This window comes from Helianthus annuus, chromosome 2 (genome assembly GCF_002127325.2).
Source record: "Helianthus annuus cultivar XRQ/B chromosome 2, HanXRQr2.0-SUNRISE, whole genome shotgun sequence".
Taxonomy (NCBI): domain Eukaryota; kingdom Viridiplantae; phylum Streptophyta; class Magnoliopsida; order Asterales; family Asteraceae; genus Helianthus; species Helianthus annuus.
Genome location: NC_035434.2, coordinates 62,922,597 through 62,994,685, shown reverse-complemented (window position 1 = coordinate 62,994,685; position 72,089 = coordinate 62,922,597). Strand labels below are relative to the sequence as shown.

At 37.6% G+C, this 72,089-nt stretch overlaps 2 protein-coding genes, 3 long non-coding RNA genes and 1 pseudogene across 5 annotated transcripts; 5 read left to right on the top strand and 1 right to left on the bottom strand.

Moving 5' to 3' along the window:
- Positions 1–17,969: 17,969 nt before the first annotated feature.
- On the bottom strand, positions 17,970–19,241 carry LOC110890759 (transcription factor DICHOTOMA). The gene has a single exon (XM_022138388.2). The coding sequence runs from the start codon at positions 19,146–19,148 to the stop codon at positions 17,970–17,972; it is 1,179 nt and encodes a 392-aa protein (XP_021994080.1). The 5' UTR covers positions 19,149–19,241.
- A 4,365-nt stretch (positions 19,242–23,606) lies between these two features.
- On the top strand, positions 23,607–33,306 carry LOC110890775 (alcohol dehydrogenase 1-like). Its single transcript, XM_035981156.1, has 7 exons — positions 23,607–23,700; positions 30,820–30,875; positions 31,792–31,863; positions 31,966–32,060; positions 32,154–32,449; positions 32,529–32,629; positions 32,723–33,306. The coding sequence occupies exons 1-7, from the start codon at positions 23,607–23,609 to the stop codon at positions 32,879–32,881; spliced, it is 873 nt and encodes a 290-aa protein (XP_035837049.1). The 3' UTR covers positions 32,882–33,306.
- A 14,257-nt stretch (positions 33,307–47,563) lies between these two features.
- On the top strand, positions 47,564–48,365 carry LOC110903855. Its single transcript, XR_002572196.2, has 2 exons — positions 47,564–47,809; positions 48,182–48,365. It is a non-coding gene; the product is annotated as an uncharacterized LOC110903855 (long non-coding RNA).
- A 42-nt stretch (positions 48,366–48,407) lies between these two features.
- On the top strand, positions 48,408–49,027 carry LOC110903861. Its single transcript, XR_002572199.2, has 4 exons — positions 48,408–48,542; positions 48,610–48,667; positions 48,743–48,856; positions 48,923–49,027. It is a non-coding gene; the product is annotated as an uncharacterized LOC110903861 (long non-coding RNA).
- Positions 49,028–49,186: 159 nt separating this feature from the next.
- LOC110890778 lies at positions 49,187–50,968 on the top strand (annotated as a pseudogene).
- Positions 50,969–51,002: 34 nt separating this feature from the next.
- LOC110916026 lies at positions 51,003–51,670 on the top strand. The gene is made up of 2 exons (XR_002579426.2): positions 51,003–51,145; positions 51,222–51,670. It is a non-coding gene; the product is annotated as an uncharacterized LOC110916026 (long non-coding RNA).
- The last annotated feature ends 20,419 nt before the right edge of the window (positions 51,671–72,089 follow it).

Genomic DNA, 72,089 nt, shown 5'->3' with positions numbered 1-72,089 from the left:
CTAAACTAACCTAACTAATGTCTAATGATTAGTTGAAAACCAACCAAGACCCCCCCCCCTAACCAAACCGTCCCCAAGAGGGGACACACATTGTCCTTCACTTGATTATTTTAATCTCCATGTTCCATATCAAGCTAGCACTTAAATCCTTGGATAATAATCATTCTAATTGTCTATAAGAACAAGGTTTTGCACATCATAATCTTTCACCACTCAACTCACAACAACACTCCTTCTCTCTCTCTCAAAGGCTCTCGGCCGAACACCCACACTACCATCCATCCATCATCCGACTTTGATCATCACATTCCAAGATCACACAAGTGTTAAGGATCACGTAAGAGGAGGCTTGGTGCATTTGGAACTCGAAGGACCTCATCTCTTTGCTTTTATCCACTCATTTTGCGTCTAGATTCTTCCCTAGCCTCGAGCTAGTAGTAAGTTGCTTGAATCACCTTCTCGAACTATTTTAAGGTGGTTAAAATGATATGTAACGGTTAAAAGTCATGAACATACAAGATGATACATGAAAGTCTACTAAAAATGCAAGTAATGATGGTTAAAAGCTTGAATGTTGTGTAAATCTTGTAGTATTTGATTTGTGTAGTTATTTAGGCCCGATCTATGTTGTGGTAGCTCAGATCATCATTTAACCCGGATTGGTCATGATCATGGATTATGACATAAAGCTTGTTTAAGGGTAACAAGGGTTAAATGGTGAAACTCTACCACACGCGAAACTTGAACTTGTGTAAAATGATTTTACTTTGGAAATAGTGTTTAAAACTAGTAGATCTACGGATCTACAAGCGGTATTTTCAAAGGACCAAGTGTCAAAGAAACCATATTTACTAAAGACGGATCTTACACTAACAAGGATGATTTTTAGAACACACGAGTGTGTAAACACATGTGTAACACAAAGTTTCGACTGTAAAGATGGAATTTCTTTAAAAGCGAGGTTTTTACGAAACCGGATTGATTTATATAAAGATCCACTAAAAGTAATGGGATTTACTTCATATTTTTGGTTAAACTACAAGTTCATGTAATTCTTGCGATTTACATGTTTATTGACTAGTTTGTTGTTTTGGACATTGTTTTGATTAAATGAAAAGATTGTTGGTTTGATTTATAAAAGAAAATGATACGCTTGAAAGCGTGGTCACCTCCAGTTACAGAGGAAACTCTGGCGAAATTTTTCCAAAAACCTAACACTTAGAAATATTTTCACCACGAGTGTTAGAAATACTTTTCGACTTGTTTTCAAATTATAGATTTCGCCACGACTTTATTTACAAAATATCGGAGGTGGGATTTCACAAAATAAAACTTGGTAAATATATATTTAGTATATATTTTTCATAAAGTCACTTGATATGTGTCTATGATTATTTTGTGAACTATACAAATATTATTTTTAGGGTAAAAATGATATTACCGTGTTAAGGAATCCAAAACAATACGAACGCCTCTACGATAAATATATAAGTTACACAGGTAATTATTATTACCACTCGATCATTAGAACGTAACTTACGCATTTTAAGAAAATATGACTGAACGCGTATTTTGTCAAGGTATTATTTTGGGAAAATTTTATGTAATAGAAAATATAATATTTTTGAGAAGAATATTTATATTTTGGAGTTAGAAATAAAATATATTTTAAGTGAGACTTAATAATATATTTCGAACACACATGTATTAAATCCCCCATCCTTGGGAAGGAAAATGATTACCAAGTATTTACTAAATGTAAACACGAAATAGTTGTCTAACTATTTCCCAAAACTTAAACCATAAAGCTAAGGCACGGCCGTCCGTCTAATAGAGCTAGTACGTGTAGGTCGTCGCACAGCTGCTTGATCAGGAGACATACTTGGTAGAGACGCACCACTATGAGTTCATGTCCCCCTTTTCTCTTAATTGTTTTCAGTTTTTAAACTGCGGGGGTGAAATACATGTTACTATGATTACAAGTACTTTATACATGGTATGGTTAGCGTAAGGAGGTTTACTACTTAGATCATGTGAATGGGTAGGAGCAACATGAGGTCATTAATCCTCATGGTAGGACCGAGGGACAGGAGCGGTAGATCTATCTGGGTGTAGCGAGCCCAGCCCCAGGCCAAACTAGAAACGGACCTCGGGGTGACTTTGTGCCCAACGCATAAATCCGCTAGGTTTGAGTCTCCCTACTTACACTTCACACATATCAATGGCCTTGCAAACCATTGGTGATGTCTTTTTCCTTATTTGCTACATACCAGGATTTTTATACTTACAAAGGTTATACTTACTCACTTACACATGAACTCGCTCAACATTATTGTTGATTTTTCAACTTACATGTATTTCAGGGAATTAAAGGATCTGGCGTGGTATGACACGTTTTCCCACTGCACTAGTTACGAGGTCATCCGGGTTTAGGGGATGTGGCTCTTTCCTGGACAAGTCACAGTCCTTAAACTATGTTTATGTCATGTTGATGTTTGTGTTTGTTGAACAATGTTTATGTCGTTAGGATGTGTTTCCGTTGAGACAATGTTGTTGTACTTGGTTTTTAAAACTTAATTTTAATGGATGATCTTGCATGGTTTTATTTCTTATAGCTTTGTTATGGTTAAGCTATGGTATTAAGAAGTCACACCAAAATAACCACGCTTCCGCAAAGCCAGGGTGTGACAGCTTGGTATCAGAGCTCTGATCATAGCGAACTAGGATTCCTTCTCGAGTCTAGACTATGATCACTAGGGCTCTCACGAAAACATTTTTACTGCATACCACTTAAGTCCAGATCCAAAACGTTTTTACAAACAAATGTTGAGCACATTTTATTTGTTATTTATAGGATCAGTCTGGGAGGCTGAAGCTCAGTCTGGGAGGCTGAGGCTCGGTCTTGGAGGCCGAGGCTCGGTTTAAGAGATCGAGGTAGATGGCTAGTGAGACTAGGAAGAGCAGTCTAAGAGGCTGGGAGAATTTGGCTAGTGAGACTAGGAAGAGCAGTCTGAGAGGCTGGGAGAATTTGGCTAGCGAGACTAGGAGTATCAGTCTAGGAGACTGGGAGGCTAGTGGGACTAGGAGAATTATTTGATTGTTTAATTGGTGACTAATGTGTTTACCTGATTGTATGACTGATTATTTATGCATATTTGTGTTTATGTTACAGACACATGGACTCGACCGGCACTGGTGATTCAGACACCACAGGCCCTAGACCTATAGTATTAGACGACCTAGAGTCTTCGGAGCACGAGGTTCACACACCCGACGTTACTAGCACAGACGAGGATGACTTTCAGCCCTTTGCGTTACCTGATGGTGCTGATGAGCTCGCTGATGGCCCTTTGGCCGGGGACCTACCGCTTGTAGAGATCCCTGCTCCCATACCACTTGCTTCATATCCTGCTTACGACTTGCTTCTCGACGCCGACGTTGATGTTGACGTCTATCTGTTTGATGACGAGCCCTTAGAGGAGGATGTTCAGGGCGAGGCCCTTCTTGCTGCTGGTGATCTCTTGATGATCGCAGATGCTCCCGCTGAGGAGTCACCTGCTCACTCTCCGGTCCCGGACTCTTTCGAGTCTGTGGCTTCCGCACCTTCACACACTCAGAGTACGCAACACTTTTCTCACGGTTCAGATCCAGATAGAGCATCCTCTATTGCCCCTGTTCCTAGCTTTGCTTTCGACCACGATGTTGAGGAGGATTCCGATCCTGTCTTTCCCCCAGGATTCGACCCAGATCAGGATATAGAGTTTATACCTATGGATCAGCCTATGGAGGATCCGGTCGACCCAGTTGACCCAGTTGATCCCATCGACCCTGAGTTTGATTTTGAGATGGCCTTTGATGATCCCGAGCCTGTCATGGCCCCCGAGCAGGTAGCCGCTCTAGACCCTACGTTTGAGCATGACCCAGTTCATGCTGGCGCACCCATTATTGAGCTTGCTGACCCACCTATTGATGATCACCCTATGGATGCTCCGTTGTTGGAGGGCGATCATGTTGTTGCTGTTGATCGTGTTGATCCCCCACTTATTGCTGATGCACCTGTTGACCCTCTTGTTGCACCCCACCATGATCCTATGCCTGTTCAGTTTGATCGTGCACTTTTTGAGGCACAGATGGACCCACGAGATGAGCACGCCCAGCACGGGTGGATTCCTGCTGATGATGAGGTTCCACCTATTCCCCCTCAGATCACTGATACTCGTCACGTTGATACCTCCTTTACATTCCCTCAGTTTACACCTCCAGCTCGACCCGGAGAGGGTTCTTCGGCCCATCCCTTTGGACATGTGCCGACGTCTGTTCCCGTTACGCCACAGTTTTCACCTGTTTTACCCCCTGTTTCTCCATTTCATGTGGCACCTTTTGATCCAGCCAGGGAGCCATTTCTCTGGTCATCACCACCTGTTATGCCACCGACCGACCCCTACCATCCTTCCCACATGGGGTACTCCATTGAGGACGTTTTGATGTCATTTGTCGCCCAGCACGAGGCTAACACACGGCGCATTCAGGAGCTTGAGAGAGCTCAGCCGCCGCCGTGCCAGTGTCAGGGTCAGACCCACTCTACTTCGCAACATCCTCGACCTTTACCCCCGGACTATGCTGCACGCCTTTCGACACTAGAGCAGCAGGTTGCTTCTTTCTTGCGTACCCAGAGAGCCATGGAGGAGGACTGGCTCCAGTTGCGTCGTTTGTTCTACACCCACTTTCCCCCTCCTCCACCGCCATCAGTGTAGAGCTCTTCAGTACCGTATGGGTAGCCGTTGGTGAGAAGACGGCGATTGTTTCTGACTGCATAGCATTTTTGGAGACCACCTTTTGATTCTGACTTTTGTTGATCATGTATATGGGATGTATTGACACTGATTTGATATAGTTTTTGGACTGGGGTGATGTAGCCCTTAGTCGACTGATGTTGTATGACACTATGATGTACTTGTACACTTACTATGTGGTCTCGATATATGGCAATCGCAGTATTCTCATCATATTTGATGCTTGATTTGATTATTTATATTTTATGACATGGGATGTTGTGTGATTGATATAATTAAAACATGAGATGCTATGTGATTGGTCTATTTATAACATGAGATGTTATGTGCTATTACTATTATTATATACGTACGTTTTACTATGGCCTGACCTACGTAAACACATCTTTAGAAGATGCCAAGACGTCAAACGCCGATGCCTACCAATGAGGCAGAACTCCAGCAAATCATCGTTGCTGCCATCGCGCAATACGCCGCCTCTCAAGGAGGGACTAGTGGAAGCAACTCGGGCAATACTGGCAACAACAACCCACCTCATGGTAATACTAAGTCATTAAGACATACCATGACCTAATTGGATATCTATAGCAAAGATGATAATGTCGTTCATATGTTGTAACGTATGTGCAGGGTGCACCTACAAGCAGTTTCTAGACTACAAGCCGGTCAACTTTGATGGCACAGGAGGTGCTGTCGCCTTTGTTCGTTGGGCTGAGAAAACTGAATCTGTTCTTCGCATGAGCAAATGCGCACCAGACCAGCAAGTCACCTACATTTCGGGGCTATTCTTGGATGGAGCCCTATCTTGGTGGAATTTGCAAGTACAGACACTTGGTGAAGCTGCTGTCTACGCACTAACATGGACCGAACTGAAGGAACTTATGCGCAAAAAGTACTGCTCTCGCGCGGAGATCCAAAAATTGGAGACTGAATTCTGGCATTTGAAAATGGAAGGTCCAAAGATCGCAGAATACGTTTAGAGGTTCCATGACTTATCACATGTGGTACCTTATATGGTCACTCCAGAGTTCAAGCGGATTGAACGTTTCATTTGGGGATTAGCTCCTCAAATCATAAGCATGGTGACCTCCTCCAAGCCTGCGACAATTACTGAGGCGATTGATCTGAGCGTGGCTCTCACTGAGGAGGCTATTCGCCTGAACAAGTTCGATGATGCTGAGCCTAAGAAGAAAGAGACTCACGTCGAGTCATCAGGAGGTAACAAGCGGAAGTTCTCGAACTTCAAGCAAGGCACCAGTGGTGTTGTCACGAAAGGAGAAACAAGCATGCCAGCTCAGGTTACAGCTGGTAGTGGAAAGAAAGGAAAAGGGTATATGGGCACCCAGCCCAAGGGTAATACCTGCCAACGACACCATTCTGGCCATTGTACTGTGCAATTATGCGAAGCATGTGGAAAACCTGGCCACTTGAAGGATTCTTGTTGGGCCACTGTTGGCCAGGGAGGATTCGGAAACAGAAACAATAACGGGGGTGGGAATGGAAATCGCCCACAAGGAAACATTGGAGGTAATGGGAATCGAGGCAACAATGCTAATCAAGTAGGCGCTGTGAATCGTAACCAGAGGAATAATCAAGCTGGTGGAAACGGGCAAAGACCCGGATGCTTCAACTGTGGTGATCTTGGGCACTACAAGAGGAACTGCCCAGAGTTAAACCAAGCCCGTGGAAGAGTGTTTAATATCGAAGCGAGGGAAGCGCGCCAGGATCCCAATGTTGTTACTGGTACGTTCCCTGTAAACCAACGCTATGCATCCGTTTTATTTGATACTGGCGCCGATTATAGCTTCGTGTCGTTAGAGTTTAAGAATATGCTTGGTTTAGCCGGTAGTAAATTAGATATTCCGTACTCAATCGAATTGGCTAATGGAAAGTTAGTAGAAGCCAATGAAGTTGTCAGAGGCTGTGTGATCGAATTGGGAGAGCGTGAGTTTGCTCTGGATCTACTACCAGTCCAGTTGGGAAGCTTCGACGTGGAGGTAGGAATGGATTGGTTATCAGGCCACAAGGCTGAGATAGTTTGTCACGAAAAGGTTGTTCGTATCCCAACCGAAGATGGTGAAACAATTGTGGTTCACGGAGAGAAGCGTGATACGCCGTTAAGAATTATCAGTTGCCTGAAAGCGCGAAAGTATTTGCAGAAGGGATGTGCTGCCTTCCTGGCACACATTGTAGACAAGAAAGCTGCAGAAGGGATGTGCTAGGACTCTTGCCTTTTTTAACAGTAAAGACCACACGCATCACACCTAAAATACACCATGCATGTCACTATTATGACTTTTATAACATCGCATTGGTATCGCGAGGCTAAAGGACTCGTATCGCGAGGCTAAAGGACTCGTAGTTACTACACTTCAACATTATCCACAAGCATCCCAATATTGCATCTTGTCACAAGCTTCAGTGTTGTAAATTAGTTAGTGAATGTGTAATGGGGTGCAAACCAGGGAGTTTTGTGAGGCATGGCGCCCCATAGCGCCCGCCACACCGAAACAGGCGGCGCTATGGGGGAACAAAATGTTCGGGGCAGTATGTTGACTACGCGCTCTAGTAATATGACGCCCCATAAAGGCCCTGTATGACGTGGCACGCCACTTGTCGCATAACGCCCCCAAAGATCATCTATGACTACACATGGCCTTATCTGGAAACCCTAAAAAGTAAATAAAGTGGAATTCTTTAATAATAACTATAGCTACCTACATATTCTGAGCTAGCTTTCACTCATATTGATCAAATTTTCTTTCCTAGCTAATATCATTATAGTAAATCACCAACGCTGCATCTAATGGCATGTATATTAGAGTCTTGATTACAGTAAAAATTCATTTACGGCGGTTTTACATGAACATCGCCATTTAGTTCCAACCTATCGCACAAAAGAAATAGTTGTGGCACCTCACAGTCTCTCAAGTACAAGGTGTAATTTTATGATTTTGCTAAACAACAACAAAAGGTTTCAATTTTGAGTGCAAGTTTATTAGTTTTATCTTGGTGTCTTTACAGATTCGACTAATACATGTATTTATATAAGTATGAAACCAGTTGGAATTAACTAACCAACTGTCATTGTAGTTAGTTAATAAAACCGTTAACCACCTTACAAATATACTCTGGATATTTAATTAATGTTAATGACACATAACTATGTCTAATGATCTCGACCTTTTTTCTGAACTGTCAAACTATATAAAAAACATCACCATCAACTAGAAAAGGCTAGCCGGGGGTACAAAAAAGAATTACATGACAAGAAGCGGGTTCTTCAACTTCTTAGTCCACATAATAATGACGACGATCTGAATCATGTCTCGGGGACCAAATCCTAAACTAGTGAAGACTTGGTTCGTCTATAGTCAACTCATTGGCAAATATTATCCATAAGCCATGTTTTAATCAGGTCTGGTGCTTGATGCCATTATATGTGTGACCATTTGTGTTTTACCGCAATATAGGAATGAGACGGCCTTCAACAAATATTTTCCATCATCCGTTGGATTAATCAGCAAAGTACAAGCTCTCACACACTCAAGAATCCACAGGAGTAAAACAGTACATACTATTTCGTGTCAATGGTTATGTAATCCGGTAAGTGCAAGCATTAGTGTGTTGTGAATGTTTAGTGGGTTTCTTACTGAATGATATCGTACTCCTAGCTCCTGGCTAGTCTTTTTCTAGGGCCGTCTATAAGGGGGTGCAGGAGGTGCCTGCGATCAGGGCCAAAATCAATATAAGGCCCAAAAAAGACTTTTTCAAATCAATAATATTGCATCAACTCCATCCAAATTAAAAAAAAAAAAGATAATGTTTTTGACCTAAAAAGTGTCATATTTTGAATTTTCAAAGTCTTTATTTATAAACTTTGACTTTAATTATATTTTTTTGTGTTATATAAAACTTGATGAAAATTAACCTGATAAAAACACTTGTAAAACACACTCAAATCATATAACTTTCATCAAGTATTATCTAACACAAACAAAATTATTTAAGGTCAAAGTTTATAAATAAAGACTTTGAAAATTCAAAATAGGACACTTTTAATGGGACGGAGGTAGTATTATTAATTTATAGAATAAAACTAGCATTACCAGTCAAGGATTAATAGATCCCTTGATCATTTATTTATCAAACAAAAAGGAAGAAATATAAGAGAAGCTGGACTAATACAGGTAGCACAATATTCATAATTACTTGTCAATGAAGCAGTTCACACTTATTCATTATTATAGTACAACCAAAGTCAATCTAGGAACATCTACATGAGTACATGACTACATATTACATCAAAAAACACTGGGGGAAGAGATGGAAACCATAGTAATATAAAGAGAAACACGAACCTAAGTGTTGTTACCTTCCGATGCTTTTTTCTTTTTCTGTAAATCATCAAACTGATGCTGCGAAAGAAATCACAAGAAGCTGCTAGAGTAAAAACCTGGATATTCTAGCTAGTCAGTTATTAAGTTACATGTTAATTAAGAATATGGTACTACCTCATCCATTACTCCAGTACTATGCTGGGAATCGAAAAAGTAGGATGGCGTACAATTTCTAGTCATCAACACACTACTAGAAAATTGTCAAGTTTGTGACAACCAAATTTGTAGCAAATTTGTCTGAAATTGGTCTTACCCACAAATTTCCTACAAAAAAATTCATAGGAAATAAACTTGTGGGTAACCGGATTAGCTACAAAAATACGACAAAATCTGCTACAAAATTCCTACAAAATCTCTCGTCGCAAAATTTGCTACAAAATACTGACAAATCGCTCTTCTTACAAAATTCCGACAATTTTTCCACGTTTTTGCCTTTTTGTATATTATTTTATGATATTTTATTTTTATATTTAATAGCATTATTAAAAAAAATATTCATAATTTTTTATTTTCCCGACAAAATTCCTACAAATTATAAAACGTTCTTGCGACAAAATTCCTACAAATTATAAAACTTTTCTACGACAAAATTCCTACAAATTATAAAACTTTCTTGCGACAAAATTTCCTACAAATCATAAAACTTTCCACAAGTTTCCTACAAATTTATAAAGTTTCTCTAAACAATTTGCTACGAATTATCTACAAAACTAGCGGTTTCCAACAAATTTCCTACAAAGTTATCAAAACAGTTTACGACAAATTTCCTACAAATAAAAAATATTTTTTTAATGTAGCTACAAATTTCCTACAACTTAGAAATTAAGATTTGCGACAAAATTCCTACAATTTTTTGCGACAGATTTGTGACAAAATAACAATATCAGATAATTTTGAAAAACCATTTTTTGTATAAAAAATGCAGCAAAACATTAAATATTCCAAAAAAAATTGCAGCAAGCAAAATTATAAAACATTCTAAATTGCAACAAGCAAGATTCTAAAACATTCCAAAATACACAAAAAATCCTAATTAAGAGCAAGTTTTTTGATTCAAAACTAATCCAATATTCCAATACTTAACACGACGAGAGCTTTGTTTACTTCTTTTCGATGTTTTTCACCATTTCTTCCATATTTTTTCGCCATGCGTCTTGGTCGGCCCGCTATTTTTCACGCTCTTGTTGAAATAGTTCAAAACGGGCTTCTATGCTTTATCGGGCCTCACGCTCTCTTTCTAGTTCCGCCTAAACTTTTTGAAGCTGAAAATAATAAAATAGTAATCATCATATAATAAAATACTATACAAAAATAAAAAAATCTACCGACTGATGCTTACATTTACAAGCCAAAGAACTATCGACTTTTAACCAATATCGCTTTATGGGTCACAATCCATGTACAAATATATTTATCTCTCAGTGATGTTTGCAATTCATTGTTTTTATATGTACTGAATGTAACTTTAAGCTATACTAAGTTACAAATAGAGTGCTTTGGCTAACATTTTTTTGCAAAGCAAATTTCATTTTATTCTACACCCAAAATACAAAAACTTTTCAGCAAGCTACCGGAGTAGAACATACATACAAAAACACACCCAAAAAACAATTACTCCCACCATCACAAGTTACATCATATGGTCTAAAAATTATAAGTGCACCACTGTTCCCATTCCACACTCAGTTGTTAACATACATAGACTACAAGATAAGCATTTAATTGATGCATATCATAAACCAAAGATCAATATAGACTATAAGGACCAATAGGGTGGTGATCCATTGGCAAAGGCAAAACATGTAAACACCTTGGGAGAGGAAGGTCTTGGGTTCAAGTCCCACAGATGAGAATTAAAAAGAAATTTTCCGTTCAAGAAAATATAGACCATAAGAAGTAAGCATGTACTTGCGCATATATCATAAACCAAAGATCAATAAATGACTACAGCTATGGAAACAAAAAGATTTGCAGTTGCAATCATAGATATAATGAAAGCTAAATAACAATAATAAATCAAATGTTTATTGGAGAATCATCCTACATAAATATAAGAATTCAACAATGAACTATTCAAGTTTTTAACAATTCAAGTTTCAACAAATCATTCAGCTTTGCATTTCCGCATCTAATTCAAGTTTCAACAATCCAAATTTACATTTTCACATAATCATTCAACTATTCAAGTTTCAAGACAGTTATAGCAAGTGTCGGTACTATAAAGAATCAAACCGATATCAATCGAATACCCGTCGCGAAGTGCGAAGGAATTCCACTAGTTAAAATAAATGATAGAAGAGAGCTTACATATGAACGCTTTGCACGGCCGGTAACAAACTCCAACGACTCAAAATCATTTTCACTTATCTCCCCATCTTGTAACATTTTTTGCACCTCTTAGTGGTGTGGGTCTGTAACAATACTTTCTTGTATCAAACTGTTTTACCCTCTTCTTTGTCCTATACAAAAAGGAGTATTGTAAATTATAAGTGTTAAATATAGAGATTGTTAATAATATTTAGCTTACCAAGTTGATACGATATTGATCAAATCGTATTGACCCGCCTGTACGACGGCACAAGTCATTTTTGCGGTTTGCTCTCCCGGCTATAACAATTAATCAAAAACATAGACATATAATTAACTGATAAATACCCGAAAGCGATCAAACAAACGCATCCTAACGTTTTGTGGGATCTTTCTTAAATGTGACCCAATCTCCATCATAACATTGGTCAAATATATCCTTCACACATTTTTTTACCGTTTTGTCTGTAAACCTACAATATTGAAAAAACCATATAAGTATATTACTCTATAATAACAAAGAACATCGATTCTTATCTACAGTAACCACATATGAAATCTGGCAACCTGGGCGGCGACGATTCATAAGGTTTTTATGTCATGTTTGTGGGATTATTTGGGTTCGTTTACGGGTCATCCGGTTCAGCATATGGGTCAGCGGGTCAGAAGCCGGTCAAACGGGTCATATGGGTTGTTGAAGAGCTGGAGTAGATGATCGATTAAACTAGAAATGAACGAGGGTTTGCTGATAATAAGAACATGAGAATTAAATATTTTTTTTTAAATGTTGGTTACAGGACTTGATAAACAAGTAAGAAAAACTAATCAATTCCCATGTTCTCCTTATTATCAGCAAACCAATATCTATTTCCAGTTTAATCGGTCATCTACTACCAGGTCTTTAACAACCCATATGACCCGTTTGACCGGCTTCTGACCCGCTGACCCATATGCTGAACCGTTTCTAATTCCCAATAAAAATACACAAGTGTGTTTGATATTTACAAAAAAAAACCCGGGACAACGCAGGGTAAACACTAGTTTATAACACTAATAATAAACAATGTATATTAAAATGTTAAATTAGAAATATACCTGGTTTCGTTGCATTGTATAAATTGCCTCCCATCGCCAACACCATCGTCACCTACGCCAACACCATCGTCATCACCTTCGTCGCCGCCACCATTATCAAACATGTATGGCTTAAAGTGACTTGTTGGTCTATAAATTAAGTTTGTTAGGCTTAGCATGATCCATCAAGCTAACTTAAAGACATACATGAGCTAGTAATCTAGTATGACAATTATATAATAAATACTTCTACATCACATAAGTTGCGGTATCAAAAGAACTAACCTTATAAGTCTCGACTAGATGATGCAAATTCGCTTATTTGTAAAGCTTCCCGATCTTCCAATCACTAAATCACCAAGAGTAAACAACCAATAATTATTGGAACCATAAATAACAGAAATAAACAAATAGAAATAATAGAAATAAATAGAGATCTTGGACATAAGTTCTGGTTGAAACGGGTCCGGATCAGAACGAATTTCGGGTCGGTCCAAGAACACAAAAAAAAAAAAATGGTCCACGCCGTCCTCCTTATCAAGATCAAACTCCAACGTTCAATTCCGTTTGGGATTCGGTCAAACCATAGTTATCAAATGCGCCAGGCGCAAAAAAGCGAGGGCCTGAGAAAAGAAAAGCACACTTGAATGAAAAAAAAAATATATTATATTGGATAATTATATTAGTCTTATAAATATATTTAGAGAGTAATATTTAATATATTTAATTTGATACTAAAATCATCTAACTAGTATCAAGAAATATAAAACCTTTTAAGACCTTCACTTAATCTAAAATTCTAACAACAGATATATTATATGTACTAGCTATTAAGGGTGAGCAAAGGTTCCGAACCATCAAGAACCGACCCCAAACCAACCGACCCAAAACTGAATATCTAACAAATATAAGAACCGGAACCATTTAAGGAGGAAAACGTTCGGGTCTAAGAAGGGTCTCATGGGTCCTAGACCCTTTTAGAACCTTAAGAGCCATTTACATACAACTTATTTTTGGGGCTGCAACAAATATGAGTTTAGTGAACTTCTTTGAAGCTGGTTCCTGACTTCTATGATCCTGATGCATCCTTGTAATCTTTGGTACCCTCTTATCGGATATTCTACATTACATCACTGATGTAATGATCTTTGCATATGAAAAATGTACATTTAAATCAAATCCACATGTATTAAATCGGTTTCAATGGAACACTCACACTAGTTTAAAAATATATAATTATACACACATCATACATATATCATTAATATCACAAATAAACCAAATCAAGCATATACATTAGAAACGGTTCTCATGGTTCATAATGCTTTTGGACAGGTTGGAACCAGAACTGACCCGGAACCGCATATTCAGGAAATACAAGAACCATGAACCGACCCCTTTTGCTAAATCGGTACCAACACGCGGTTCTAAAGGGTCGGTTTTGTGGTTCTCGTGGGTCGGAACCGATTATTGCTCACCCCTACTAACTAGTAGTATGCCTGAAAAAAAGAATAGACATAATTACCCATTTAAAACTATACACAATTCATTTAAAAAGCATAAAACAAAAATAGCCAAACTTCAGCTCTGCACTTTGCTTGCAACCCATCACTGTTGCGAATCAGCCAATCTAGTCCTAATTTGTGACTAGTCACCGTTCACAGTAGCTAACTTCAGCAAAAACACTAATAAATTTCACATTTATACACTAATAGTAACAAAAAACACTTACAGTAGTAAAAAACACTAAATAAATTTCACAATTTCACTCAAATTTAGGTTTTACAAAACTACCATGAAAGTTAGGAACCCTAGGGTTTACGAAATTGGGATCAGGTCAACTTACCGGTTTCACAGTTTGAAGCGCCGCCCGAAACCACCGTCTGGAACACAGCTTCTGGCCTCTATCTTCGTCGTCGCCTACTCATTGGCTGGTCGATTTCTTTGGTGGGAAGATTAGGGCTGGAATGAGTAGCGGGAAAAGGAGACAGCGAGCCAAAAGATAGAAGCGGGAATGTTTATTTTTTTTCAATTAGGGCTTGAAAGGGTGGGCCACAGGGTTGACGATCCAAAGGTTGTGAGATCCAATGGTTGTGTTTTTTTATACATGCTTATTATATTATTTATATTTATATTTATATTATATTATATTTTGTATATATTAATAGGAATAGTAAATCTAAACATTTAATATTATATATTTTGATTTTCTCTAAATTTAGCTTTTATTAATAATGTATGTATATTGTCCTACTATCGTATCAAATCGAATCAAAACTAAAAACGAATTGTAATTTATTATTTCTGTAAATTGTACGAGTGCCGATAACAATATTAAAAAAACATATTTTTTTAATCGTAAATTATACGAGTATCGATACGTCACGAATCAAGCCGATTTCAACCAAACATCGGTACCAATATCGGTAGTATCAGAACCGGTATCATTCTTTTATAGTTTTCGATTGATATAATACACGTGTTGATATCCTTTTGGGCATATCACAACTTTATCTTTTTAGTTTTCTCTTGAAGCTGCTATAGCGAGTGTTCGTATAGGAAAGAAATTAATCTATACCAACTAAGCTCCCGCCGCATAGCGCGGAGAAAAACCACTAGTTATGATTAGAAAGTGTAGGTCCGGCTAGGGGAGGATCTAGTCGCCTAATCCTTGTGTACAAACCAACCCGGTTGTGCGGAATCCAACTGAGATAGCAAACCGATATAGAACACGTAAATAAACGAAACGAAATTCAACGATTAACACCAATATATTAATACTATGAAAGTCAGTTACAACAAAAGGTTTACAAATGTTTTCTGTAAACTCTCTCGTGTGTGTGTTCTCTCTGTGTTTTCTATCTATCTTCTGTCTATATATAGTCACAGACATCACAGCCACCACGAAACGGAAATGAACCCGGCGAAACACAATGACTTTGACGAAACAAGATGGCAAGCGACGAAAGGGAATCAATGTCGACGAAACAGGTTTGTTACGTCGACCTCTTCGAGTTTCGCTGACTTGGGCTTTGGCGAGAAATCGTTCGTATCGGTTCGATTTGTTACGCAAGGGATTCGGGGTGGTAACGTTCGGAATCATTATAGGACCTGCACTCGGTTTAAAATCATGATATATTTGTACGCCTTTTAGATTAAAAGCGAACACCGGTAGTTCATTTCGTATCGTAATAGTACTATACAATACAGTGTAGTATTGTATAGTATAGGATCGTATCGTATCGTATCATACAATATAGTATAGTGCAGTACATTACAATATACTGTAGTGTAGTTTTGCATAGTACAGGATCGTATCGTACAATATAGTATATTATAGTATAGTATAGTAGTATGTTACAATATAGTATACTGTAGCATAATATAGGATCATATCGTATCTTACAATAAAGTATAGTATAGTATAGTATAGTATAGTATAGTATAGTATAGTATAGTATAGTATAGTATAGTATAGTATAGTATAGTATAGTATAGTATAGTATAGTATAGTATAGTATAGTATAGTATAGTATAGTATAGTATAGTATAGTATAGTATAGTATAGTATAGTATAGTATAGTATAGTATAGTATAGTATAGTATAGTATAGTATAGTATAGTATAGTATAGTATAGTATAGTATAGTATAGTATAGTATAGTATAGTATAGTATAGTATAGTATAGTATAGTATAGTATAGTATCGTATATTGTATGGCGTAATATATTATAATGTAGTACTGTATAGTATATGATAGCATCGTACAGTATAGTATAGTGTAGTGTTGTATAGTATAGGACCGTATCGTATCACACAATGTAATATAGTATACTATACTATATCGTATAGTATAATGTCGTGTCATGTTGTGTCGTGTCGTGTAGTGTAGGATTGTAACGTATGGTATTGTATAAGGTACAACATAGTATAGTATGGTATAATATATGGTATAGTATGGTATGAGGTATGATATAGTATAGTACATAATCGTATATGTAAAGGGTCAATTGCCAAAAATTTCTGACAAATTGACATTTTATAATTTAAAATTATATGTTTTTTTTTCTAAATTGGTAAATTAAAATAACCTACTTGTAGGAAATCTGTAGCAACTGATGTTCATTTGCTACAAATTTTCGACAAACTTAACATTTTATAATTTCAAACTATGTTTTTTTTCTATAAATAATTGTTTTGTAGGAAATTTGTAGCAACTTGTGTCAATTTGCTACAAATTTCCGACAAACTTAGTATTTTATTTTTTAAATTATCTATTTTCTAAAATAACATAAATTATTTTGTAGGAAATTTGTAACAACTTATGTTAATTTGCTACAAATTTCGGACAAATTTAACATTTTATATTTCAAAATTAGGTTTTCTTCTTAATTTGATGAATAATAGACTTTTTGTAGGAATTTTGTAGCAACTGCTGTCAATTTGCTACAAATTACCGACAAATTTATTATTTTATTTTTTAAAATTATCTATTTTTTTCTAAATTGATAAATAACAAATAACATAACTTTTTTTTGTAGGAAATATGTAGCAATTAGTGTCATTTTCCTACAAATTTCTGACAAATTTAACATTTTCTATTTCAAAATTATGTTTTCTTCTTAATTTGATGAATAATAGCGTTTTTGTAGGAAATTTGTAGCAACTGCTGTCAATTTGCTACAAATTACCGGCAAATTTATTATTTTATTTTTAAAATTATCTATTTTTTCTAAATTGATAAATAACAAATAACATAACTTTTTTCGTAGGAAATATGTAGCAACTAGTGTCAATTTGCTACAAATTTTCGACAAATCTAATATTTTATTTTTTAAAATTATGTTTTCTTCTTAATTAATAGCCTTTTTGTAGGAAATTTGTAGCAACTGCTGTCAATTTGCTACAAATTACCGACAAATTTATTATTTTATTTTTTAAAATTATTTATTTTTTCTAAATTGATAAATAACATAACTTTTTTTTTGTAGGAAATATGTAGCAACTAGTGTCAGTTTGCTACAAAATTTCGACAAATCTAATATTTTATTTTTTAAAATTACGTTTTCTTCTTAATTTGTTGAATAATAGCCTTTTTGTAGGAAATTTGTAGCAACTGCTGTCAATTTGCTACAAATTTCCCACAGACTTATCATTTTATTTTTTTTAAATTATCTATTTTTCTAAAATTGATTAATAACAAATAAAACAACATTTTTTGTAGGAAATATGTAGCAACTGGTGTCAATTTGCTACAAATTTCCGACAAATTTAATATTTTATATTTTTTAAATTATTTATTTTGTTGTAGTTACGAATAATATGAAAATATATAATTTTTGTCGGAATTTTGTCGAAAAGGTTATAAATTTTGTTACTAAATTGCTACAAATGCTTATTGTGTAGCAATTTTGTAGGAAATTTGTGGAAAAGTTTTGTTGTTTTCTTTTTTGTCAAAAAATTGTAGGAAAATTGTAACAAAAAATAAGTTGTGGGAAATTTGTAGGAAACTTTTGTAGGAAAAAATGTAGTTTTCTAGTAGTGACAGCGAAGAATTGTCACCAACAAATCCGCGGTTATACTGGAAGTTCGAGCTCATTTGATTAACTTGATCGATGCTTTTATGCGGACTTTCTTGAAAGGTACTCCAAGATCCTAACTGGTTTACATCTTGATCCATTACCTGATCTAGAAATGGTCCAAATGTTGAGTCTTGACCAACACCATGGTTGTAGTAATTATTCTGCTTTTGGATTGTCCTCTCCCTTGCCCTTTGTCTTGCTCTTACCCTTGTTTCTTTAGCAAGAGGGTGTTGCAAATCTGCACACTTTCTAACCCTAGTAATCTTTTCTTTCTGTTTTTTGTTGTTTCCAGAAGAAGACTTTGCCTTAGTTTTTGTAGTTGCTTGATCATCTCCAGTCTTGACCATAAACTGATCACCAATCCCAGACACAACCTCACATTCTGAAGTAGAAGATGTACTGTTGGATACATCCATAAAGCTGCAGCTATGGTCAGGAAGGAGATCTAGAATGGCGGTTTTTGATTCGGTAAGGAGCCAATCAATCGTCTTGCTTGCTTTATCAAACCCAAGCAGATCTTGCAACCCAAAAAACTTTTTAGCTACATCAAGGGACAACCTCATCCTTCGATCTCTGGGACCTTGAGCCGTGTTGATCTTGCTATGCCTGTCTCTATTAGATGGAATCTTCCTTGGACTGTCCTTATCAGGCTCAACATGAGTATTAACATCGCAATGATCATCGTCTCCATCGTTTGTTGTGATTTTTCCCTTTTTGTTGCTACATTCTCCCACATTATTAGACATCTCATGAACTAGAAGGTTGTGGTTATGATCATTTGACAAAAACTGTTGTTGTTGGAATAGCTCACAGAAGGCAGATTCATCTTCTAATGGAGTGTAAATAGGGGATGGAAGGAGAAACGAAAAACAAGATGGAGTATGATAAGGTTCTTGAGGGGTTTTCGAGTGGAAGCTGTCATTGTGATAATTACTGAGATTTGAAGAACTCATTTGTGGCTTAGAACCATTGTTGTTCAAAGAAGGATACATCTTTTATCGGTTAGCCTCCAGAAAGCTAAATATAGCGATGTTAAATATGACCATAAAAGATCTAAAGGGAAGCTTGACAATGAAAGGTTTATGTAGAGAAACTGAAAGGAACTGATATCCCAAAATGAGGGATATGGACCAATTATATAGAAAAAAATAATACACATACATACAAAAAGAATCTAAGAATTACAATTAAGTCCTAAAGATATACAGGAACTTCAATTTGGTTTAATATCCCCCCTCAAGCGAAACGGAGGCGGTCCAATATGAAGCATAGAGCGGAAGAACTCAAATTGTGGCCGTGAAAGGCTTTTGGTAAAGATATCCGCCACTTGAAGCTTGGTTGGAACGAACTTAGTGTAAAGTTTACCTGATGTAACAAGTTCACGAATAAAGTGATAATCAAGGTCTATATGTTTGGCTCGTTTATGTGAAACTGGATTTTGGGTTAGGAATAGAGCACTACGATTGTCACAAAGTAACGTAGGGCGATCGGGAGGGAGAGCATGGAGTTCTCTTAGCAGATGAGTAATCCAAACGATCTCAGCAGCAGTATTAGCCATGGCCCGGTATTCAGATTCACAACTGGACCGAGCTACTGTGGGTTGCTTTTTGGCACTCCAAGAGACAAGGTTCCCGCCGAGGAAGATGGAATAGCCATAGGTCGAGCGGCGGGTTTCAATACATCTAGCCCAATCGGCATCAGAGTAGCCCAGAATAGATCTGTGAGAGGGTTTGGTAAAAGTGAGCCCATAGGCAATAGTCCCTTTGACATACCGCAAGATGCGTTTAACACATTTATAATGAGTTATGGTTGGAGTTTGAAGGAACTGGCTAACCTGATTCACTGCATAGGAAATATCGGGACGGGTAATGGTTAGGTATTGCAAGGCTCCAACAAGAGAGCGGTAATGAGTAGGATCTGAGTATGGTAAGCCAGTAGAGTCGAGGCATTCATTGGCTGCGAGAGGTGTATGTATTGGTTTGGAATCCAAGAGGCCAGCACGTTCAAGTATGTCTCGAGCATATTTAGACTGAGATAAAAATAATCCAGCTGTCGAGGTGGTGACTTCAAGACCAAGGAAGTAGTTTAGGTTACCAAGATCTTTAATGGCAAATTCATTGTGTAGCCGTGTGATGAACGATGAGATAGCCGTGTTATCATTTCCCGTTAGAATTAAATCATCCACGTAAACTAGGAGATACATGACAATGGAGTCACGTTTAAAAACAAACAGTGAAGGATCTGACCGACTCCTTGAAAAGCCATGTTGTGTGAGAAATGTGCTTAAGCGTTGAAACCAGGCCCGCGGTGCTTGTTTAAGTCCATAAAGGGCCTTATTGAGACGACATACATGAGTGGGGAACAAGGGGTTGATAAACCCAGGTGGTTGTTCCATGTAAACAACTTCCTTCAAGTTGCCATGCAAAAAAGCATTGTTTACATCGAGTTGATGCAAGCGCCAACGGTTAATCGTGGCTAAGGATAGAACAACCCGAATGGTGGAGGCTTTTACAACTGGGCTAAAGGTAAAGAAGTAATCCATGCCAGGAACTTGGCTGAAGCCTTGAGCCACCAGGCGAGCCTTATGTCGGTCAATAGATCCATCTGCCTTGTATTTGGTGCGATACAACCATTTAGAGCCAACAACATTTTGTGTTGTAGGGCGAGGGACAAGTGTCCACGTATTGTTGTTATAGAGGGCGTTCATTTCATGTTTCATAGCCTCAAGCCAATGAGACGATTTGGAAGCGGCTTTAAAACCACGTGGTTCCAAGGTGGAAAACAAAGCTGAGAATAAGGGGTGAGTTTTTGTGTGAGCAAGGTTGGCTTGATATTTTGGTTTAAAGATACCCGCTTTGGCCCTAGTAATCATAGGGTGAGAGGGGGCAGCAGTTTGCGTAGAGGGATGAGGAAGTGGGTTGGAATCTGTGGAGGAAGGGTTTGAGTCAGGGATTGGATTTTGGGTCGGAACATGTGTAGTGGTGGAAGATGGACCAGGGTGGGTGTAAGTGGGCTGGTTTATTGGGTTGGAAGTTGGTTCAATAGTGTGTTGGGCTGGGTTATCAGACTGAGAAGAGGGAGCGGGCTGGAATACCCCAGCGTTTTGGCTCAACATAGGCCCAAGAATATCTGGACATATAGTACATGGGCTTGACGTGTGGGGCGGTTTGGGTTGGGCAATGGGTTGGGGGTTAGGCGATGATGGGGTGTCATGTTTAATATCTTCCAAAAAAGTATGGAGTGGAAGGGATGACGTGTTAGAACTTTGACTACCACCAGTAAAAGGGAACGCAAGCTCGTCAAAGCGAGCATGGCGAGTAATGTATATCCGAGAAGTGGATGGGTCAAGGCATTTAAAACCCTTATATTGAGAGCAATACCCCAAGAAGATGCACGGTATACTACGTGGCTCCAATTTGTGACTGGCATAATCGCGCAAATAGGGATAAACGCGACAAGCAAATGGACGAAAGTTGTTATATATGGGCTTGCGTGAAAATAACATTTCAAAGGGAGATTTGTCATGCAATAACTTGCTTGGTAACCGATTAATAATGTATACGGCAGAACTGAATGCTTCAACCCAATAGGACGGAGGAACCCGACCGTTAAACATCATCGCCAAACCCGTTTCAACAATATGTCTATGTTTTCGTTCTACCCTCCCATTTTGTTGTGGGGTATACGGGCATGATAAGCGGTGTAAGGTACCATTTTGTTCAAATAAGTCGCGAACTTGGTGATTAACAAATTCTGTGCCGCCATCACTTTGAAAAATCTTAATTTTCCGTGAAAATTGTGTCTGAACAAACTTCATAAAAATTGATAATATAGCTTGGAAACCAGATTTAGTTTTAAGCAGATAGAACCAAGTAAATCTGGAAAAGTCGTCCACAAATGCAACATAATAACGATAGTTGTCCACCGATGTAACAGGTGAAGGTCCCTACAAGTCACAATGGATCAAATCTAGTGGTTGTGATGCCCGTTTATCATTAACATCAAACGGTAATCGATGGCTTTTAGATAATTCACATGACGAACATAAGCCTGGATTAGGCAAAATAGAAGTAACAGATAAACACCCAGTTTTATTTAAAGATAAAATAGTGTCAAACGACACGTGTCCCAAACGTAAATGCCAAAGTTCAAAAGAGGCTTTTAAGGGTGTGGTTGACTGAGAAACAAAAGCTTTAGGATCCGTCTTCAAGACATACAACCCATCTTCACATCTGCCCTGGGCCAGAACCTGTTTGGTGGTTCGGTCCTAAATATAAAAGTGTGGTTGTGAAAACAACACATCCAAATTGTGATCAGTGGTTAGTTTACTAATAGATAATAAGTTCCTGGTAAGATGAGGAACTATTAAAACATTGTGTAAAGGAATATTTTGAGCAACAGTTGAAGTACCAACATGGGATATAGGGAGGGAATTACCATTTCCAAACGTTACTTTGGCATCGCCAGAAACGGGTGTGGCATGAGTAACATTGTTGGTGGAGTTGGACATGTGATCCGAGGCACCAGAATCAGCGGTCCAATCCGGACCCATAGACGTAACATGGCACTGAGCATGGAATGCTTTGGCAAGGTCTGAATCTGAGAGGGGCGATTTTGATGCAAAGGTGTGGAGTGAAGGGCATGAATTAGCATAATGGCCATCGATTCGGCAAAGTTGGCAGTGGGGAGGACGTCTGCCTCGACCACGACCACCGGAACCACTCCCACGAGGGTAACGACCACCACCACGGTTCCGATTATTATTTGGCCTAGTAGTATGGGCATTGAAGGCAACAACAGGTTGTGTATGACCATGAAGAGACTTGAGAAACAGTTCATGGTTTTCGGCTTGGATGATAAGATCACGGAAAGGGGGCGGTGGTTTGGAGGCACGTACCGCAGTAGAAAAAGTCTCAAACGAGGCTCCAAGACCGCAAAGAAACCAATGGAGTTTGTCGGTTTCATCAACTGGATGGCCAATAGCAGAGAGTTGGTCACAAAGACTCTTAAACTTACGACCAAACTCAGAAACAGAAGTGTTGCCTTTAACCGAGAGCCGCAATTGATCTCGGAGGTTATGGATGCGTTCAATGGAGGTATTGCAAAACGCTGATTCAAGAGCTAACCACTTTTGGCGTGCTGTGGAGAGACCGATAACTTCTGAAAGGGCCTCTTCAGATAACGAGGCATGAAGAATAACCACTGCTTTCTGGTCAGCCGTAAGCCATTGGGCATACAGTGGATTGGCGGCGGGTTTGCCATCGGAAATCGTTTCGGCTGCCGGAGGAGGCGAGGAGCCGTCGATGTGAGATAGTAGACTATTGAGGGAGAATATGGGCAGCATTTGGCTGCGCCAAACATGGTGATTCGAGGAGTTGAGTTTGGTGGTGATCATGTGGGCAATAGCACCAAGGTTGTAGGTAGTATCAGTGTTGGAAGACGATCCTGCCATGGTTGAGATGGAAGAAGGAAGGCTGAGCAGAAGTGAAGAGTGGAGGAGGGAAGATGATCGGAAGCAGAGGGAGGGGAAGGGATCGTTTACTGGTCTATGATACCATGTAGAGAAACTGAAAGGAACTGATATCCCAAAATGAGGGATATGGACCAATTATATAGAAAAAAATAATACACATACATACAAAAAGAATCTAAGAATTACAATTAAGTCCTAAAGATATACAGGAACTTCAATTTGGTTTAATAGTTTACTTCACTACTATAAACAAAATTCTTAGATATGAGAAAGCATGAAAAGGAAAGTACATAGATAAAGAGAGATAGAAGAATGAAGATTCATTGAAACATTAAGAATTTGGACTTAGACAAAGTTTGGGAAGCATGCTATAGATGTCATCATAGAGTTAGAGCATTGACATCCATTCCATCAATTTTTCACCCTAAGTTACACTAAAAAACACTACATCTTCTCTCTACTTTTCAATTAAATAATATTATTTTATACCTTTATCATTACCTTTTCTCTCTCCTCCACTCACAATCACTTTCAAAATATATTAAGAAATTATAGAGGGTGAACAGTGTCCCTCAAATATACAGATGAATAGTAACATTTTCTCTCTCCTCCACTCACAACCACTTTTTATACTTTTTATACTATAAAAACTTCACTCAAAGATTTTAGTGGGTTGGATGTGAATGCTCTTAGACATATATATACTCACGGTGATAGAAAGGGAGGCCCATTTTCCCTCTTAATGATCAATAACGAGGGCCCTTGTTCGGTGGCGGGACCAGAACATCTTTGTCTAGGGGTCATTATATGACTAGAAGTTCAGGACTCGGATTGATATGTAAGATAATCAACAATCGGTATATAAATGTGAACTAACCGACATAGATTCTATAATACCGAAAGAGTTTACATCAACATTTACCCACCGGAAGATCGTGATCTCCTCTCAAATACACACACACATTCTCACACTCCATCTTACACACTCTGAACCTCAAGGTTAATGAGAATGCAAATGTAGGTAAGCTAATCACTTTAAACATTAAGCTCAATAGTTTACATCCCAAACAGTTGGCCTAATCATTTACCCTCAATCACACTGTTCAGCGCACGATCACACCAAGCCTATTCAAATAGCAACTGACACACCAAAATGCACTAACAAACTTTCTTCTCTGTCGGATATAACTAAAGGGTTCAAATCATGTTATCATAAGGAACATATCTTATATAACTAAAGGGTCCAAATTATGAAGTAACCTCTTGATCCCTTTGGTTCCACCTTTGCCCTTGTTAATAATTAAAAATAAAGCTTGAGCACTTTTGTTGAAGAAGAAGATATTATAGTGAGTAGCGAGTGGATAGGAAGCACTTTGTATTGTGCCACTTCATGTGATTGATAGCAGCAGGAGTCTTTTTTTTCTTGTTTGTGTGACAGAAGGGTAATAGTAATCCAAAAGAACTTTTAGTCTGACAGCAACCCTTGGTGGCTTGACCAATGACCAAAACACATGCATACTTTTAATTCTTCTTCCACCATGAGTGTGTTTATGTGTGTGTTTAGCGTTGTAGCTTAGAGGGGGGGTCCGGAGGATAGATATATATTGGTGTGGTGGTGGAGGTGGTTATCATTATTATTTATTTTAGAATTTACAGTTGCTCTTCCGACCAAGTTCTATTCATCTCTAGCTCATAAACCTTTCTTTTGACTTGCCTACTCTCACGTCACTTTCACCAAAAAGATCCAATATCAAGTTTAAATCACACACAGAACATACGAAAAAAAGTTATATTCATTACAGTACACTCGAAAAGTATTAAATTTTAATTCTTAATACATCATAAAGTGATTATTTACAAACATATATAGCGACTGCTTATCTTTATGTCCTGAAATGGATATTTCAGTTTTTAATTATTAGCCTTCTGTTTTCTACATCATGAATTGCAATTTAATCTGATAATAATCAAGTTCTTACAATGAATAGTATATTGTTCGTCTCTCCATAAGATCATGGGTTGACTTATCGTTTTTCATTCTATGCGTTTACTATTTCATGGTTCGTATGGATATAAGGTTGTATTAGTTTTCTTTGAAACGCTGAAAACTTTAGTCAATACTCTATGAAGAATATTATAACGAGATGAACATATCTTTGAAGTGATTACAGAGTCATCAACAATTTTAGATTAAGCTATAATTAATATAAATTAGGAGGTGCGAATGTATACTTGTATAATTGATCTTGATTAAAAGCACGACCAGTGGCGAAGTTTGAACGGAAAATCCAGGGGGTGTGGGCGGACTCTCAAAATCCAATATTTTACACTAAAAAAATCAAATGTTTTCAATAAAATGAACACTAAGAGCGAAAAAACAAGGAGGTCAGGGCACCCCTGGCCTTGCTATGTTGCGCCCCTGAGCACAGCAAAAAGTTTTTGAGTCTGTTGGCTATGATTGTTTGATCAAGTTTATGCTTGGAGAAATCAAGTTATGAGTCAAAGACGTAAACATTAGAAAGTCAAGTATTGAGCCAGTCATATACATGTGAAATACCAAAGGGTTATTTTGTAAAGTTCGAAGGTTAGAAACAGATCAAATTAGGGTTGTGTCGATTCCATGAATCGTCGCGTCATTCATTTCAATTTCAAGTTGGTATATAACCGAACACATGTAAACAACAATGCGCGGACGGACATTACTGAAATAATTAGTGCATGTTTTCACTATGACGACTCCCGTAGTGGTAAGAGTTTTAGGCGTGTTTTTGCCCAATGATGCCATAAAACGCCCCATACACCGCCTCCCATGGCATTTGTTGTCCAAAAACGTGTTTGCCGTTATTTTTAACACTCCTCCTCTACTTGTGTTTGACCAAATAGAACCTTCCAACTAATATTATTTGTTTTATTTAAAAAAAAATATTTGGTTAATTATTGTTGGCCGTTATACCACTACAGCTCATTTTAACTTCAAGCCCCATAATGTCATATATGACACATGTCAATTCATGCCCAAAGAACAAGGATTAGTTTCAAACCACATTACACATAGTCTAAGGTATGATTTTAACATAACATTTGGATATATTATAGTTACAAATTTCAGAAACGGTTTTGAAAAAACGTATAGTATTTTTTTAACTGTTTTTTCATTCTCAACAACTACACCACACATGTAGGGGATATCACTAATACCTAGGACTAGAAAGATATAGTTATTATCATCACCAGTAATATGCAAAGTGATATCATTTTAGCCTCCACAGCTAATTTCACATTCAAAAAATTAAAAAAAAAAAATTGCTAAGAAATAATTTCCGAATTGTTGATTCATATGGTATAATAAGGATACTAAAATCGATGTAATGCAAACATATTGAGGAAACGGAAGCAAACAAAACCGAAACCCATGTTTTTTCATGTGACATTATTTTAATGCCGAAACATCAAATCAAACCCCATTTTTGTAAAGATTATAGAAACTTAAATTACACAAGTAATGTCAAGTTTTAAAAGTTTAAAGTTGATAGCATAAAAAGTCAACTAAATAGCTAACACATGCGTTATTAAATCTTTTATTCACATATTTTACAATAAAACGACAGATAAAAAAAGTCAAAATAAGGGTTCGTGTTAAAGAATTTCTGGGTCTCACATGCACCCAATTGAACTCTCAAGTGATACTACATGTTATGCAGGTTCATCATACCAGGGTCTTAATGAATGGGATCAATACTTTAATTAGTTTACCTTTGTTTATACACCTCCTTATTCACCTCCACAAACACCGTCGCCTCCACAAGAGGATGAGCCTATGGAGCCTGTGGAACAACCGCAACCACCACCGCAACCTAGGAAGCCACGTGATTCACATATATATGTCGGTACGTGCAGGGCAATAGTCGGGTTCACTTCCACCTTTGCCACCTTCTTACCTCACTATTCCCGAGGGCCCACAAATGGGCGGACCCTCAAATACTGAACCTGTTGTTGAGCCACTTCATCAAACATCTGCTCAACAACCACCTTTGGGTTTTGATAACCCCATACCTACATATCCAGATACGACTGGATATGGTTCATCTTATTCGGCAGCCCCAATGGATTTCAACTACTCGGCGCCACAGTACGACCCTTATTTACAAGCGGTTGTGACACATAGTCCATAACATTGACCACAACACCTTAGACTAGGGGGACTTGATGGGGCAACGTCTGAATCGCCGAACTACGCCAGAACGAATGAAGCTATTCATCTCCGTCTTGAGCATCCATCTCCGGACCAATCTTATACTTGGTCCGAGCCTAGTCTTGCTTACCAATTATGGAAACTGATGTGCGTAACATACAACATACAAATTACACCAAACAAGGCGTAAAAGCAATCCTTTTCCGGTACTAATGATGGAAAAAGCATGTTTCTTTGTTTACTTATAATTTACAGGATCAAAAGAACTTAAACGAACAAAAGGAATAGATTAACAGTAGAAACCAACACAAATAGAAAGAACAAGGATTGACACGACTTGCCAAAACCCCATCCACATCCAAAATAACAAAAACATAAGCTTAGGCACGGGGCCATGCCCACCAGGCATAGGGTCGTGCCCAGTCAAGATTCCATGCAGAAAAAGACAACAACAAAAGACAAACCAACACGGGTCCGTGCCAACTCAACATGGGTCGTGGTCAACTCTAAGATTTGCAGAATCTGAGATAGTACAACAAGTACAATCACCACGGGTCGTGCAGTTGACACACGGGGCCGTGTTAGTAAAGGACCTGACATCTGCAGTTAATGAAGGGAGAGAAAGCTAAAGACGACGGGGTCATGCCAGGTGGGCACGAGTCCGTGTGAACACTCTGTTTTCAGCTATAAATAGGGGTGCTTGGTTTCATTCCAACTCATCCCTTAACAAACTACATCGCTCACACTTGCCACCAGTCCACCACCACTACAACACCAACACCCACCACCATCATCCATGTTTCACCTTTTAGAGTGTGTAGTAGTCTTGGGATCCAAGATCGATCGTAAGAGTTCTGGTCAAACAAAGGCCATGCTTGGCTAAATTCTTACATCACTTGGTGAAGACAGATCTTTTATGTCTTACTTTTGATTTCCAATCTTTGGTAACTTTTTATTTTGATATGTATTAATGACTTTAATAACTAGTTTTAAATATTGAAGGTGAATCTTACTTAATCATTTCTTCATGTTTTGTTGATTCACTCATTCGTGCCTTTACGGTCTATATAAAGTATGTTAACTGCTTAGAAGAGTGTTAGAAGGGTGTGTGGGTAAAATTTTTGCCTCGTTCAGTGTATAGATCCTGCGAGGACCTGATTCAAGCTTATTAGAACTTTCCTTGAGGCAGATAGCATCAAATCGGAGGAAGTAAGAACGACTTGTAATCCCTTATCTATAAACTATTATTAATTAAAACATTAACCCGCCCTTGCGGGACTGTATTCCTACTGACTCAGACCAATAGCTTGAGGGTAACGCCGCCTTAACAAGAGGGGCCTACCACTTTTCGCATTAATAACTTACTTAATTATCTTTCAATAATCCGACCCTTCGGGACTGTGTCCCTGCTGACTCAAACGAATAGGTTAAGGGTAACGTCGCAATCACAAGAGGGGCCTACCATTATAACTAAGATAATCTCTTAAAAACCCAAAGTGCGGAAATCATCAAATGATACATAAAAGAGGAGTTGGAACCAAGTGATTCCTTCTTGTCTATTTGTTTTTCCTTATATTTACATTTTTATTTTCTAATTTATCTTTTAAAACTTTCAAAACTTTTATAAAAAATTTGGTTAGATTAGACGTTAACGATAAGCCGGTATTAAAAGTTCTTGTGTCTTTGAACGACCTTGGTATCTTACCATCACTATACTACGTCCACGATATATAGGTGTACTTGCCCTAACGTGTGTAGAGTGATAATATTGTATCGTATTTTATAAATTTAAAGCTTGATTCGCGAGTAAAAAGTTCTTAAAATATATCTAAAATTTATATACCTACACCCGCACATGTCAGAAGGAAATTGGGGTGTTTACCCACACATAATTTACCTACACATGTAAATGTGTGGGTATTTACCTACACATGTTTGTATATGTGTGAGTAATAGTTGATGATATATTTTCATAATGATTAACACTTAACATGTGTTGGTAATACATTTTAGCCACACATGGTGTTGGTGGGAAAATTTCCCCCCAAAAATTGCCTACACATGTTGCAAATTTTTGTCATATGTAACTAAATTATCTACACATATGTAAAAAACTGATATATATGTAGGTAAATTATTATTTTTGCCAACACATAAGAATTTAAACAAAAATATGTAGATAAACTAAGTGAATATATAGTTATTTTTTTAAATGACGTGGCAAATTCACTGAAACCTTCTAGAAGCAGCAGTTAACAATCAGTTAACAGAGTTACGAACCCATCCCCGCTCCCCTCGTTCTCCTACTTCCTCGCAACTATGTACCATGTCTCATGAATTCGATTAAAAACTCCAAAGCATATTAATTATCACCATCAATATTTCTTCTCAGTAGTTGTTGTAGCCATCATCATCAACGCTTGTACTTTCTAGGATCCAATTCGGTCCAAGCCCGCCGTTTGTCCTTTGTGAATCATGACAACCGACCGGTTGACATTCTGACCACCACGATACGATTGAATCAACCATAAAACCGTGGGTTTTATGACATCTGCCATAACAGCTCTTGTACGTCATCTCTCTGTATATTTGTTATGATATTGGGGATTGTGTTTAGGGATTTTAGGGTTTTCAATTTGTTCAATTTATGTGCTAACCAGAGGTAAGAAGAAGACTGATTTCAACCTTTTAAGTGTCTGTTGTTGAACATTAGAACTTACAAGCTGGGCTTTTGAAATTTGATGTAAAATGCTTGAAACTCATTTAGGAACTAATGAATTATTAAACATTACTTTGTTAATGTTAAAATGAAGGTCTAATTTATGTTTGTATGTTTCAATTTTGTGTTTCTACGAATTCTATCAGTTTTCAATAAACTATTTCAAAAAGTATTTCAAATCTTCTATTTTCTACTCGTATGCTTTCAGTGATTGTTTATTATTTTTTTTAGGTTGCTGGCATGGTTGTCTTTTTCTTTTATAATTTTTTGCCATTACAGAACAAGCTCTAGGTTGTAGGGAGATGACTTTGATGATGATTTCATCTTATTTAATGGTATGTTCGCCTGTGTAGGGTGCTAAAATCAATCCCAACTCGAAACTCATCCCGTGCGAAAACTCATGTCGGCCCGAAACCCGTGCCGACCCGATCCGCACCAACTACGTTTCGATCCCAAACCCGTCCCGGCCGCCTGAAACTCAATCCGAACCGAACCTGTTTCGATCCGAAACTTGTCTCGTTTCTTTAAGACACCAACCCACATTGATCCATTTCTTTGAAGTTGTCGACCCGTTTTGACCCGAAAATATATGAGATGGAATTTTAATTGACCCATTTTGACCCACTGAGTGAAAATATCTTACCCAAGCCAACCCGTATAATTTAAAAAGCAACCCAAAGTGACCCACTTGGAAATCTTTAGATCAAGATTTCCCCTCTAATAGAAAGTGGTGAAGAAACCATAGAGACAGAATTAGTTTATTCTCCAAAATGCCACATATTGAGTAACCCCATGGACCATGTTCGCTAACTACGTGTATGGCAAATATAAACATACCACAACATACGTCCATGTTTGTGTAGATAAATAATAAATGTGTAAGCATATCTTTATTCAGATCGAACCCAACAACCCAAAACCTGGTTCTTGGTTTCTAATTCTGGTTTGACCACTTGATTACTAACTTAATCATATCACATGATTCTATCAAAACAACTTTTATAATCATTAAATTAATTCAAACCTTCCTTTTAAATACCCACTTCCTCATATTGTAGATTGTACATTCATACTAAAGAGCAAACGAAAACAATTATAACTATTTCATATTCTTTACAGAGATCAAGTTACAACTATGTCGAGCGCTAATGGTCAAGTGATTCGATGCAAAGGTAAGAATTTTCTTCATTCTTTTAGTTGTTTTTATAACCTGGTAATGATATAAACGTGTAGATTTTCTTAATGTAACAGCCCGTGGCTTGGGAAGCCGGAAAGCCGCTGGTGATTGAAGAAGTGGAGGTGTCGCCACCGCAGAAAATGGATGTCCGAATTAAGATCCCCTTCACTTCCCTTTACCACACCAATGTTTAGTTTTGGGAAAGTGGGAAGCCACAATAAGTACTCCAATTTCAAATTCCAAATTAGATAATTTTGTTATTAATCTCAAATCTTCAATTAGTGCCAAAATTTCAGGGGCAAATTCCTGTATTTCCTTGGATTTTAGGACATGAGGCTGGAGGGTAAGTTCGTTCTTGTGTCAAATTAAAAATGGTGTGTAATTCTGTATTGATTTGCTATACATAATCTTATGAATTTGATTAACATGAACGCAGGGTTGTGGAGAGTGCTTGGGAAGGAGTGACAGATCTACACCCAGGGGAATGCAAGGAATATTCTCACTATAAGTCTGTAGAGTGCAACACGAGCAACCTTCTTAGGATCAACACCGAAAGGGGAGTCATGCTTCATGATTACAATTTTAATTCAACGGCAAAACCATTTTCTATTTTGTTGGGACTTCTACTTTCAGCAAGTACACGGTTGTTCGTGTCGGATGTCTTGCAAATATCAACCCTCTTGCCCCTCTTGATAAAGTATGTGTCCTCAGCTGTACGTGGGATCTCCACAGGTACGTATTTCACCACAATCACCCTTCTTTTGTTGGATACTTATTACTTATTTGATTTCTATCTTGACATTGCTGGAAGCCTGTGGTGCTTTTGGAAAAGGAAGACTTCCATTTACTTCTTCTACAATTGATTTTGCATATACAACTCTAGGGAACATCATTTTGTTAGTCATGGATGTGGTAAACAAATCTGTATATTCAATGCAAATTGCATATGTTGATCAACTTACTTTAAATTAAGTTAAGGAAATATGGTTTTTTGGCTTAATGCAGGCTCATAAATTGTTAGTTTCAACCGTCAGTGTAAGAGGTAATTGGATTTTGACCCAAGTAGTGACAAATTATGTTATTTTCAGCTACATTTCCAGTTACAATCAAAAGAGTTCAAATACATACGTGAAACAACCTTCTGTTGAGCTCAAAGAATGGTGATGAGAGACAAGTCCAGGAGCCACCAACTTCACGAGCCAAGCACAACATGATCGTCGCCAGCTGCCACCATTCTCCAAACCTGGAAAAGTTAGTTGGGAGTTTATCACATCAAGTGGAGAGAAATTGACACTTAGAAGTGTGCAATTCATGTTGATTATGAAACATATTGTTGAATGGACCTGTGTCAATTGTAAGCAGTTGATTTTGTTTATATTCAGAGGTTTTTTTTTTTCATATTACTATGGCAAAGTAGCCGTCCACCGGATGAACTAGTACTTTTATTGGTTGTTTGTAAGATTGATGTTTATTAGTTTAATTAAGAATCTTAATTTGTTCACGTATGTTTCCATATTGCTTTGGTATTTGTTTGTATATATTGAATATTTTTATCTACATATAGTGTGGTTAATGTCTACACTTTAAAATATATTTGCCAACACATCAACGTTTTTTTTTTCAACACAAATTAAGGTCAATACCTATACATCTTCAACATTTACCTACACATAATATTACTTTTACCTACACATAAAATTACTTTTACCCACACATATATTCATGCCACGTCAACTGCCACGTCAGATGCCACATCAACTGCCACGTCAGATACCACGTCATCTGCCACGTCGGATTCCACGTCAGTTGCCACGTCAGATGTCTTCTAAACAAATTGTTGTACTTTAAACCACACATATAAATGGCTTTTAGCCACACATATATGTGTAGGTATAGCTTGCTATATGCCTACATATAACTTATGTGTAGGTAATGACCTATATCCACAGTCATGAGCCTACACATCATTACACTTATTTTATATGTAGGTAAAGACAACTACCAACACATTATATGTTTTTTCCCACATATACTTTGTGTTGGTAAAGAACCAAATTTCTTGTAGTGCTGCTTATAACTAACCAGGGTTCCACCTCATAACTACCCTGAAAGTGAGTGGTCCTGCGAGGACCACTTTTACCACATTAGCAACTACCAAATGTATAAATACCACACTTAATACTTTGGAAAACCCAACTTGTTCTCTCACACACCAAATCTCCCACTCTCTCACTGAGATTCTTGCACTTAACCTGTACTTATTCTAACGCCTGAACTTGGTCACAAAGAAGATCGCATCCCTATGACGAAGCTAACGGTGTCCTTTTCATTTCCATTTTGCATGTTTAATCACTTTCTGACAGTTGATCCTTACTAAGCTCCGTACTCCAGGTATTTGAGTCTTCACATATGAAATTTAGCAACCATCTAATGTGCTTCTATTGTTATGTTATTTACAGCTTTTTTAGCCATTCATAATATTTTCTAGAAAATGATAAACAAACATTATTGGACGTAAAAAAAACAGATAATATCCAAAATCCAAAGCATGAAAATGAGTTCAAGATATAAACAGTTGATAAAGTATTTAAATAAACGTAATTTGACAGTTTTTACTTGTTTATCTAAATTATATAACATAATTAATAATTAATTTGACTTATACAAATACTATAATTATCCTCATACTAAACCTCATATTATTTGTCTTAGTGGTTAATCTTTTTTATACAAGAAGTTTTGCATTACCACTACACATTTTTACATGGAAAACCATTGCCGTGTGCTAGTTTTGCACTAGTACATATTTCTTGAAAAATGTAGTCGACCATATATTCTAAATCCATGTGAACACTACTGTTTACAGTTACCATATATGCATGCCGCCTAAATCCATAGGTATACGTATTTCTTTCTCTCTTTCTATCTACAAGAAACCTATCATGACCACTTATCTACAGGACCACAAGGGATTTGTTCTAGGGTTGCTTTCAGACATTGAGATAAGCATGAATACATGTAGGCCCTCCCTAACTAGACGTGTGTACGGTTTTGTTCGACCGATTTTGATGAAAATTTTGGAAAACGACAAACCGAACCGGTCAGGTTGGCTCGGATGGCCGACATAATTTCATATGTGGGTGGATGCATAGATGACAATCACACCATAGGTGGGTGGATGTATGGATGACAATCACACCATAGATCCAATGGCGGATTCAGCCCTCTATTGTGGGTTCATATGAACTCACTAGATTTGGAAAAAAATGGAGAAAAAAAATAGTGAGAACATTGTATAATTTGTAAAAAAAAATGAGTATATATCAAAACGAACCCACTGAAAAAAGTTTCTGAATCCGCCACTGCATAGATTATACAACTCTACTTATTGAGTGATTTTCATTTTAGATTTAGTTTAGCATATACGTTTTATTTGTACTGTAGTGACAAAAGAAATGCATGCTCCTACCCAACTCTGTAATATTCCAAACATCATCTAACTCACTCATTATTGTTTGTTCGATAGAACATGCACACTTTTATGACTTTTAGGTCTTCTAACATTTGGATTTATCTTGATTGAATCTATTTTGTCATGTACCTTGGCTTTGGACATATGTGTATCAAAGATCTAATTAGGGTTTCTTCACAGTCCTTATTAAGCATGAAGAGATTAGATGTTTTTTATGTACATGGTCATAATTTGGGAGATAATTACAACCAAACGCATCAAACTAACCTTTTTGCTTCAAATAATGATTATTGTTTTATTTATATTATTAAAGAAGAGTATATGGTCTTATAATAGGACACAATGGTTTGAGTTATTTTTTTTACATTAAAAACTTATTTGTTAAGACACCTAACGAAAATTATGAGAAAAGAAAATGTAGGTATGATTATGATCCGAATAAACAATCCATGGACAGGTTAATTTGTGACCCAGTTGACCCATTTCGCATATCTGACCGTGGCCAGCTACTAATCTATAACAACCATAAGATTTATGTGGTGTTATCTGTCTTTTATGAATTTAATGGTAGTAATTTTTAATCTTTTAAACATCATATCAAACCAAAATTTATGGGATATATATAAAATATCAAAATTTGTGGAATTGCTTTCCTTTAATAATAAGATATTTTATAGACAGTGAATATAGAACTTGAGTTTTTTAAGTACTATCGTCAATGTCAAAGGAAAATCATGTGTCCTTACGGACCATGATAAAAGCCACATACATGTGTATACAGACACAACAACAACCAAACCCTACAAGAGTAGATATATAGACATCCCTAAAAACAGAGACTGTTTAACTCCAAAACAAACAACAGAAAACCAAACAATATTAAAAAAAAATAGAAACCCATCAAAAACAAAAAAATAGAGGTATAGCTTAACATGCAAAGTCCACCTAAAATGTGGGACGACCTAAACCTCTAAAAATCTCTAACCTTAATTCTACTTCTCTAAGAATTCATCTTCTTAATCCTGTCTTCACAATGATACAACTCTATTAATATTGTTGAGTTCGCTCGTACAAAGTTAGTTTGGGCATGCAACTACTATTCATCCCCTCCACCATGATGGTTTCCATTTCTCTAGTTGGTGTCGTAGTCTGTCCCTTCTTCACATGCCCAAACCATCTCAATTTTCCCTTCTCTTATCTAATCCGATATACTAAACACTTCTTACGTCTCTAGAAAAAACGTCATTTCTTTCCGGATCTAACCTTGTTTGGCCACACATCTGCCTCAACATCCTCATCTCTGTAACTTCCATGTTGTATGTATGTGTCTTCTTGATGGCCAAAAGATCTATTCCAAACAGGAAAGCTGATTGAACTGCAACCCTATAAAATTTTCCCTTTAATCTAATTTAGAAGTTCTTGTTACATAGTACCCATGAGGCTACCTCCACCTACACCAGCTTGCTAAAACTCTGTGTACCACATCATTATCTATGTCTCAACTGCTATGTACAAATGATCCTAAATGCTTAAACTTGGTTTCTTACAGTCTTCATCGACCGTTGCACCACTAAAGTCACAGTAAAGATATTCGATCTTAGAGTAACTAATCCTTCAACCTTTACTTTCTACAGCAACCCGCCACTCCTCTAGTCTATCACTTAGCCTATGTTTACTTTCATCGAAAAGCATGCACCGCTCCTCTAGTCTACACCCTAATTATTTATTTATTTATTTTTGAAAAAATGTAAATTTTGAAAATAATTTACAAATTTAATTTAGTTAGTTATTAAAGAAGAAGATTGTAAATTAATAATCTATGTAAGTTTACCAATATACTTACAATAACATTAAATACAAAAATTAAATGAATCAAAATAAGCATTTTTATTGGTTTAAAATTCTTTTTTTTTCCTTCTTATATAGATATTTTTCTCATTCGAACCCTCCCACTATGAAAATAACCAAATAAACTTTATCCAAATATGAATGATAGAGATTTTTAATTGCTTGCAATTTTTGCTCGTAGTAGTATTAGAAGATCACGAGTTTCCATCGCAGATGTTAAGGTTCAGTTGAATCATTATATTTTGAAAATCAATTAAGTGTTAATTTCTTTTACTAAATTATAAGATGTCAATAAATTAATCAATTTACTAAAATTACTCATATACCCTGACAGTAATATTAAGTACAAACATAAAATAGAGTATTTCTATTGATTCAAACTAGTCTTATGCTCCCTGCGTTGCGGGGGTGTAAAGCCGTGTGAAATAACAATCCAACGATGACCAAAACCGGGAAAAAAGGTAAAATAAAAACACAATTTTTTAACACCATGTGACGTAAAAAATAGATGAATTCGAATTTATACCGACACATATTAAAAAGCCGATTGAGTAAAAAAAAAACGAGGGACTAAATGTGACTATCAAACACCGTGCTAAATAGTAATTGAATGAAAGAATAGAAAACATGAGGAACCAAATGTGACCACTAAAAATCGTGCTAAGTAGCAACCAAACGATAAACAAATCCACAATAAAAATATAGAACAAAAACTAATAAAAAAACTAAACTCATTTAACTTTTATGGCAGATATATAATACAATAAAAGTTTTGTTACAAAACTAAAAAAACCTCTAAAGTTTACTTTGTAAAGAAAACAAAAACAAAACAAAACAACAAAAAGAGTTTGAAAAAGTTTTGTGGCTAAAATAAAAAGCAAAGAACATTACTGTTTCTTATTATGTTAGAAATTAATACATATATATGAATTATTCTTCTATTCTTACATTATTTTTTTCTTATCATTTGAACTCTCAATATATATATATATATATATATATATATATATATATATATATATATATATATATATATATATATATATATATATAGGTAAAGAGTAAAATACAAATGCGTTTATCGTACGATACGTACGCGATCATCCCAGCCATTCGATCAGGTGCAGATCTGGTGCGAATTCAATACATATCGCATGTGAAAAAATGGTTAGCATGGGGTAGTGTGAAAAATGGCATGGGGTGTATAGATGGACAAAATCGCATGTGGAAGATTTGAATATCGCATGCGAAAAAATGGCATGGGGTAACGTGAAAAATGGCATGGGGTGTGTAGAATCGCATGTGGAAGATTGAATATCGCATGTGAAAAAATGGCTAGCATGGGGTAATGTGAAAAATAGCATGGGGTGTGTAGAATCGCATGTGGAAAATTGAATATTGCATGTGAAAAAATGGCATGGGATAATGTGAAAAATGACATGGGGTGTGTAGAATCGCATGTGGAAAAATTGAATATCGCATGTGAAAAATGGCATGGGGTAATGTGAAAAATGGCATGGGGTGTGTAGAATCACATGTTGAAAATTGAAAATCGCATGTGAAAAAATGGCTAGCATGGGGTAATGTGAAAAATGGCATGGGGTGTGTAGAATCGCATGTGGAAAATTGAATATCGCATGTGAAAAATCTGTGTGTGTGTTACTGTTCATCTTCTTCGATTGTTGGTCGATCATTGTCAGTCTTCTTCCATTTGACCCTTACAACTCCCAAATTAGTAGTTCTTATTATCGATATCGCACTAAAAGGAACTAAGGGAGGTTGGGGAAGAAGATTTTCAGGTTTTTGAATTTGATTTAGGGTTTGATTTTGAACTGTCATCGGTCAATTACAGAGATTTATGACCTCGCAATAACGTTTAACCTTCCTGGTATGATTTAGATATATTAAAATGATTAATTTAATCATTTTAATTAGTTTCGCTCGCGTTTGATCGATTGAAGATCGTACGGCTGAGGGCATCGCGTACATAATGTAGGATAATAGGTATTGTACGTTAACCGGCCCATATATATATATATATATATATATATATATATATATATATATATATATATATATATATATATATATATATATATATATATATATATATATATATGTGTGTGTGTGTGTGTGTGTGTGTGTGTGTGTGTGTGTATGTGTGTGTGTGTGTGAGGGTTATCTTGAGAACACCCATTTTTGTGAGAACACTAGGAACAATTTTCATCCAGAGATCATCCTAAGTTAAGGGCTAAGATTAGAAGAGTTTAAATAAGGATGAAACTTAAATTAAATAACTAAAGGGGTATTCTTGTCAAAAGACAAAAGTCAAAAACCCAATAAAATCATTCATTCGATCCCTATAACAAAAAACCCATCAATTTCAAAATCATGAAGAATCAACCTTCTGATTGAAACAGAGGAATCTGAAGAATCATAATCTTCTGATTAGGATGCGAATATCATGAAGAATCAACCTTCTGATTGAAATAGAGGAATCTAAAGAATCATAATCTTCTGATTAGGATGCAATTCAGGTAATCTTCTGATAACAACAGTGCGATTTCACTCGCTTGAAGAATTTAGAGTCAATCTCTGAATCGATTCACTTTTTGCTCATCTTATTCAGGTATTGATCTTTGTTGTGATTTGGATCTGATTGATGGTGTGAAGTATTATTATTAGGTTTTTAGTAGTTAAGAATGAAATTCACAGGTTTGTTTGGACGTTGATGTAATTTTTAGTTATATATATTGATAATTGGTGGGTTTAGGGTTTTTGTGACTGAATTTGAGTCTAAATTTGTTAGGTTTGTTTGGACATTGATGTGAATTTTAGTTATGGGGGAATTAGGATTTATATGACTCAATTTGAATATGAAATTGTAAGGTTTGTTTGGATGTTGATGTGATTTTTAGTTATGTATGCTAGGAGAATTGATGGGGTTCTGATCACCTTATCATATCTTCATTTATCAGTACCAATTAGCTTTTCGAAACATCCACAACGTCTATAACTACCGATTCACAGTTCATTGTTCTATTGTTAGTGTTTGATGCTAATGTTTGGTTAGGGTTTTTCATTTACATACACATATTAATGAGTCTTTCTTTAAAAAAAATTGCATGTAAAAATGAACAACTTATAAATGTGTAAAAAAGACCCTTACACATGTGTAAAATAGATATTGTTGTGGAAATTGTGGTACTATGTTGTCATTATGCAACATAATGCAATAGTTAGCTATGTGTAATCTAATTTTGTAACTCTAATGTGGTAAAATTATTAGTGAAGAGCTTTTTCTAATCTTTTGTAGTCGGGAAAGGGTAACCGGACCATAAGAAGCGAAGTTGAGAAATGACTAGAATGATTAATGGTAAAGTAGTTTATTTGCTTGTTGAACAAAGCTTCACAACAAAGGACTGGGGTTGATTCAAGTATAGAGATATATAGTGTCTTATGTTCATGGGTCAACTAAGCTTTTGAGAATACAAGTTGATGAACTGTTTTTAACTATATGTTATTGCTACTTTTTGTTTATTGCTAATAATGTGTGTGAGTTTAATGCAGATTGATGATGCGATTAACTTGGAAACTGTGTCGATATCGCGTTTCAGGGATTTCTGTATGTTTTTACACATGTGTAAATCATATACATATAAAAAGGTTTACACATGTGTAAAACATAATACTTTAAAAATAAGCATAAATATGAAGGTTTATACATGTATAAATCATAATAATTTAAAAATAAAATAAGCATAAATATGAAGATTTACACATGTGTAAATCAAAATTTGTTTTGAACGGCTTAATTATACACTAAAATCCACCTTTGGCGTGGCTCGAACACTTGACCTAAAGGGGAGCAAAACCTTAACTCCAATGGCTTTGTCAAATGGACCCATCCCCCATGTGTAAATCATAATACTTTTAAAAAATAAGCATAAATATGAATGTTTACACATGTGTAAATCATAATAATTATGTTTCTTTAACCACCCAAGAAGGGATACTTAGACTTACATATGTGTGAAACAAATTTACACATGTGCAACTGAGAATTTACACATGTGTAAAACAGAAATTTTGTAAAACAAATATACACATGTTTAACTGAGAATTTACACATGTGTAAAACAAAAACTTTATAAAATAAATTTACACATGCTTAACTAAGAATTTACACATGTGTACAACAGAAACTTAGACATGTGTAGAATAAATTTATACACGTGTAGCCGAGAATTTACACATGTGTAAGTCAGAATGTTTATTTATTTATATTGGCATGTAAAGCAAGTGACTTAAATATTGATTTGGTGTTTACTGGTCATATTCTTTGGTGTATGGTTGTTTGGATTTTGTGTAGGTTGAGAAATGAGGATGATGCTGCTTCTTGGTCGAGTTCAAGGTTTTTTGGGAAGCTTAAGATGGACTCTCGGATGTTATACTTTAGATGTTATTTTAATGTTTTGGTCGTGTATGATTGTTTTTTTGTTTTTTTGGATGGTTTAAGTTGTTCGAAACTTGATTGTTTAGATATAATTTTACGTTTGACTCGGGTCGGGTGTGGCTTTATGTCTAAAATATGTTGTCTTTTATTTTAATTTCTAGTTTACTTTATGGTCATGGCCTTGTTAGGTAACAATTTGTGTATCTAGTAAATATGTTTAAAATGGGTTGATTAACGGGTCAAAACATATAACATTTATAGAAACAATTACTGAAGCTATGACAGCTTATTAGAAAGAAAATAAGGATAGAAAGGAACATGTAGTGATTGTGTACATAATAGTAGGGATGAGTTGGGTATCAACCGGCACCGAAAATTTCAAAAAATGGGTAGCGGTACCGAAAATACCCGGTACGGTACGGTTATCGGTACGGACCGACATTTGAAGGTAAAGTCCGATATGTACAGGTACCGAACACGCAAAATGTTGAATAGGCACCGAACATGCAAAATGTCGATACTAAATCAGTACCGAGAAATTCGGTACGGCTACTGTTTGCCCATCCCTACATAATAGCTAACATCTAATTGATGAAATAAAACAAAAAAAAATATGTTGAACATGAAAGCTAATTGATTTGGTTTGTGGACATTACCAGTTCCACATGTTCCACATGGCTAACAATACGCAATCTTCATTGTAGGATTGTACTACAGATGATAGAAATTACTTACAACTTATCTTATAGCTTGAGGAAAACCATCAAGAAGAAATCCCCTAATTCACCTTTTGATTCTCCAGCTTTGAGTCATTTTGACTATAAATTGAATATAATTTCATTAGAAACTGACTTCACATGATTCAGTATTTCTGCAAACCGAATATCATCCAAACAACAATAAATGTTTATATAATTTTGTAATATTATAACCAGTATTTACAACACATTATAATCCTTCACAATCTAGACCTTCAATAAACGGTAAACAAATTCAACTATGTTTGCCACCATTCATCGAAAATAACAATTACAAGATTCCAATTCTCAATCACAGTGCATTAAAAGTTAAGTGTACCTGATGATTCAGATGGGTATAACACCTAAATTCTATTTGGTAAGAAGTGCAATCTTCATCCAATTGTGAACTTCAATTAAAATTAAGAATTAGGGTTACTTTCATGAGGTTAAGCACCATCAAATCGTTAATTCAACATAGAAAAAAACACAAATCATTATGTTCAAAGAATGAAACGTTGAAGATACCTGCAATTGGAATGGTTGAAGATCACATTATAAATTATTGAAGTTTATTTGGAATCGAATGAAGGACACAAACACCAATCGAAATCGAGTGTGAATGAATCCTGTGACAACCCTCACTAAACCAGGTATCCGTACGACTTAATTAACTATTAATTGCTGCTTAATTACTGTCCTTGACTGAGATTACTGATAAACTGCTACTTGACTGTTGATACATGTACATATCTGCATCATACTTTGATTTCCGTCACTACATTATTTACTTACTGAACTCTAGTGATACAAACATTGATGCACAAAAGCACAGTAGCATTTGAACGGATAACCTATTGAACATGCTGATATAGCCAGCATCAGGCAAACACTGCCTCTAAAGGCCTGTATGAGCCAGAAATATTTTACTACACCCAGTGTGTGTAGGGATACAAGGGTTGTTAAACTGCGTCTCTAGGAATAAGATGTAATGATTGGATGTGCCTAAAACGTACTCTAAGCACGAAACACAGCACTTTTATCAACATACTAGCTTCTAGCAAATTAATAAAGTGCCAAAACATAAGGAAATATTCCTGACACTTTGCAGAATAAATTGTGTCGCTAAAAATATTATTTACGACGCTTAAAGGATTACTTAAGCACTTTAACGGATTACTATCCAACCGAACAACCGGACAATACCCGGAACATAAAAATATTGTCAGAAATATTGTTAGCCTTTTTCTGAGCCAGTTAGGGTCCCTGATTACCTTAACACCCGCTTTATAACGCATCATGCAACTAACGGGGTTAATCTCTAAAGTAACCTACTTAACTAAACTAAACTCTAACTGAACAATTAAAAACCAACCGGATACCCCCCCCCCCTCAATGGAATCGGCCAAACCAAGGGGACAAAGGAGTACAAGGGTTGATTATTTTATTGATCTATGTTGGAAATCTAGAGAACATGAAAACCGTTGGACGATGACACTAGAATTTCTCTATAAATACCCCACCCTAACTTAGAGATTTCACACACCACATTTCACCAACTCAACTCCCTCTCTCTTGCCTCCCCATTCTCGGCCGAACACACCCATAGCCACCCACCCATTTTCGAGCTCTTGTTCATCCATTTCAAGCACACACAAGGCTTACGGATCACGTATAAGGAACCTTGAAGCAAGCGGAAGTTGAAGGACCTCGTTTCTTTGCTTTTATCCACGCCATTTTCGACTAGATTCTTCCCTAGCCCCGAGCTAGAGGTATAATGTTTAAAACTCACTCTCGATCGTATCTAAAGTGGTTAATATGATTTTTAACGGTTAAAAGTCGGAATCATGCGTTTTGAATCTATAAAGTCTACTAAAACTCGAATATTGTTGGTTAAAAGCTCATAACATGTGTAAAAGTTGTAGTATGTTGATTATTGAGGCCCGATCTACGATGTGGTGGCTCTTATCATCGTTTAACCCGACTTTGTTAAGATCATAGATCTTGACATAAGCTTGTTTCTGTCGGTACGAGGGTTAAAAGGTGAAACTCCACCACACGAGAAACATGAACTTGTGTAAAAGTATTTTGACTTGTAAAATAGTATTTAAAACGAGCCGATCTACGTATGTACAAGTGGTATATTCGTAGAACCAAGTGTCGAGAAAATCATGTTTTATAAAAGTTGGGTGACATGTTAACAAATATGATTTTTACAAACTACAAGTGTATAAACACTTGTGAAACGAAAGATCCGACAAAGTAACAACTCTTATAAAAGTTGTCGGGAAGTTGTAAAGAATGATTTGTTCTAAAAACGGGGTTTTTACAAGACTAAACTATTTTATACATAGATCCACTAAATATAAGGTGATCTACACTATGACTTTCGGAAAAACTACAAGTTCATGTAATAATGCGATTTTACATACTAGTCTACAAGTTTGATGTGTTGAAACTAGTTTGAAGTGTCGGAAATTGATTGGTTGATTTTAAAGAAGTGTTGGAATGATTTTGTAAAAGAAAATGATACGCTTGAAAGCGTGGCCACCTCCAGTTACAGGGGAAACTCTGGCGAAATTTTTCTAAAATCTAACACTTAGAATTATTTGCAAGTGTTAAACTATTTTGAAATGTTTTCAAAATACATTTCGCCAAGACTTTACTTATTAAATAATCGGAGGTGGGATTTTCACAAAAACTAAACGTGATAAATATTTATTCGATAAATATATTTTTCACCACACTGTTTATGATATTTTGTGAAAATATATAAATATTATTTTTAGAGTAAAAATAATATTTACAAACTTTGACGAACCCAAAATAATGCAAACACTTACACGACAAACATATAAGTTACAACGGTAATTACTATTACCATTTAATCGTTAAAACGTAACTTACGCTTAATACGGAAATATTCATAAACGAGTATGTTGTCAACGTATTATTTTTGGAAAATATTATGTGTAGAGAAAATATAATATTTTTGAGAAAGATATTTATATTTTGGAATGAGAAGTAAAAATATATTAAGTGAGACTTAATATTATAAACGCGCATGTATTAATTCCCCCATCCTTGGGAAGGAGATTAACTACCAAATATATACAAGGAACGGTTGTCTAACTGTTTCCCGAAAATTAAACTATAAAGCTAAAGCACGGCCATCCGTCTAATAGAATTAGCACATGTAGGTCGTTGCACAGCTTTCGGACATTTGGAGTGCTTGATTTAGCGACGCACTGACTGTGAGTTCATGTCCCCCTTTTCTCTTAACTGTTTTCAGTTTTCTAAACTGCGGGGGTGAAATACATGTTACAATGGTTATGATTACTTAATACATGGTATGGTTAGCGTAAGGAGGGTTACTTTTAGATCATGTGAATGGGTAGGCGGAAACTTGAGGTCATTAATCCTCAGGGTAGGACCGAGGGGCAGGAGCGGTAGATCTATTTGGGTGTAGCGAGCCCAGTCCCAGGTCCAGCATAACGGACCTTGGGATGACTTTGTTTCCGACGCATAAATTTGCTAGGTTTGAGCCTTCCTACTTGCATTTCACACATATCAATGGCCTTGCAAACCATTGGTGATCTCTTTTTCCTTATTTGCTACATACCAGGTTTTTGATAAAGATAAAGGTTTATTTACTCACTTTCGCATGAACTCGCTCAACATTATTGTTGATTTTTCAACTTACATGTATTTCAGGGAATTAAAGATCTGGCACGGTATGGCATGTTTTCCGCTGCATAAGTCACCAGGGTCATCCAGGGTTCGGGGAATGTGACTCTTTCCTGGACAAGTCACAGTCCTTGAATCATGTTTATGTTGTGTTTGGGTTTGTAATGTTTAGACAAGTTTATGGTTGTTGGGTGTTAACCCGTTAAGACAATGTTTTGGTATTTTTATTTTAATGGATGATCTTGCATATTTTTAATTCATATAGCTTGTTATGATTAAGCTATGGTATTAAGAAGTCACACCAAATTAACCACGCTTCCGCAAAGCCAGGGTGTGACAAATCCTAATCCAAGATCATCAAGCGTGGAGCATGAATAACCCTAGTTTCTGATCTTTGGGCATGGAGTGTGAATTAGAGAAGAATTAATGTTGTCTGATAATTGGAAAGGGGGATTGTATAATTACCAATTTAACCTTTTCATTAAAACACAAGGGATATAAATGAGTGGCTGAGATTTGTTCTTATGGTTCTCACAAAAAATGAGTATTCTCAGTTAAACTCTCCCCTATATGTATATATATATGGAGCCGCTAGAATGAAAACCACCCCGAGTTGTAAGAACCGCGAGAACTACACCCCACGGGTGGGCGTTCACCATGATTTTTTTACAACTAGATGTGTATATTATAAACACAGCCGTAAAAAAAAAATTTAAACGCCGCGGCCGAGGGGTAGTTTTTTACACCACAAGTTTGACCAAACTTGTGGTGTAAAAAACTACCCCTCGGCCGCGGCGTTTAAAATTTTTTTTTACGGCTGTGTTTATAATATACACATCTAGTTGTAAAAAAAATCATGGTGAACGCCCACCCGTGGGGTGTAGTTCTCGCGGTTCTTACAACTCGGGGTGGTTTTCATTCTAGCAGCCCCCTATATATATATATATATATAGGGGATGAAAATGAGAAAACAAAAAACTTACTAAAAAAGCCAAAAAAACATACCAATTTTTTTTAAAGTTTTATAAAAAAATCGGAGGTTTTTATACATGGAAAAAAATTTTCAAAAAAAAAATTAGAAAAAAGGTTTTTTGTTGTATTGCACATGTGCACTATTATGGATATAGTGCACATGTGCACTATTATGGATATAGTGCACATGTGCACTATTATGGATATAGTGCACATGTGTAGTACACATATAATCACATATAATGCACATGTGCAGTACAACAATTTTTTTTTTGAAATTTTTTTTGTATTTAAAAAGTAGCGATTTTTTTATAAGAAATTGTAAAAAAAAATTGGTATGTTTTTTGGCTTTTTTTTAGGTTTTTTAGTTAGTTTTCTAGTTTTCTCATTTAGATGTAGTTTTCTCATGATTCTCTCCCTATATATATATCTATACTACTTTAATAAACATATATGAAGGACAAGATGGTAATTGAACAAGGTGTTGAAAAAACACTTAATGCACAATGTACAAGATTTAAAGCACAAGAAAACACAAACATTTTACCCTTCAACTGATTCATCATCAACCGTCCATATTTTTCACCTTTTCACACGGATCACGATCTGAACGGCTAATATTCACTTCACACGGATCGCCCTTTCCAATCTCTTCTCTCTCACAACTCACATCTCATAACATCAGACTTTCTCTCTCTTTCTCTAGATCTAGATCTGGAGCAAACATCAATGAAATTGAAAATACGCAGTGATGAACACCGATTTGAAGAAACCCTAACTGAAGATAACCAGCCGGAGCCGATTTTGATGTTTATAACTGGCCTTATAGGATGTTCTTGGCTTTTAAAATCGATAAACAAATCAAAGCTATTAGGATGTTCTGTTTGATTCTGTCCAAGCTGTTGTTTTCAAAACATAATGTATGATGTTTTTCCCTAATTTTATCCCCAAATTTGTTATGATGGCTGTTCTTTCACTTCTGTTGATTGTTAATGGTAAAAAGAAAAAAAGTGATAATTTCATCTCTTGGCTGTTAATTGATTATGTTGGTTCATACTTGATCTATTTCTATTATGTTGGTTTATATTTATTACTTTTTAGAGTTTTTCACCAAATCTCAATCTAGCCACTGTGGATTTCATATCATGTAGAGTAATTCGACAGAATGATTTAAAATAGTTCAAATTTGTTCCCTGTCTAGGATTTAGGGTTTTGGTATTTGGACAACTGAATCTTTGGAAATCGGAAAGTGAGTTTATGAGCATTTGTAACCGTCTGTCTTGATTTTCCAGGTGGGTGGATCTCCTGTATCAATATTTTCACTCATGGGAAGTAATGCTGGTGATGGACGTTTAGCTGCTGGTCTCAAACGGCTTACAACAGTGAGTTACTCATAACTCATCTTGAGCTAAATGAATGGGATTATTCATCCGAACATGAAATATATTGATTGATATGTGATCCTTTTCATTTGAATACATGTAAGGCTACTCGGTATGGTGACCGGAGGAACGCCAGCGACTGGATCAGGACGGAGGGGGCGGCGTGGGAGGACGGCGTCGCCGAGGGGGAGGCCCACATGTTTGGTCCGTCTCAAACGGCTAAACTCGGACGGCGACGACGGGACGGAGGGGGACGGATTTAACTTTGGAGGTAAGATTCATTTGCTCAACTTCATTATTGTTTCTTAACTTTGGAGGTAACCAATCATTTTTCATAGGTATCTTCTATATGGAGACGTATCTGCAAAAGCAGGCCATATGTTTTCCCAGCCTGAGGTATAAAGAAAACTTAAGATATGCTCATGTAATTTTGTTTTATAATGACTAATTTACCTTTTTTTGTCATTTCAGGTTTCTGATTTCTTTGCTAAGTTAATACAAAGGGTCTCACCAAAGAGTTACCAGTAGGCTCTCGGTGTGGTTTATGTTAACGGAAAGTTTTTAGAAAACTTTTCTGGTGATCAGGTATTTTAAAAATGTTTTATCATTAGTAAATTCATTACATGTTTACTAATTGCAATTGTATGATAGGTGCGTTTCTTGGCAAGGTCGTTCGGAGTACCTGGGAATCATCTTGGGCAACAAAGTCATGGTTTCCGATGGCCATATGGCCCTGTAAGACACCCTTCACATATTATTATTTCATAACATTCGTTATTTATTAACTATAGCCATATGGCCCTCTCAAAACTGTTTTTAACGCGCAAAACCTTCTCATTTTGCATTGTATTTTTTTTGATTAGTTTATTATGCAGTTTATTGATGGTGTGAAATTGAAAATGGAAACAGGAGGATTATAACAGATTAAGACCGCTGAGTTACTGTGGGCGGACGTTTTCATTTTGGCGTTTTCCTTTATCAGCAAAGCTAGCTATGAAACTGTGTCTAAGAAGGTAAAATTTTTGTTTTGTTTTTTTTTTTGTCATTTTGCATGCTTCTATAGTATTTTTCATACTCTTTTACAATAATTTTGTGTTCTGTAGTAATGTAATATCTTAAAACCGATTTTCTTATATTCTACAGTGGATTCCAGAGTTGACACATTATGCACCTGGTGTGCCAATCGTCCTTGTTGGGACCAAACTTGGTGAGTCAATAACGAATTATTTATTCTTTTATCTCAAAACATGAAAATATATTTGTCATAATCTTGTCAATATATTCGACCAAGATGACTTAGGGGGTTCGGCCTTGCAACTTCCCTCATTTTAGCTTGTGTGGTATGATTATATTCCTATTAATCATTCTTTTGATCATCTATCATTGTTTAAAATGCTTCTATCTGATAATGACAATATTGGAAGGTGATGTATGATGCAGCGTGTGTACCAGTGCAATCTGGGCACAAATCGGAGGCTTACTTATATTAACCCATGGTCCAAAATTCCCTTTTCAGGGTTTATTGCAATCTTGGTTTTAAATTGCGTGATGCGCTCCGATGCGTTTAGTCCAAAAATCTGATGCGCGATGCGTGATGCGCGATGCGAGCGCATCACGTATGTGATGCGTTCTTTATAAAAAAAATAGTTAAAAATTATTTATACATAAAAACTTATAAAAACATACTTAAAGTAAAACAACTGACGTAATTAAAGGTAAGAGTTGTGTTTTTTGGTTCAAATCAAGCATACTAAGATGTTAATTATGGAAAAAACCAAACACAGTTCATAAAATCTGGAAAAAAGCATAAAAAAACAATGTTGCGCGCATCAGAGCGCATTATGCGATGAGCGCATTATGCGAAATGCGCGCAATATTCTCGCATCACGTAAACGCATCGCATCAGCTGTTGCGATGCGCTCTCATTAGCGCATCGGGCGCATCACGCATTATGCGCGCATTTTAAAACCAAGATTGCAATGATGGCTGCTTTAGGCACATTGCTTGCAGATTTTCTTAGCACTCAGTATTATGAACGGAAACATGAGAAGCAGATCCAAGGCGTGAGAGTTGACTCGGTTGACTTGGCTTCAGAGGCCGGGATTGTCCCGGTCCCAGTTGCTGGTAAAGAGGAAGGAGGTGGAATTCATATTGTCGGAATGCATGCTCATGCTGCACAACATAGACAAAATCATGCAAGCGGGTAAGAGGGATGTGAAGGAACTTGAGTGAGCATTTGGATGATTACTCTATTAACCATTCCCAATTTCCCATCCCATTCCCATTCACATTCACATTCACATTCCCATGGGTTTGGTGATGATGAAGATGAAAGCGGCATACGACATGTTGTGGTTTCTCAGGTAAGCTTATATTAATTTAGAGCGCGTTTTAGGGGTGTTTGTTTGGATTTGCATTGATATGTGATAAGTAACTTCTTGGTTATTCATTTCTGCAGGTTTTGGAACTTGAAATCATATCACACTCGGGCTTTCGCTCAGAGTGTCACAAAGCCCATGAACAATCAGACCTTTGTTAGGCGCGCTATCTTTCCATCAATTCTTTGAAGGATTTGCGCTCGGTGGCTGCATCTCACAGGCCAAATTCGGGAACCTTCATTCCACTGTAATGGTAATCTGACCCGCTCTTCTTTTTCAGTTCAGTCCATATAGACACGCTGAATAAAGATTGTTACTTTATCGTGCTTTGAGTTTACAGTTCATTAAGCTGCCAGGGCGTGTTGTCGAAGAGTGCAAATTGAGAGTGGTATATCTTCCTCCACCCCAACCACCTTCACCCGTTCTTGAAGATCCCACTGAAGGGGCGGCTTCACCCAAAGTGTCATTTAACAGTGAGAATTTAAATGGACCCGAGGTTGGTTTCAAATTTTAATCCATGTGTTCCAGTTTCTCAGTTGCAATAATATGTTGTTTCTTGTTCATGCATGCAGGTTACAAGACAAATTATGAATTTTGATGATAAATCCTTTAAGGTGAGTTGATGTGTGTGGACCGAAAGAAACGGGCCCACCTTAGATTTCAGAATCTTAACATCTAATATTCGTATGCTATGTTGAAGCAACTTTTTAATATAAACTCAGCAGCACGTTTTATCACAGATACGTTTGTTACGGATTATTGAAATAGTTATTCTTCAATCTACAACCAGAACTGATTTAGAGGTGGCAAAGTGCATGGGTTGTGTGGGGGGACTGAGTAACTGGTCAAAACGGGTTCGGGTCATCCAGAGAATTTTTAGTATGGGTCCTTTGGGTTTGGCGGACATATATCACTCTTTGTTCAAGATTTTTAAATTTGTTATAAACATTTAGTGTGCCAAATATTTGCTACCAATGTTATATGTGTGACCAAAAATTTGTTATTTTAATATACTTTTATATCTTGTTGCCACTCACAGTTGTAGCGTTGACCTTATTTTGAAATTTGAGTGGTGCCTGAACTCATGCAACTCTAATGGCGACTGTTAGTAGAAAATGTCACTGTTTCATCGGGATAGATGGCCATGAAATACAAGGGGCCTGGCTGCAAGGTTATAATATCTGTATTTTAACAAACCATACTACCATAACATACTTGGATGATTTTTAATGTCTACATAAATACTTATTTACAGATTTAAAGGAAAATGAGCACTAATCATTTTTTTATTATTACTACCACAACTTTAATGTGCATCTTACATACTAACAGACACGGATGTTCACTTGCCTAGCATCAATAATTATTTTTTTTCAATGGAGACCATGGTATTACAAAGGATGCATTGTTGCAATAGGAAACTAACTGTGACACTTTGGATTTTCCTGAGCAACCTGTGTATATTAACTATGCGTGTATATATTATATTAAATGAAAATTCAGTGGATTATCGTGACACACTATGTGATACGTGTATTAAACTACGTGTACGTAATAAATATGTATATATGTATATATGTACTCGTGAACCGAGAGAGACCATGGTTCCGACTCGAGATCGCCTAACTTGCACACTTTGGGCTGCCAACCTGCATACCCAGCCCAACAACACAAGGACCCGACTCGAGACCACTCGGTCTTGAGTAAACAGTAACAGCTGGGCCCGTCTCGCCGCAACCTTCCTTAGCCCACTCGGAAACTCACTTAGGGTGCACCACCTCCTATATTAACCTAAAACCCACACACTCTCCTCTACACTCTCTCTCTCACTTCATCCTCACCCCTCTCTTTAGAAAACCTTAAACCCTAACAATCAAGCATCACCTCTCCTCTCCTTCCTCTCTTTAGAAAACCTTAAACCCTAACAATCAAGCATCACCTCTCCTCTCCTTCCGCTATCATTTAAAATTTGCTCAGTATAATTGGTGGCTGGATCCTGGTCAGTCACGCCCTCAAGCGGTGGTACTCCGCATGTGGATTTTGGGAGTGTGACACTAACAATCAGATCTTCTGTGTTAGTCTGCATTGATCATCAATTCTAAGAGCAACCGAAGTTTATATAATATACATATAGAAACACAAGCCAACTTTTTTCCATATGAACATAATGATAGTGATAAAACTACCGCAATCGAGATGATACACTTAATTTCATATAATAATGTTCAGTAATCGTATGTACTAGAAATAAATAAAGTTAAGTGATCATATATACTATAAATAAATCAATTATATTACTTCAAAAAATAAATGAACTTTGTCCGGATTTATTATCATTTATACTAAGCATAAAAGAACTTAAAATGATGGACCGGTCAGGATAAGCTCTTTAATTTATAAAGTTGATATTATACCATTTGAATTAATTCAATAAATTACAATTAAGATGAAATCTGAAGGAAAATCATATGTTTTATCGCATTAAGGTAATTAAGATGTGTAAGTCTTATTAGTAATAGGGGTGAGCAAATACACATAACTGACTCGACCCGAAACCCGATAGTATTGAAAATGCAGAACCGAAATCTGGACATCATTTATAAATCGGGTATCAATTTAAAGCTTAGCCGAGTAAATCTTTCCCTTAAAAAACGTGAACCAGATTTCATCTCTACACAGAAGTTCGAGAGCATTAGTTCTTCACTTCATATCTGTTCCATGTACAAAAGTATATCACCAAAGAATCTATAAACTAACACAAAACCAGTGCCAACATATCACGAATAAGAAAACTAACTTAAGTACTATACAATATATCACGAGACGACTGATAAGCTAACGGTAAACGAGTATCTTATTGTAACTCGCCACTCCCGCCGCATCGCGCGGGTAAATGGCTAGTATATATATATATATATATATATATATATATATATATATATATATATATATATATATATATATACATATGGTCAGGATTTAGAGAGAACGGTGAAAAGTGAGAACGGTGAGAACAATTTTGGTGGTGACATGTGGCACTGATGTTAAATTACACTAAGGGGTAATATTGTCAAAAACCCCACTCACATGAACCGAGTGTTCAAATAAAACGCAATAAAAACACCCAATTCAGAAAAAACACCATGAAAAATACCCAGTTAAAACGCCATAAAACACTTAAAAGCTATTTTTGAGCTATAATTTACAACATCTCAAAAAAAAACATTTTTTTGAACGCCATAAAACACTCAAAAGCTATTTTTTAAGCAATAATTTACAACAGCTCAAAAAAACCATTTTTTTGAACCCATAAAACACTTAAAAGCTTTTTTTTTTTGAGCTACAATTTACAACAGCTCAAAAAAACCATTCTTTTAACGCCATAAAACACTCAAAAGCTATTTTTTGAGCTATATTTTACAACAGCTCAAAAAAAACCATTTTTGAAGCCATAAAACACTGAAAATACCCAGTTAAAACGCCATAAAGCATTCAAAAGCTATTTTTTGAGCTATAATTTACCACAGCTCAAAAAAATCATTTTTTAACGCCATAAAACACTCAAAAGCTATTTTTTGAGCTATAATTTACAACAGCTCAAAAAAAAAACTAGTGTAAAACACCCAGTTCAGAAAAACGCTATTAAACTCAGTTGAAAACGCCATAAAACACTCAGTTCAGAAAGACGCCATGAAAATACCAAGTTACAACGCCATAAAAACACCTACTTCAGAAAAACGCCATGAAAATACATAGTCTAAAACGGCATAAAACACCCAGTTCAGAAAAACGCCATAAAACCCAGTTAATTTTTTTTTTTCGAAAAGTATATCAATAGCATACTCGTTGGAAAGATAAAAAAAAATACTAAGTTTTATGGTGTAATTTTTTTGGAAAAATAATCAAGTATAAAAAAGTTATTGTTGTTTAAATATGATGGGGGAAAATGGCATGTGATTAGCATGTGTACATATTATTTACACTTTGAGTATATCTATTTTACCCCTACTGGTAGTTTCAATGCCCATATTATTTACAAAAATGTCACCGCATCAATCTTAGCCACAAACCACTAAGATCTTGTGGCTGAGAATCGTTCTCACCGTTCTCACACTTTGAGGCGTTCTCTCCTGATCCTGTTCCTAGATATATATAATATGTGTGTGTTCGTGTGTGTCCATGTGTGTGTGAGATGTGTGAAAACATATATATTATAATAAAAACAATTTTAGAAAGGCATTACCAAACTTAATCACATACAATCGACAAATTAATCAGTCGCATTGTAGCAAGTAGGCAAGACTGGTTATCGAATCTGTAGACACTGAATGCAAACTTTCAATAGGGAGCCTCTATTGGCTCCTAGCCTATTTTTAACTAGAATGGTTTGATTTTTTTTCTAACAACTACGTAAGTTGTAACAAAGAATGTGAAAGAAAATGGTGGGGAAAACTTGGACACGACTAAACTAGAGGAGCTATCAGATGAAGGTAGGCAATTACCTAGGTAAGGAATTCTACTAGTAGACTTACAACCCTTAGAATTTGATAAATGACTGGCAACCAGAATCTAGGGATACGACTGGCTCAGGAAACACTAAGTTAAACTAGATATCCTCTTGGTCTCACTTGTGCAAGTCAATGAACCTAAGGGACGTGTAAAGCTCTTTGTTTTATGGTTTGGTTCTCCTCCCAGTCTCACCAAACTAAGAATGCTATGGTATATTTAATTTGAACTTTGAACATTTCGGTTTGTAATAATAATTTATATTCTAGGACTTCTGCTGTGCTATTTTGTGTATATTGACTATGATGATATTAACTTACGTCACGATACTCCCCACCGGACCCACCGGGTTATGGTTGAAATATCGGGGTGTGACAGATTGTAGACTAGACTCGAGAAAGAATCCTATTTCACTACAATCGAGGCTCCGATACCAATCTGTCACACCCTCTCAGAGGCGGAAGCACGAGGTGTGATCGTGATTAATTCTCATTGCATACGAATTAGAAAAAATTCTATATGATTAAAATAAACTCCAATGCCATTCATAAGTTTCAAGTTTCAAACATGAGTTAAATAAAGTGTGTACATCACTTCAAAAGACAACAAGTTTTAAAGTTTACAACATATTCAAATTCAAAGGATCAAGGATTTATTCCTCATCCCGCCGCAAAGAGGCGGGATATGATGATAAACCTTACAAAAGTGGCATGGAGTGAAGACACGTAACTTCTTGAAGCAAAGGACCGCAAAGCATTCCATTAATTACCTGAAATACATGTAAGTTTGAAAATCGTCAACAAAAGTTGGTGTAAATTCATGCAGTTAATTTGTATAAAATGTATAAGATGTATTTGTATGAAAAATATGGTATGTAGCTTGTAAAAATGAGTTGAGATGTAAATAAGATGTATTATGAAAGGAAATTGAGATCGCTAATGTTTTGCAAGAACATTAACATGTGTGATGACATAGGAAGCATCCAAACTTAGGTGATTTAAACATCGATTGCCCTTCGACTATGACCCAAAAGCACTCTTCCGCATGGACAATCGAGGGCCAAGAGTGAGGCTGCCAATACCCGCTAAATCTAACCTTTTGCTCTTTGGCATAAACTTAGATTAATGGTGCTTGCTTATACCCTATTCGTAACATGATCTATTGTATCATTCCTTAGTTTAACATACCATTTGTACATGTTGTTTTGGTCAAAAATTACCGAAGCAATTTAGTGATCAAATTAGTTAAGTGAGGTAGTGTGCTAAGAGAATGTGTTCAAAAATGTGTTAACTAAGTGGTTTGCAAAAACAGTTTCAGGATACGGCTCAGGATATTGAGCTGTATCTACTATCAAACAATGAGCAAAAAAGGTAAAAAGTGACACGGGATATACGAGGAAAGCCCTTGATCAATCTAGATCGCCGGCACAAAACCTCGGGAGCTGACAATCGCAGCTGCCTTGTTCTTCTTCTTGCTTAAACGTCAGGATACAGTGCAGGATATTGATCAGATCGCTAAGTGTTACAATGTTTGTTGTGAAAGTGAAAGTTGCGAGAAAGGAAAGTGAGAGAGCAGTGAGTGTTCGTGTTGTGTCCTATTCGATCTGATCTATCATCTATTTATAGCTAGTAAACGAAAACAACATCTCCTATAAGTATGGGATGCCTTCGAATATTCTTTATTAGCCGTTGGAGACCAAGTAAAGCGGGTTCAACGTCCCTCTTCGAACAACTTAGAGCGAGTCTTCTGGAGAAAAGGTCCTCATAAACGTTGTAAGCTTGGACTCCTATTCCTGCACATAACCCGTTAGTGATCCTCAGGATACCATTCAGGATGTTACCAATATCCTGAACGCGTAACCCGGGGTATGAACACATATCATATAATCAGGATATAACTCAAAATATTGACCAAGATATAGGCTTAGAATTTCACCCATAACAATTATCCCCAAAAATGTTACCGTTAAGGATCCTGAGTCCTAACGGTTACATTTTTCGCGATAACTAAGGTAATTAAGAGATAAGACCTGATGTGACCACTTGTAACCGTGCAGCCTATCTCTACTCATTACTCCCCTATATCTTCTCATGTTTATCCCCATTTAATCGTCATCAAGAAGAAAAAAGGTAAAATCTTCTCTCTCTCTCTCTCTCTTTCTCTTCTCATTTCTTTCCTCCATACTATTCCGGCGAAGATATGGCGAGACAGACAAGATCAAGCTCCCGTGACTCTGCTCCCTCGTTCATTCACCAAAATATTCTCTAAGATCCGGAGAAGGAAATATGCCCTTTTGATAGTGCACATTTATCAGCCCTTAAAACTTCCGGCATCTTCCCGAAAGGGACGGTGTTCCGGCCATTTGATCGGGAAATCCGATCAGAAATGGTTTCTGATGAGTGGATATGCTTTAACGCTTTTCCTTTTACCTTAGGGTTACAATTTCCGTTTCCCGACTTCATCACCGAATTCTTCGATACCACAAAAATCTGTTTCAGTCACACAATGCCAATGCTATGGCGAGTCCTGCTTGTTCTTGACCAAATCAAGAACAACCATATCCCTGACCTTTCCATTCAAGACCTCCCCTTAGCATATCGGCTTAGATGCCATGGTTCTTGCCGATTTTTGTTCTATTCTACCTCCGGCGACCCACTGATACTTCGTGCCATCAGGAACGAGGAGGAATGGAAGTCCAAGTTCTTCTTTGTAAAAAGGGACTCAATCCCTGGTGGAACGAAATATCCAGCGCAGTGGTTGAGAAAGGGTAGGATTTAGGGCTTTAGGATGATCCTGTCTTGTATCCTGCTTTATATCTTGCATTGATTTTTTTTTGTCTTCTTGTACACAGCTGACTTCAGGAAACTTGCACCCCCCTTAGCCGACTCATAAAAGAGAATCAACACCATCAGACTTCTCCCAGAAGCTGAAAGAAGTTTCAATCCGTCCCCACCATCTCCGAGTCCACTTTCTAGTGCGAACATGTCTGGTAAGGTTCCTGCTCGATATCCTGCATACATGTTTTTATTTGAAATATTTAGGAGAGAATTTTACTCCTTGTATGCAGATTCCAGCAAAGTTCCTATCCTCCTCGATCTTGAAGAGCTTGACAGTTATCCTACCCCACCGATTGTCAAGAAAGAGGCTCCTGCTTCTACCAGCTCAAAACTGCTTCCGCCTCCCAAGCCCACTACGAGGGCTCGTGATTCCACCGCAAAAAAGAGGAAGGGCTCTGAAGTTAGTGACCCAGGCTCCGAAGGGTTCTCCTATGCAGATCTCAGCTTTACCGACTCCTTGGAACCGATGACATCCTTCCTTAACAAGGTAATATCCTGGCACTATATCCTGCATAATATCCTGATAGAATATCCTGACAAGATATTTAGGTTAGTGAATATTGACTTATATTTGAATTTTAACTTACAGGGCCTCCAGCATCTGCTCCACCTTTATAGCGACGCCTGTGGTACTGCTGCACTCCACGAGGCCAGGATCAAACAGCTCGAGACTACCATTGCTGACCAAGGTGTTATTGCCGAAGCCAAGACTTGGCATTATGAGGACAAACTGAAGAAAGTCACCCAGGATGCTGAGGTCAAGCTGGCTACCGTCCAAATGGAGCACGAACAGGCTATGATCTCTTTTTGGGAAGGGATCAAAGCTTCCGCCGTTGTCTCTCTGCTAGAAGCCCGTATCAAGATGGCTAATGAGGCCAAGGAGACAGGCCTTGAGTGCCCCGCTTAGCCGGTTGAATCCTGGGTAGCTAAACTGAAGGAGCTCAGAGGCAAGGCTGTGCCATATCCTACTGATGCTGCTGAATCCTCTAAGTCAGCAGAGGTGGCGGACAAGGCTGGAGAGGAGAAGGATTCTGGGACGGATGCTGGTCAGGATGCTGCGCAGGATGCCAGGGCTGAGAAGACGAAGAAAGCTGGAGAAGATGCCGTTGTGTGAGGGCATTTGAGTGGGCGATGATGGATGTTGATGCCTAGGTCGGAGCCCCCTTTTTTTTAGATTTGATGGTTGTGGTCCTTTGAATAATTTACTTTCCTTGTCTTTAAAACAATTTACTTTCCTGCACTCAGACAATATGATGACCAAAGGTGGATGGGTCCTGGGTTTCAGGATGAAGCCCTTGGTCATCAGTTAGCATAATCTGTTTTGAACAATATAACAGTTGGAGGTGGATGGGTTTCGGTTTGAGACGAAACCTTTAACTGTTATGTAAATATAAGTATGAACTTATTGTGCTTTTGGTGGATGGATCTCAGTTTGAGATGAAACCGAAAGCACAATTGTTTTGGTCAAAAATCACACAAGGATAATGCAACCAAACTCCTAGTCACGGGGAATGATGCTTGAAATGAAGAACAATAATAAGGATCACTTCGATGTAAATTGCACAAATGACACAAGGATTTATACGAGGAAAAAGCCCTTGATCAATGAATGATCTCCGGCATAAAAAACCTCGGGTGATGGAAACTACCGATCACCAAGCTCAAATAAATCAATAAAAGTTTACAACTTCGGATAGTGACGAGCTAAGTACAAGGATCACTATGGTTAATCGTGTAAAAGTGTGAGAATTGTGAAGTGTTTGTTGAGAGCTTTGAGACTGCAATTGCACGAGAGTGTGTGTGTAACCGAAAATGTCTAAGTGTTCTAAAATTTAGCTCGTCACCCCTTTAAAAATGAAAGCTAACTAAGCTAACTAATTGTCCGACTTTTGTGCCATGCTCCCACGTTCTCCACAACGTCCATTTCTATTCAAATGTGTGCGAAATACCCGTGGAATATTCCATAGTAACGTTGCCAAGACCAAGTCAAGCTCAATACTCCTGCAAAACAATACGAAACACAAACAGCCAATCGTTAGTGTGAGGATCCTTAGGGTGATCCATGATCCTGATCCTGATCCTGAAGCTCTTCTGAGGATCACTATCTGTCACAGAAGTAAGGATCACTTATTAGGATAGCAAATAAGGATCACTAATTGTTAGAAAATCCTCCCCTAACAATTGCCCCCAAAATATAAGGAGTAAAATGTAAAATTAACGAGTTATGTTTTCTTGATCTTATCTGCAACAAACTCAACGGATATATAGCCGTTGATATCGAACTATCCGTTGCATTATGACGTCACAGAAGTGACACCCCTGCAGAATCATCATTATAAATAGGAGATATGGATATGATCGTTTGCATTTAAATTCCAGAGTTACTCCCTTTATAACTGCATTCCGAAGATAAACAGGTATTCATCTTCTTCCTTTCTTTGCTCTGTTTTCCTCCCCTTTCAATTATTCTACCAAAATGTTGCTCCGAAACTCCCCTTCCAAGGATCACACGAAGAACAGCCCGCTAAAAAGCCAAGGAATCATTGAAGATTCCATAAAAGAACGATGTTGCTTCTCCGATCCACAAATCGATAGGATCCGCTACTGCTTCCCGGCGAACACGGTGTTCAAATCCTTTGATCCCAACGCCCTCAGCGATCACATTTCTGATAACTGGGTTGCGTTTCCTGTTACCCCCTTCACCATAGGTTACACATATCCCTTTCCAGCTTTCACCCAATCCTTCTTTTCCCTGACCGGCATATCTTACATCCTAGCCATGCCGATGATCTGGAGGGTTTTATATACCCTTGAAAGGATCATCGAGCAGGAGGGGATAGATTTAGGCATGGCTGAGTTGGGAGAACTGTATGATCTTACCACCTTTGGTTCCCATCGTTATCTGTTCAAACGAAAGCCTGGGGAGGAGCATCCGATCTTCAAGGCTACCAAAAACGATACCAACTGGAAGCGGCGCTTCTTTTTTGTCAGGAGAGATTCTATCCCTGATGGGAAGGATCTACCCAAGAAGTGGGCTACCCATGGTAGGATGGAGGATCCTGAGAAGGATCACCAGAGAACTTTATAATATGAGGATCACTGATATTGTTTTGTTTTCTTGTTGTGCAGCTATCTCCGTTTCACATCTCAGATTGACTCCTGCTGCTAAAGAGAGACTCTCGGCCTTCAAGAGACTTGACCCTGAAACAAGAACTTTCAAGAGTACCACCCAAGATTCTCAGGAAGTATCCTCTGGTTTTGTCACGATGTCAAGTAAGTATCCTTGCTTAATAATTCAAATAAATAATGAAATACAAGTGAAATTAAGATACTTATCTTGCTTTGGTTGTGTAGGTGCTGGAAAATCCACCAAGTCTGCTTCAAAGTTCAGCGTCACCGATCTCACCACCGTTAGATCCTCCAAGAGAAAAGCTCCTACCAGCCCGTCAACTTCGATCCCCAAGGCACCCCTCAAAGGAAAGGGAGGCAAGAAGAGAAAGGCCTCCGAAGCTGAGGATCTGCAAGGTCTCCCCTTGATCCGCCAACAATTCCTCGATTACTTCAATGAGGTAAGGATCACTATCCCTGTTCCTATATCATGCTGATATGAGGATCATTTGGTTCTAACCCTATCCCTTGTCCTCTTTGCAGAAATTTGCTGAAATTGAGACCTATGTTGGCCATGTTGAGGATCAGGATAGCAAGATTGCTGATCTTCAACAGGTTGCAGTGTTGAAGGACCTCAAGATAGCTGATCTTCAGAAGGATCTCCAGAACGCCAGAAATGAAATGGCCAAGGTGTTGATCAACTTTGACTATGAGAGGCACGAGATCACCGAAGATGCCAAGGTCTCCGCCGCCATAGCAATGTACAAGACCAAGCTGCAAATGGCCCTGGAAGCTCAGGATCCTGCTTTTGACAAGAGCACCTGGGATGTGGAGGGCTGGAAGGCAAGGCTGGCTGAACTGGCTGAAGAGATCCTGACCATTGAGGCTGGAGGCAAGGGTGAAGGTGGTGAAGCAAGTGGAGCCAGAGGTGGAGATGCAGCAAAGGTCTAGGCTGCAGGATTGGGCGATGAAGGAAACTTCTAGACATAGCCGGAGCCCAATTTTTTTTGTTTGATGGTGGTTTGTTTTATTGAACAATTTGATGGTCTGTACTCTTTGAACAATAGCTTTAGGTTTAAGGATCAAGGATCCTTCAGACAATAGGCAGGATTGCAAATGGTGGAGGGATCCTCTGTTTGGGGGATGAAACCATTGTGATCCGGCCGCCTTTATGTTCCTGCACAACTTCAAACCTATTATCATGGACACCCTTTACCTACCCCAGCGGACGGGCCACGTATTGCTGGTAGATGCTTGGGGTAGGTAATTTTGACAACCTTTAAGGGTTAGTCTTTTTGTTAATAAATAAAATCGTAATCTTTTGTCGCTTATCTTGTGTTGTTATCCTTTTAGTTCCTTTGATTCTCAATTGTTTTGGTATACACTTATTAAATCAGCAGTTTTAAATAAGTCAGATTGAAAACATTTAGGATATGATCCTTGATCAAATATCCTATAGTTGAAAAATCCCAAAAGGTAGTATACATTTTAAGGATTACAAGATTAGTTGTCAAATTTCAAGGGTTACTCAAAGAAAAAATGAATAGAATTAAAAACAATTAAGGATCATACCTGAGGATCCAAGTTAGGATCCTAACCCTTAGTACTATAATCAGGATAATTACGAGATAAACCTTAGAGATAAATAAGGATCAAGGATCCTTAGTTGTTTAACTTCAAGGACCTGAAATAGAGCACAACTTGGGACTAACCCAATATAAGATAAGAGTTAGCAACTGGGGACAAGCCCAAGGATAACTGGGGACAAGCCCAAGGATAACTGGGGACAAGCCCAAGGATCGTATGTAAACTGGAGTATGGCCCTAACTGGAGACTATCCAAACTTAGTGACATGATAATGCCAAAACCACAGCTAACGTGAAAACGTTAGAAACCTTAGGAGCGGATGTATGGTACGTCTACCATTATACGTAGGATCCTGGGTATAGCCAGTACAATGGAATTATCAGCCCCTAAAGCGAGTACTGGTCCCAATGCCTTCAACTATACCAGGATCATCATGCGCTACAGGCGGAACTGGGGTCAAGCCCAAATAACTGGGGTTAAACCCAAGGATCTGGATTGCTTCTGTAGATAATCAACATTATGGTAAGAATACCTGAACTTTCAAAACTCAGAATCATGTGAGAGATGGATAAAGGACACATGATCCTTATCCTTATATGAAAAAATAAGGAAATGAAATAGTTCAAGATTAGGACATTACCAGAGTAAGGATCATTGATGCTTTAAGGATCCTTCAAGGATACCCCTAACGTAAGGATCATACGTGCCAGGAGGATCCTGCTCACATGAAATATTTCTTCAAATGGACAGCATTCCAAGCTCTTGGTAACAAATCACCTTCCATGGTCAGCAATCTATATGCCCCCTTTCCTGCTTCAGCTTCAATCAAATAAGGGCCTTCCCATTTTGGTGCCAATTTTCCATCAGCAGGATTGGTGGTATTCTGAAATGCTTTCCTTAATACCATATCACCAATCTGAAATTTCCTGATCCTAACATTTTTGTTGTAAGCACCAGCCATTCTTTGTTGATAACTAGCCATCCTTATCCTAGCCAGATCCCTGATTTCCTCAATAGTGTCCAGGTCTTGAGCCAGGTTCTCATTATTTTCCTCAGGATCACGGGTACTTGTTCTAGCAGTTGGAACTAGCATTTCTGTTGGGATTACTGATTCTGCCCCAAATACCAAAGAGAATGGTGTTTGACCAGTAGCATTCTTAGGGGTTGTCCTATCAGCCCAAAGCACATAAGGTAATTCTTCTGCCCATTTCCCTTTCTTGTATCCAAGCTTCTTCTTCAAATTGTTGATGATGATCTTGTTGGATGATTCTGCTTGACCATTAGCTTGTGGGTGGACTGGTGTTGATGTTATCATCTTAATCCCCCAGCTGTCACAAAAGTTAGTGGTTCTGCCCCCAATAAATTGGGAACCATTATCACATATAATTTCAGAAGGAATACCAAATCTAGTTATAATATTTCTTTTAATGAAGGATATAACTTCCTTTTCTCTGACTTGGGCAAAAGCTTCAACCTCTATCCACTTGGAGAAGTAATCAGTCATAGCAAGCATGAACACTTTCCCACCAGGTGCCTTAGGGAGCTTACCAACTATATCCATCCCCCATCTCATAAATGGCCAAGAGGAGGATATAGGATGTAGAAATTCAGCCGGCTGATGAAGGATATTGCTGTGTCTCTGACAAGGATCACACTTTTTAGCATACTCCACAGCATCCCTTTTCATAGTTGGCCAGTAGTATCCTGTCCTTAGGATCCTTGAGAACAATGCTCTGCCCCCAGTGTGGTTTCCACAATCTCCTTCATGGAAGTCTTTTAAAACTTCTTGGATTTTAGGATCCTCAATGCATCTTAAATATGGTCCTGCAAGAGATTGCTTATACAACATATTATTTAAGATTGTGAACTGAGATACCTTAATTTTGAAAGCCCTAGGATTTTCTCCCATAGGGATCTCTCCGTGTTGTAAGTATCTCATGATTGGTGAGATCCATGATCCTGATCCTGGATAAGATTGAGTATCCTCACTAGGGAAATTTGCAGAATCCTCCCCTATTTCCATGGCCACATGATCCTCGATGGCAGGAGCCAAGATATGGATAATGGGAATGCTTATATCCTCCGGGATCTTCAAAGATGATCCTAAATTAGCTAATGCATCAGCTTTTGTATTTTCTTCCCTTGGTACCTGTGTCAAACTAAAGGAAACAAAAGAGAGTGCCAATTCTTTGACTATCTCTAAATATTTGGTTAGCTTTTCACCTTTGACAGTATAGGATCCATTAAAATGATTTGTAATTAATAATGAATCTACATGTACCTTAAGGTACCTGATCCCCATATGCTTAGCAATTTGTAAACCAGCAATCAAGGCTTCATATTCAGCCTCATTGTTAGTGGTTTGGAACTCACAAGCTATGGAGTGGGGTATTATGTCCCCCTGTGGCGATTTTAGTAGTATACCAAGCCCTGTGCCTTTAACGTTTGAGGATCCATCAGTATAGAGTATCCAAGGATCCTTGGTCTCTTCTAGCTGCTGGACTTCTAACTCAGCTTCTTTTTGTAAATCACTACTGAAATCAGCCACAAAGTCGGCTAATGCTTGGGATTTGATAGCTGTCCTGGGCTCATATCTTATATCATAGGTGTTTTGGTCAAAAATCACACAAGGATAATGCAACCAAACTTTATGTAAATGGGGTATGATGCTTGGTTTGTAGAAAATGTAAAGGATCACTTCAATGTGAAATATGCAAAGACACAATGATTTATACGAGGAAAAAGCCCTTGATCAATGTATGATCTCCGGCATAAAAAACCTCGGGGTGATGGCAACTACCGATCACCAAACTTCAATATAAGAAAAATAGTTACAACTTTGGATGATAATGAGCTGAGTACAAGGATCACTATAGTTTCGAGTGTCTAAGCGTGTGAGAGTTGTGTTGTGTGTTCTTCCGAATGAGGAAGAGTGTTATATATACAAGTGTAGGTGACCTATTTTAGGTAAAAAGACTAATAATCAGCTCATTACCCCTTTAGAAATAAAAGTAAACCTAGCCTAAATTATCGCCCTTAAATCATGCCAAGTTTCCATATCCTTCACAAAGTCCATCTCCGATTAAGCACATGCCATAGTTGTGAAGACGTGTCCTTTAATTATGATGCTAAGAGGGATCCTGCTAGTCATCCCTGCAAAACAACATTAAATTCAACGAAAGCAACTGTTAGCATGAGGATCCTATGATGGTCCGTGATCCTGATCCTAGAAGTCTGCTGAGGATCACTATCTGCCAAAGAAACAAGGATCACTGGTTAGGATCACATGTGAGGATCATGTATTGTAAAAATCCAGCCCTAACAATTGCCCCCAAAATATAAGGAGTTTATTGTAAATTAACGAGTTGTATTTTGTTTTGATCTTATCTGCAACAAACAAGTCGGATAACTAGCCGTTAATCTCGAACTAGCCGTTGCAACCTTTACGTCATTGAGGTGACATCCCTGCAAATCATGATTATAAATAGGAGATAGGGTTAGGATCAATCTGCATTTAAGTTCAAGATATACTCCCTTTATAATCTCAACCGAAGATCAATCAGGTATTCTCTTCTTTTCTTTCCTCTCTTGCTCGGTTTTTCTGCTTTTACCCTGCCAAGAGTATGTTGCTCCGAAATTCCCCTCACAAGGATCACAAGAAGAGCAGTCCTCTGAAAAGCCAGGGGATCGTCAAAGACTCTCCTACGGAGAGGTGCTGCTTCACTGATGCTCATGTTGATAGGATCCGTCACTGTTTTCCGGCGGATACTGCCTTCAAGTCTTTTTCTTCCACCGCTCTGAGTGATTTCGTTTCCGATGCCTGGGTGGCCTTTCTTGCAACTCCGTTTACCATAGGATATTCATATCCTTTTCCAGCCTTCACCCAATCCTTCTTTTCTCTGACCGGCATATCCTATATCCAAGCCATGCCGATGATCTGGAGGGTTCTGTGTACCCTTGAGAGGATCATTGAGCAAGAGGGGATTGACTTAGGGATGTCGGAGCTGGCCGAGCTATATGATCTTACCACGTTTGGTTCTTGTCGGTACTTGTTGAAACGGAAAGCTGGAGAGGATCACCCTGTTTTTAAGGTCACAAAAAATGATACCAACTGGAAGCGACGATTCTTCTTTGTTAGGAGAGATGCCATCCCTAACGGGGAAGATCTGCCCAAGGAGTGGGCTACTCATGGTAGGATAGAGGGTCCTGGAAGGATCACTATCAGACTTGTCTCTCATGATGAGGATCACTAATGTTTTCTTTGTCTTTTGTGCAGCCATATCCGTTGCTCATCTCAAGTTAACTCTTGCTGCAAGAGAGAGGGTTTTAGCTTTCAAAAAGCTTGATCCTGAGACCAGAAGTTTTCAAGTCACCGTCCAAGATTCACAAGAAGTATCCTCCGCATCTGCCACTATGTCAAGTAAGTATCCTTATTAAAAAGTAAGTTATATGTAAGACTGTTTAGTTAGTAAGGGAACTTATCTGGTTTTGATTGTGTAGGCGCTGGGAAACCTGCTAAGTCTGCCAAGTCTGCCTCCAAGTTCGGGATTGATGAACTTGCCAATGTCAAGTCTTCAAGAAAGAAGACCCCTGCTGCTAGTCCCTCTGCTTCTGCCCCTAAAGCTCCTATTAGGGGTAAGGGAAAGAAGAGAAAGGTTTCTGAGGATCTTCAAGGATTTCCCCTGATTCGCCAGCAGTTTCTTGATTCTGTCAACGAGGTTAGGATCACTACCCCTGTTGGTTATCCTGATGGTTTTTGAGGATCACCTGTGTCTGACGTCATATCTTGTTGTTTTTGCAGAAACTTACTGAAATAGAGACTTATGTTAACCACGTTGAAGATCAGGATCGCCAAATTGCCGACCTCCAACAGATGGGTGTGCTGAAGGATCTCAAGATAGCCGATCTTGAGAAGGAGCTCCGGGCTACCAAGGATGAAGCTGTCAAAGCATTGATCATGTTTGACTACGAGAAGCATGATATCACCCAGCATGCTAAGGTCTCTGCTGCGATAACCATGTATAAGATCCAGCTGCAAATGGCTGCAGAGGCTCAGGATCCCTCTTTTGACAAAGGCACATGGGACGTGGAAGGTTGGAAGGCAAGGCTGGCAGAGTTGGAGGATGAGGATGAAGCTGAGGATATCCCAATGCTGGAGGGTGGTGATGCTGACAAGGATCATGGCGGAGAAGCTGGTGGTGATGGAGCAGCGAAGGTTTGAGCTGCAGGATTGGGCAATGATGGATATTTTGAGACTAGGCCGGAGCCCAATTTTTTGAGTTTGGTAGTGGTTGTGATGTTTGAAACAATTTTATGGTTTGTAACTTGAACAATAGTTTTTAGGGTTAAGGATCATGGATCCTTTGGACAATAGGTAGGATTACAAAAGGTGGAGGGATCCTCTGTTTGGGGGATGAAGCCTTTGTGATCCTGCCGCCTTTAATTTCCTGCACCTGCTAAGACCGCATAGACAATGGACACCCTTTGCCAACCCATGTGGACGGGCCACGTTTTGCTGGTAGAAATGTGGGTTGGCAATTTTGACAACTTTTTGAAAGGGTTTAAGATCCTTTTGTTAATAATATAACTTTAATCTTTCTGGCTTATCTCGTATTGTTATCCTTTATTTATCTTCTTATTTTCCAGTTTGTTTTTAGAAACATATTTGTTAGAGTAACAAGAGTTGAGCAAACCATGTTTAATAAATTTAGGATATGATCCTAGATCAAATATCCTGATACTGAAAATTTTTGAAGCAATCAATTTCAAGGATCATAGGTTTAGTTGTCAAAGTGTAAGGGTTGTTTAGTATAATCAAAATAGTCAAGGATCATACCTGAGGATCCAAGTTAGGATCCTAACCTTTAATCAAGATAACCACAAGTGAAATTTTAGCGGATAACAAGGATTAAGGATCCTTAATTGTTTAACTTCGAAAACCTGAAAAAATGGAATATAACTTGGGACTAAGCCAATATAAAAGATAAGTTAGTAACTGGGGACAAGCCCAAAGGATAACTGGGGACAAGCCCATAGGATCACTGGGGATGATCCCAAAGGATCACTGGGGACAAGCCCAAAGGATAACTGGGGACAAGCCCAAAGGATCGTATGTAAACTGGAGTATGGCCCTTACTGGCGACTATCCAAACTTAGTGACATGAAAATGTCAAAACCTTAGCTAACGTGAAAACGTTAGAAACCTTATGAACGGATGTATGGTACGTCTACCATTATACGTAGGATCCTGGGTATAGCCAGTACGATGAGGTTGTCAGCCCCGGAAGTGGGTACTGGTCCCAAAGACGTGAACTATATCAGGATCATCGTGCGCTGCTGGCGGAAACTGGGGATAATCCCAAGGATAACTGGGGTTAGACCCAAGGATCTGCGTTGCTTTTGATGATCTTTGACGATATGCTGTAGATACCTGAACTATCATAACTCAAATGGTTTGTGAGAAGAGGATGAAGGATACAGGATCCTTATCCTTTGGTAAAAAGTAAGGAAATGTAATAGTTTTAAGATAAGGACATTACCAGAGTAAGGATCACTGACATCACCGGGATTCTTTGAGGATACTTCAATGTAAGGATCACATGCTTGAAGGATCATGTTCACATAAAGTATCTCTTTAAGTGAACAGCATTCCAGGCTCTTGGTAACAAGTTTCCTTCCATAGATAGCAATCTGTATGCCCCCTTTCCTGCTTCAGCTTCAATCAAGTAAGGGCCTTCCCACTTTGGTGCTAACTTCCCGTCAGCAGGATTAATAGTGTTTTGGAATGTTTTTCTCAACACCATATCTCCGACTTGGAACTTCCTTATCCTAACATTTTTGTTGTAAGTACCAGCCATTCTTTGTTGGTAGCTTGCCATCCTTATCCTAGCCAGATCCCTGATTTCCTCAATAGTATCCAAATCCTGAGCCAGGATTGTAGCATTTTCTTCAGGATCACGAGTACTTGTTCTAGCAGTTGGGATCACCATCTCTGTTGGGATCACTGCTTCTGCCCCAAATACCAAAGAAAAAGGTGTTTGACCAGTGGCATTCTTGGGAGTTGTTCTATCAGCCCATAGCACATAAGGTAACTCCTCTGCCCATTTTCCCTTCTTGGATCCTAGTTTCTTCTTCAGATTGTTGATGATGATCTTGTTGGATGATTCTGCTTGGCCATTGGCCTGTGGATGAACTGGTGTTGATGTTATCATCTTGATTCCCCAACTGTCACAAAAGTTAGTAGTTCTGCTTCCAATGAATTGGGAACCATTATCACATACAATTTCAGAGGGAATGCCAAATCTAGTTATAATGTTTCTTTTGATAAAGGATATAACTTCTTTTTCTCTGACTTGAGCAAAAGCTTCAGCCTCTATCCACTTAGAGAAGTAGTCAGTCATGGCAAGCATAAATACTTTTCCACCAGGTGCTTTAGGGAGCTTGCCAACTATATCCATTCCCCATCTCATGAATGGCCAAGAGGATGGTATGGGGTGTAGCAATTCAGCTGGTTGATGAAGGATATTGCTGTGTCTTTGGCAAGGATCACATTTCCTAGCATATTCTACAGCATCCCTTTTCATGGTTGGCCAGTAGTATCCTGTTCTTAGGATCCTTGATAATAATGCCCTGCCCCCAGTGTGGTTTCCACAATCTCCTTCATGGAAGTCTCTCAACACTTCTTCAATTTCAGGATCCTCAATACATCTTAAATATGGTCCTGCAAGGGATCGTTTATATAGCACATTATTTAAGATTGTAAATTGAGATACCTTAATCCTGAAAGCTCTAGGATTTTCTCCCATCGGAATCTCCCCGTGTTGCAAGTATTTCATGATTGGTGAGACCCATGATCCTGCATAAGATTGAGCTTCTTCATTAGGGATTACTGCAGTATCCTCTTCTATTTCCATGGCCACTTGATTTTCCATAGCAGGAGCTAGGATATGGATGATAGGGATACTTATGTCTTCTGGAATTTTTAAGGATGATCCTAAGTTGGCCAATGCATCAGCTTCCGTGTTATCCTCCCTTGGTACCTGTGTTAAGCTGAAAGAAACAAAAGAGAGTGCCAATTCTTTGACTATCTCTAAATATTTGGTTAGTTTTTCACCTTTAACAGCATAGGATCCATTAAAGTGATTGGTGATCAATAATGAATCTACATATACTTTAAGATATTTTACCCCCATATCCTTAGCAATTTGCAAGCCAGCGATTAAGGCTTCGTATTCAGCCTCATTGTTAGTTGCTTGGAACTCACAGGCTATGGAGTGGGGTATTATGTCCCCCTGTGGCGATTTTAGTAGTATCCCGAGCCCTGTGCCCTTGACATTTGAGGATCCATCGGTGTGTAGTATCCAAGGATCCTTGGTTTCATCCAGCTGCTGGACTTCCAATTCTGCTTCTTTTTGTAGATCACTGCTGAAATCAGCCACAAAGTCAGCTAATGCTTGGGATTTAATGGCTGTTCTTGGCTCGTATCTTATATCATGGGCACTAAGCTTTACTGCCCACTTAGCCATTCTACCTGACATCTCTGGTTTCCTGAGGACATTCTTAATTGGAAAGTTAGTTCTAACAACAATAGTATGGGTTTCAAAATAATGCCTTAACTTAGTTGATGCCATGATTAATGCAAGAATAAGCTTTTCGAGGTGTGAGTACCTGGATTCGGCATCAAGTAAACTCTTACTTACGTAGTAGATAGGATATTGTGTACCTTCATGATCCTTAACAAGGACAGCACTTACAGCGGTTGAGGATACCGCCAAATATAAGGATAACACATCTCCTTTTTCGGGCTTTGATAATGCTGGTGCTGAGGACATATATTCTTTAAGGGCTTGTAAAGCATTCTCATGTTTCTCAGTCCATTCAAACTTCTTGTTCTTCCTTAGGATATCGTAAAATTCTTTACATTTTTCTGAGGATTTTGATATGAACCTGTTCAGAGCTGCTATCCTGCCTGTTAGCCTTTGCACATCCTTAGCATTGGCAGGGGACTTGATGTTCACTAGTGCTTTAATTTGCTCCGGACTTGCTTCAATACCTCTCTGAGTTACCATATATCCTAGGAATTTACCTGCCTTAACACCAAAGTGGCACTTCGAAGGATTAAGCTTCATGTTATAATTATCAAGGATATCAAATGCTTCCTCCAAATCCCTTAGGTGATCCTCAGCTTTCTTTGATTTGACTACCATATCATCTATGTATACTTCCATAGTTTGTCCAATTTGATCTTTGAACATCATATTCACCAGCCTTTGATATGTTGCACCTGCATTTCTTAATCCAAAAGGCATGGCAATATAACAATACAAACCTGTTGGGGTCATAAAGGCTGTATCCTCTTGGTCAGATGGTTCCATCTGAATTTGTTGGAATCCAGATGATGCA

What these genes read in the sequence shown, in the direction of transcription:
- LOC110890759 (XM_022138388.2), bottom strand. Translation starts at nt 19,148, where the DNA reads ATGTATCCTTCTTTGAACAACAATGGTTCTAAGCCACAAATGAGTTCT.
- LOC110890775 (XM_035981156.1), top strand. Translation starts at nt 23,607, where the DNA reads ATGGTTGAGATGGAAGAAGGAAGGCTGAGCAGAAGTGAAGAGTGGAGG. An exon ending in TTAGGACATGAGGCTGGAGG is followed by an intron (nt 32,061 to 32,153) that starts GTAAGTTCGTTC and finishes ACATGAACGCAG; the next exon opens with GGTTGTGGAGAGTGCTTGGG. An exon ending in TTTTGTTAGTCATGGATGTG is followed by an intron (nt 32,630 to 32,722) that starts GTAAACAAATCT and finishes GGCTTAATGCAG; the next exon opens with GCTCATAAATTGTTAGTTTC.